The sequence below is a fragment of the Acinonyx jubatus genome, chromosome E2 (genome assembly GCF_027475565.1).
Source record: "Acinonyx jubatus isolate Ajub_Pintada_27869175 chromosome E2, VMU_Ajub_asm_v1.0, whole genome shotgun sequence".
Lineage (NCBI taxonomy): Eukaryota > Metazoa > Chordata > Mammalia > Carnivora > Felidae > Acinonyx > Acinonyx jubatus.
The window spans coordinates 38301924-38369424 of NC_069396.1; the positions used below are offsets into that span (position 1 = coordinate 38301924).

At 51.3% G+C, this 67501-nt stretch overlaps 1 protein-coding gene across 3 annotated transcripts; it reads left to right on the forward strand.

Annotated features, from left to right (window-relative positions):
• Nucleotides 1-23725: 23725 nt before the first annotated feature.
• On the forward strand, nt 23726-50896 carry VSTM2B (V-set and transmembrane domain containing 2B). 3 transcript variants are annotated; one of them, XM_027044643.2, is made up of 6 exons: nt 23737-23974; nt 24370-24992; nt 25547-25731; nt 26618-26647; nt 27992-28472; nt 50190-50896. In XM_027044643.2, the coding sequence occupies exons 2-6, from the start codon at nt 24911-24913 to the stop codon at nt 50276-50278; spliced, it is 867 nt and encodes a 288-aa protein (XP_026900444.1). In that variant the 5' UTR covers nt 23737-23974; nt 24370-24910; the 3' UTR covers nt 50279-50896. The 3 variants fall into 3 exon arrangements, with proteins under 3 accessions (XP_053066456.1, XP_026900444.1, XP_053066455.1); XM_053210481.1 differs by lacking the exon at nt 26618-26647 and having other exon boundaries at nt 23726-23974; XM_053210480.1 differs by lacking the exon at nt 23737-23974 and having other exon boundaries at nt 24219-24992.
• The last annotated feature ends 16605 nt before the right edge of the window (nt 50897-67501 follow it).

Genomic DNA, 67501 nt, shown 5'->3' on the forward strand with positions numbered 1-67501 from the left:
CTAACCTGTTCAGATGACAACCTATAGACAGCAAGGGCATCCACGTGGGAGAGACTGTGAGGGGATTAATCTCAAAGAAAAGCAAACACATGGAAATAAAGAGAGGTTGAAGCCCTGGATCAAGCTATGCCTGAAGCCTGAGTCTTTTAGTACTGAGTCAATAAACTGCCTTCTTTGCCTAATCCAGGTATATAATTGTCTTCTATCACCTGCAACTACAAGCATTCCAACAAATCACCCTCCAAAGGCCCTTCTAGGTGCAATTTGGGATTTCCTTTGTCCTATAAATGTTTACCTGCTAAGCTCCTGTTAATACTCCTGATTAAGTCTCAGTTGCACATCCCATTCCCAAGGCTAATTGTCAAGTAAAGCGGTTGGCAAGTGGCAGAGCCCACTGAGCCAACCCAGAGGCAGAACCACATGCTGCACGCAACAGTTCCTATGTGACCAAGACACATGTCCATCCAGTCACCAGCCTTGTGCTTCAGAGAATCTGCCCCAGCTGCTCTCATCACCCAGGTCTACATCTGCTTCCAAAGACCTACACAGGAGGGCTGCAGCTCTCCCGCTAATTTCCAGGAAGGAAAATTCTGGGGTAGAGAACAGGAGAAGTTTAGATCAAGCATCAGCTTAAAGGGAACTTTGATTAAAAATAGAACTACCTTACGATCCAGCATTGCACTATAGGTATTTACCCAAAAGACACAAAAATACGGATTCAAAGGGGCACATGCACCCCAATGTTTGCAGCAACATTATTAAGAGTAGCTGAATTATGAAAACAGTCCAAATTTCCATCAACTGATGAATGGATAAAGAAGATATTATATATAATAAAATATTACTCAGCCATCAAAACCAATGAAATCTTGTCATTTGCAATGACATGGATGGAGCTAGAGTGTATTTTGCTAAGTGAAATAAGTCAGTCAGAGAAAGACAAATACCATATGATTTCACTCATATGTGGAATTTAACAAACAAAACATATGAACATATGGGAAGGGGGAAAAACAGAGAGAGAGGGAAACAAACCATAAGAGGCTTTTAAGGATAGAGAACAAACTGAGGGTTGATGGAGGGAGGCAGGTGGGGGATGGGCTAAACGGGTGATTTCAAGGAGGGTATTTGTTATGATGAGCACTGGGTGTTATATGTAAGTGATGAATCACTGAATTCTACTCCTGAAACTAATATTGCACTGTATGTTAACTAACCAGAATTTAAATAAGAATTTAAAAGGACAAAAACACATATAGGAACTTTGATAAAAATCCAAGCTGACTTCCTCAAGGAAAGTGGTCCTGTGGGAGAGCTGTGTATGGTCAGCCCCAAAGGCTGCCATTGATGAGGACAGTGACTTAGGAGCTCGAGGTTTCCAAGGGCCCCAGAAAACAAGGTGGGGTGCAGGTGAGAGGCACCAGCCAGCACATCCCCAACCGTGAGCCTGACAGGTCCCACACTGGAATTCCTGGCTCATTCCCAGCTTCCCTTGGCTTGTCACAGGGGCCTACCTCTCCCCAGCCAACCTGAATGTGGCCCATCTCTGAAAGGCCCAGATTCCAGCCTGGCCCAGTGTTCAGAACTGAATGAACAAATGAGTGAGTGACTGAAAGAAGTATATTCTGTGTGCCTGGCATTATTCTTGGCTCTGGGGGCCCTAGGAACTTAAGGCAGGCAGGCTCCCTGCTCTGTGGTGCTCACATTCTTTCAGATCATGCTAAACCAGAGAAAGAAGAGGCCATCTGGGCAGGAGCTGGGCATTCGGGACATCAGACCACCTTGTGCAATCTCTGTCAGTTAGAATTGCCTGACCTTGTAACTGGCGCTAAATGTCTCCTGTCCAAGCCAATTTCAAGTGTCTGCACCAGGCATGGCATTTTCAGGTTCCCCTGAGCAGAAGAGCTAACATAAGGTAGCACAGAGAAGAGTCTTGGGGACAGGAATCCAGGAGAGGAAGCTCCCTCTCCTCTCTTGAGTTCCTGAAGTGACTGAATTCAAGCTGGTTCTAACTGTCCACTTCTGAAATGGGCTTTCCCATAGAGTCATCATGTGGAGATGAATGTCACAATCCATTTTACTGGAATCTAGAACTCATTGCTATAGCCAAGACCTGGGTGTGACCCTCCAGGGGACTAGGGACTGGGGGTCTAAGCAAATAAGCCCCATCTTCCCCAGCAACCAGCCCTGGAGCTCTGCGAGGACAAAACAGGAGGTCTTGGGGGTCCCCTTCTGCAGGGCCATGGGACCTCCCTCATTCTCTGTTTGCATGATAAAGAGAGCCACTCAGATGCTCAAGGTCAAATAAGTCCAGAGACTTTCTATGTCCAACAGAGAAACAGAGAGCAAGCAAGTACGCCAACTCTCCCTTTAAAAATCAGTAAGTGAATATATCTAGGCATCTGGGATGTAGAAAGGAAAGGGAGCATGCTCCCAATGTCAGCAATGGAGAAACTGAGGCCCAAAGAGGGGAAGCGACTTGCCGGAAGTCACAGAGAGCCCCCACTGTGGACCCCTGGCCCAGAGTTCCTCCCTGTGCCGGTACACAGAAGCTGGTCAATCCTTGCCTCCTATGCTGAAGTTACTGAAACACAGCCCAATTGTCAAAATATCAGGTGCAAGAAGAGGCAAGAAGATTATATGCGAAAAAGAGCAATAATTTGGGTATTCTCCAAAATTCTCCAATTGCTTGAAAAATAGTGCCTTCTCTGAAACTTGCCCCATGTCTAATGTGTTACCAATATTTTATAAAGTCACAGATCAAGTTGTTTCTGATGTTTCCAGGAGCTCCATGTCAAAAGCTGATGTTAATATTTTGTGAGAGACAGGCATGGTGGAACAAATGCAAAAATCAATGCCATCTGTCTCCAGGAAACTACTCGAGATTCCAGACATCAGAGAGGCCTGACGCAAGCAGAGTTAGGAGCCAGAGCCCCCACCCAAGACATAGAAAGATGGGAAGTAAAAAGATTCCTTTTGGTCCAGAGAAATACTTTGGCTGTTAAAAGATGAAGTTAATGAGATTGGGCCATTTCTGAATGATTCTTCCTTCTTTAAAACCCTCAACCCCAAAACAAGTTATAACACAATCATCACACTTTGCAGCAGAATGGTATGTGGTCGGATAGCAAGAGGGACTTCCTCACAAGCGATGTGAAGCTTGGGAACAAGTCAACCAGTGAGGCTGATCATTGAGAAGCCTTCAGCAGGCACACGATCAGAAGCCGTCTCTGGGAAGTCAGGCAGAGGGCGTGGTTGGGAAGGAGGCTTCAGAGACTCACCAGGCAGACTCCCAAACAATGTGGGCTTGAGGAAGGGGCCAAGGTGGCTCCAGAAGTCCAAGCTGTAGGACACACTGTGACACTGAGTCAGCCATCAGCTGGCCATGTAGCTGAGCCCTACATGGTCCTTCCATGTAGGCATTTGCGATTCCTTGCAAATGTGGCCACGCCAGCCCTGGAGTCCCTAAAGACTTGAGAGCCTTTAGAGTGGCTTCCCTTCCCACCTGGCATCACGGCGACTTGTGTACATCTTGCCTCCATGGTGGCCCCGTGCCCATGATGCAAGGTCTGATGACCAGATGTGTGAGGATGGGGAGAAACGGGCAGGCTTAAAATCTGAAGTCCAGCCCAAGGCTTGTCCTTATCACTGCCTGTCACTGCCATGGATCATCGTAGTGGGCCACACCGCATGCAGCTCTGTGCTCCCTGGGTACAGTAATGGACATCAGTAATGTTTGCTGGCCCGGCAAACAGGGCACTCACCCCACCATCCCACCTCCTCCCTCTGCTCAGGTCAGGGTCTCCTCTCCTGGATGGTGCTGCACGGGTGCCGGGGAGAGTTAGCCAAGGTCTCCCCATGACACCATTTCCTCTAACCCTGTGCCCCAAAGTGACTGAAGGGGCCACATCTAATGTCCTGTTCATTCCCTCTGCAGCCTGGCTTCCTGAGGACCACCTCAGCCTCTTGCTTGGTTGGCTTGGGGACTGCCACAGTCAGAGAAACTCGGTGCTAAGTGACTTTCACTGGATGGTGGAATCAGAGCAGATCTTCCAGAGGACGAGGCACATGGCCACTGCAGTCAGTTATTAAGTTTATAACGAGCGAGGGGCCCCTGTGGCTGGACAAACGTGACTTACTGTGGGTATGGCAGAACGTTTAGTGACAAGAGGCAGAAACAACCCAAGATGGATCAGGAAGGGACTGGGGGAGTTAATGGGCTCAGGAGCCAAACCCCAGGAAGGGTGGAGTCCAGGGATCAGCAGACAACTGGGGTTGTCATGACTCTCTCTCCTCTCATCTCCAGTGAGCAGCATCCCATCAGACACACTTCCTTATAATAGCTGGATGCTGGCAGCCACAGCACCAGGGCTCACAAGTTCCTGGCTTCCTGGGGAAGGAAGTGGGCATGGGAAGTGGGGCCACTCCATTGGCTCCACTGATTTGGTGGCCTGGATCACACACCCCGCACTGGCAGCAGCCTCACCCTCCCTTAGAGTCACATGGTTGAGCAAGGGAACATGCCCCAAAGAAGAAGGATACTGAGGTTCCAGAAGAGGCAAAGGTAGCATTCCAGCAAAGTGAAGGATGCCCGGGCCAGGAACACTTAGAAACCCTCTTCACCTAGGGCTCCTATACTGGCAAGACCTAAGCCTGTATGAGGACTATATACCTTCTATTACCTATATAGAGCCCTTTCCTGGCTTCATCCCAAACCACAGGGAAGCTGGCAGGCAGTGGAGAGGGTGTGGTGGTGCAGAGGCTCCCCTCTCCAGAGAGATGTGCTCTGAACATGGCCCTCAAAGCTTCGGCCTCAGAGAAATACACAGTCGCCTCAATGAGTGTGTGTACTTGTCCCCTAAGGCTGCCATAGCAAAATACCAGAGATTCGGTGACTTAGACACCAAACATTTATTTTTGGACAGTTCTGGAGGCCAGATGTCCAAGATCAAGGTGCCAGCAAGGTAGGTTCCAGGCTGAGGCCTCTTTTCTGGGCTTTCAGGTGGCCACCTTCTCTCTGTGTGCTCACATGGCCTTTATTCTGTGCATGGGGATGGGGGCAGGGAAGATTGGTCTTCCTCTTCTTATAAGGACACCAGTCCCATCAGATTAGGACTCCACTCTTAACACCTCAGTTAACCTTATTACCTCTTAAGGACCCCATATCCTGAAGGTAAGGCTTCAGCTTATGAAACTGGCGGCTAGAGCAGTGCGCCGTGATGAGTGGGGGCAGCAGAAGAAGCCTGCAGGTCATCGGTGCATCGGTCAGCGGGCACTGCCCAGTCTTGGAGCACAGTCAAGCAGAAGCAGGGTGTGCTGCAGCCAGGCCCTAGTCAGGCCCCCTGACCTTGCCCTTTGAGCCATCCTGCATCCTCTCTGCTACTCTGACCACCCCAGGGAGCAGACGCTGAGATAGACTTTAAGCTCCAGGAGTTCTATTAGGGGACTGGGAAGGAACAGTGCAGGATGTGGCAGTAAGCAGGTTATTGCTAGGAGCGACCCGCGGGCACCCCTGGGGCACTGCAGAACTCAGAGCTGCCCCACCCAAAAGGTGGAAAGGTGTGGACATCACTGCTGAAAGCTGCTCCTGGGGTGTTGGCTCCCAGATGTGTAGCAGCACATGTTCCATGGCCAGAGGGACACACAGGCAGAGTTGCAGTTACAAACAGTAAGATGCTGCTGGTGTGGGGCCACAGTGAGTGACCTAGGGACACGGGCACACCAATGGCAGTTGCTACACTCTCCGAGCAGGTACTTCCATGGGGCGGTGAGCAGCCCCAAGTGACCAGAGAAGGAGGACCCCCAGCAGGGCTTGGTCCCAATGGACAAGCCCAAGCCTCATTCAGAAATGACCAGAAGCCACCAAGGGGTGCTGGGTGTCTCCCGCCAGACACTCTCCTGCCCCCCTGTGAGCACATGAAGCTTCGTGCCTAAGAGGTAGCTCCGCCCCAGAGTACAATCCCCTCCCGGGTCTGTGTCTGCCGCAGAACCGGGACACAGACTCAATCTGCCGTGTTAAATCAAGTCAGATAATTCTGCATCATAATTAACTTTACTTTCTTCACAGGAATACATTACAGCAAAATATATTAAGGAATTTTTTAAAAAAAGAAAAACCATTTTCCTCACTAGTATTATTTTCAATGAGCTAAGTGATGTTAGTTTTGAAATTGCAATCGGCAGAGAAAGCACGTGCACACAGAGTAATGGACAATTTTAATTTTCAACAATTGTGATTGTGTGAATAATGCTACTAATAGCTTCCATGGTGGTTTATATTCATTTGCCTGAAGCCAAACCCCAGACTTCTCTACTGAAGAATAAAAAGGTGAGTCGGGCCAACCGGTACACGTCTTGTGCCTCCCGCCCCCCTCCTCTGGAAAACCATTCTGTGCTGTGCCCATTTATCAGAACCATGCGGTGTTCTGGGCCCTTACTGGGGAGAACAGTTTGGGGAAGAACTTAAATTTAGACCCTCTGGCTCATGACCTGAATCGAGTATCATGGGGTGGGGGGAAATCTCTGTCATTCCCCGCAAATGACTCTCCACGGCCACAATTATGAATCGCTCCAACACAAAACATTCAAATGGACAGCAGCAACCAGCACACTGTGGGCTCCTTTAAAAATAAGCCCCATTGTTCCCCAACCGCCTATTAATAGCTAGAAAAGACATCTGTTCCTAATTTGGTCTTCTCAAATCAAGAAATCTTTCCTTCACTTCCCTCCGGGGCCAGGATGAAATCAATCAAGTGACAAAATTTATCAAGCACCAGGCACATTCCAGCCCAGAGCTCAGAGAGAAGTCTGCAGTCTGACCCAAGCCACCCGAAGGCCAGTGGCCAGAGGAAGCGTGCACCGCCTCTCCAGTATCGACATCCTCCCACACTCAGCACTACAAAGATTTCTAAGGAAGACCCCTGTATGGGTTAGTTGCACCCCTTTGGTACTCAAGACCCCAGCTCCACCACCAAGGCTGGCTGTTCCACCAGACTCCAACTCCAAGCAGAGCTCCCCTGGGACTCCACCAGTGACAGGCTGCTCACAACCCCTCAGGGTGACTCTTCTAACCCCTGAATATCTGTGACTGCTAAACACACCTAAAACCCATCTCCCACAGGAGGATGGATTCTACTCTCAGAGGCCATATAGTTCATGTCAATTCTTCTTCCTATGTCAGTCCCTCGACTATCTGAGTAGAGATGTCTACCTACTGTCGGGACTCATCTCCCACTTGGATACCTGGATAGCAAGGGGCTCGTGATGGACCCAACTCCCAGAAAGGACAATAGAGTCTAGTGACATGAGCCACATGGCGGCTCTCCCTCATTCCTGGGAGTGTTCATGTGCCACCTTCCATGCCCGTTCTTGCAGCTCCAGACCCACAGCACACCCGCCATTGCTCTGACACTCCACACCCTCCCCCACCCCAGGGCCTTTGCCAGCTCTTCTCTCTGCACAGCATGATTTTTCTCTGGCTTCTACATGGCTTGTCCCCATCTGTCCTCCAAATCCCTGGTCCTTGGAGCAGCCTTCACTGACTGCCCTGCTGAAGGGCACACCCTGTCATGCCGAGGCATGCCCCTCTTTTTAAATACTTTGCAGAGCAGTGAGCACTGCCTGCTCTATTTCTCTTCTTTCTTAGTCACGTGTTTGTTATCTGACTCGCCTTCTAGAATGTAAGACCATGAACAAGTGCAGAGTAAGAACTCAATAAATGGTTGTCATCTGAAGAAAGAACATTTTTCCAAGCAAAAGAAACAGCAGCCAGAGTCAAAGCACTAGAGAAGCCATGGAGCCTGTTGGTTCTGAGCACAGGCTTTGGATGGAGAAAGATCTAGGTTGGCCAGCTGTGTGGCCTTGGGCAAGCTCCCTGACCATCCTGACTCTTGGTTTCTGCACCTGCAAAAGGAGGACCATATAGCACATGCCTCCCCTTGATGTGAGTGAGGTGGTCCTTGCAGAGCACTTGGTATAAGAGCAAGGTGCGTCCTGAGACAAACCCTCCATCCATGAGGCTATGGTTAGTAGTGGGGAAGCTGTGGTCGGAGCTGGGGCCGCCCAAGGAGCCCCACATTGCAGAGGGAGATGAGGCAGGCAGGGTGGCGGGAAATATGAAAGCTTCTGTCCTTGACTACTGCACAGTGTGAGGGGCTGCCCAGCCCCTTGGAACTGAGGGTGGAGTGGGCAGAAATAAATGCCACCCCTGAGGCCCAGCCTGGGAACCTGCCCCTGACTCAGCTGTTTCTCACTGTTCTCCTTTCTGCCCTGCGGAGGAGCTCCCAGCCCACTGGGGGCCTTGAGCTCAGAGGAGGGGACAGAAAGGGGAGCAAATCCATAGCTGCTTTCATCGGCTGCTTACATCCCCTGAGAGCAAGGAGGCCAGTGAGAAAGGAACAGGCCTTCAGCATCCCTTTCAGGAGGCCCAGAGCCTCCCCCTCTGCCCATGCGGGTCCCCTAGGTGGGGCTGTGGGAGAAGGCAGATGCCCTGGAGATCCAGGCTCCCCCGGGCCTGCCTCCAGGCTCCCCCAGGCCTGCCTCCAGCCTCATAGACCCAGTGCCCCCTGCGGCTCCTGGGACGGGGCCAAGCTGCTTCCGTTGGCCCCTGGTTCCCCAGTACACAGCAGGGATTGTGTGGCCTGCGGCAGGCGCTGAGCCACAGCTGAGGGGACAAGGCCCAGCTGTTCCTGGAGACAAGCGGGCAGCTTTCTTCCCACATGAAAAGGGAACCTGTGTCCCCTGGGGGAGGGGAAGGAGGAGGAGGAAAGGGGCCAGGGGATGCCTGGGCAGGGCTGTAAACACCCCTCCTCAGGGTCCCCACTGTGCCCCAGAGTGGGCCAGGTGGGGCCAGGAAGGGGAACTCAGCATCAGGTCCTAAATCAGCTTCCTAGGTTTGGCCATGGCTGAAGCCCGAGGCCTGGCCTGTGGTCCTGACCCCCATGTGCCCCTGGGCCTGCCCCTTCCCACTCTGGCCCCAGCTTCTTCACTGTAAAGAGGGAATTGGAGTGTTTCTCCCATGATCCTTGCAAAAGGGCAGATTCAAGGAAGGGGAAGGACTGTTTCCTACGAAGGCTGGTCTCTCTGCTTGGAGAGGAAGCAGGACACAGGACACATGAAGCATCTGAATGGCTCTGCTGTAGGACCCTGCATCTGCTTGGCAGGTATACCAGCATGGTCCAGGGAATGTTGTGGGCAACCACTCACAAGTGCAAAACCCAAGACCCCAGGAAGGCACCCAAGAGGTGCTGATAGCAAGGTTAAGACAGACCGTGCCCCCAGAGCCCAAATGCTCCATCACAGAACATGAGGGCCTTCAGAGCCCTCGTTGTGAAAACTCACTAAAAATATCCAAAGTCAGGTCTCTTTTTATGTTTCCTCTTCCCTGGGTTTTATTAATCATTCTTTAGGAATAAGGAATATTTCTACACCAGTCTCCACACACACACACACACACACACACACACACACTCCCCAGGGCAGCCCAGGGAGGGGCCTGTTCCCCTGGATTTCACTGCAGGTTCCAGGTCTGGATGAAGACAGTCTGGATGACCTTCATGAGTTCCAGGTCTTCCAAGGCTCAGTGGCAGAGCACTGGGACCTACCCTCCCAGGAGGTCACAGTCCGTGTCACAGAAGAGGGACACACAATGTGCCAACAGGGTTGGAAGAAGAAACCATGAGCACTTCAGGGAGAGCTTCTATAAGGGGGCTGAGCCTTATAAAAACCAGCTATGGACCACTATTCAGGGAGTGATTTTTAGTCAGGGATAAAGACCGGGACAGATACTGCCAGGACTCTTCCAGTCTTAACGGACAGACACTGGGGTCCTGGATATGAAAACAAAATGGGAAGGTACTGGCTAGGAAAGTGAGGACTATGGGGGTGCACCTCTCTCCAGGCATGGCTGAACCAGGGACATCAATAACATCACAAGATGATCTTTCTATGGGTCAGCTCTGGCTTCTCCCCCAAGGATGCAAAGGTGGCTCTGGCCATCCTCACAGCCCAGCACTGTGGTGACCAGGGAGTGCTGCCTTCCTGATGGCTGTGGCCAGACTCCTCATTATGACATGCACATGACGTCCAGCCAGTGCCCTGTGGATCTCTGAGCCTATTACCATGGACAGGGCTCAGAGTGCTCTGACTGGCAAGATCTGGGTCACATTTACATCTCTGAAGCAGGGAATGGTCGGCCCCACTCACTCCAGAATAGGGTGTGGGGGGAGGAGTTATCTCCATTTGGAAAGAGCTGTAGGCTTTTCCCTTAAAGATCAGCTATTCATGGCCCTGTTGGCTCAGAAGGTAGAGTTTGAGCCCTGCATCTGGTTCTGAACACTAACAGTGGGGAGCCTGCTTTGGATTCTCTCACTCCCTTTCTATCTTCCCCTCCACCACTTGCTCTCTCTCTCTCTCTCAAAATAAATAAATAAGCTTTTAGAAAAAATTAACTATTAACTATAAATGTGAACAGCAAGCCAGTATCACCTTCCTCCACAATGTGGGGACTGGGGGGTGGAAACTTAAAGAGTAGAGAGAATGAGGCTAACGTGCAGAGAAAGAGCCTAGGGAGAGAAACAGAACAAGAGTTCCTGGATCAAGCTCTGCCTGAAATCTATGCCAGTTCTGTGAATCAACAGACCTCTTTTTTGTTTGTTTCAGGTAGTGTGAATTGTTTTTCTGTCACTTGCAACCAAAATGAAGACATGTTTAAATTCCTGTCTTCCCAGATAAATGGTGAGCTCCAAAAGATCGGAAATCATATCTTCTCCAACTCTGTACACCCCATACCAAGCACAGGATCTGGCATGGGTAGAATGCTTAATGGGCGCTTGTTGAATGAATGAAAAAGTATTGATAATGATGACAATGATGAGGTCTTCTTTCCTCACTGCCCTCTGCACATTCTTAGCATTTGTAGAGCACATTCCTGCACTCCACTGTGCCTGCACACAGCATCGTACCCACCCCTCACAATAGCCTCAGATTTGGGGTGCAGCAGGGGAGCTGGCTCCCCATTCTACAAGAAGAATGAGGGCTGGGGAAATTGTCACCCAGCCATCTTTCCTCAGGGATTGTCATTTGTTGCATGTTGATTAAAATGTTTTTGAGAGGCCCGTTTATGATACTAGGGAGCCACCTTTTGGACAGGTGGTGTCCCTGCCTCCTCAGAGGGTGTCCCCTCTCCAGAGTCTCCCTAAAGCTGTCGATATACCCAGGCACCTACTGATAGAGGGCTTGTGCAAAGCAAGGCGGCAAAGCCTCGGACATGTTTTAAGAGTGAGATGGAAATCGTTAGCTCCCATTTTAATTTAACAAGCCCAATTTTATAAATAAGAGTGAATTTTCCCAGGCTATTATATCTAATTATGCATTTACATCAATTCACATTATGCGGTTCTTGAAATGTTAATACCAAAGGCAATTTTCTGCTGACGGGTGGCATGGAGAAGAGCTTGCTTCACATTACAAGTCAATATTTTTGGAAATAATTACCCAGTTGCTCACTAGAGTCTGCACTGACTAACCCAGTAGCTGTGTCTACACAGCCCCCAATTTGAGATGTTATGAGGGGAGATCCCCCGACAGGGAAGGAAGGTGGGAGGGACCGAGGGCCCCCCCCCCCCCCAGTGACAAGTCCTGGCGGCCTCTGCTGGCTGGTGGAACAGGCTTCACCCTGGCTCCACCTAGAACCAGGACTGTGTCCTCTGACTGTATTACTAAACTGCTCCAGAGCTCAGACTTTCATCTGCAAGATGGGAATGACACTAGTAACTCTCTCCTGGGGCGTAAACACATTTACGCCTTCACTCATTTGTTTGTTCAAGAAATGCTTACTGCAGGTTACTCTCTGCTGGGCGCTGGGTAGATACACAATGCAGGGTAATGAAGATTATGCAGAGAGTAAAGCCCACTGGACATCACTCTTGTTCCTGAGTGATGACACATCTGACGGAGGTCAGCAGCCACAGACCCCCAAGGGGGCACCAGCACACAGCCCCAGGAAATTTTCACAGGGCTTCTCCCAAGTGGGAGGCAAGTGCTAGGTGCTGGGGCCATGGGACAACTAGGCATCATCCAGGAAGAGGTGGCAGAGGCCAGGTCGGGATGGTGGTTCATGAGATGAAGAGAAATGGATAAATCTGAGAGATATCCCAAAGGTCAAATCACAAGCTGCTCCCACCCTGGGAGCAGCGGAGAGAAAGGCATTGAAACCCCTCCTGCCAGGCTATAGGGAGGGTCAGGCCAGTTACTAAGCCAGAGATAACTACCAGGTTCATAGAGGACCAGGCTTTGGAGAGGGTCAGGCTGGTCAGGTTCCCTTGTGACATGTATGTGGAAGTGCACACAGACAGAGGACCACCTCCATCTGTGGAGGCAGAGAAGAGGGCCTGGGCCCAAGCTGCCAAGCCTCCAATGCCCGGTGGCTCGGCAAAGACAGCCAGCCCCCTATAAGACAGGTAACACAGTCAGTAGACAGGTAAGACAGGCAGTGCAGGAAGAGGGAAACCAAGAGCTGCGGTCACAAAAGCCAAGGCTAGAGCTTCAGGAAGAAGAGAATGTGTAGAAGGTCAAGATATGGACTAAAAAGTGTCCCTTACACTTGAGAACATTGAGGCACTGAGGTATCTCACTGGGAGCCATTGCACTAAAGGCATGGAGTGCTGGCCCAGCCTGAGGAGGACTGGACAGTGAGGACACAGACACAGACCTGCCCCAGAGGAAGGGGAGAGAAAGGTAGGTGGTGGTCTCTGTCAGCCTCTGCAAGAAGGCCTGGAATGACACAAGCCCTCATTCTCCCCAGCCTGGGGCTCTTAAGCCCAGAAGGGAGGGACAAAGCAGGCAAGGCAGGACCTATGGCCCAGCACCTTCTTCCTGTGTGTGAGCCCAGCCTTCTCACCTGTAAAAGGGAGAGGAATTCTAGACACAAGGAGGCTGTGAGGGTGACAGGGTGTGGATCCTGGCTGACACCAGCACCAGGCCCCAGCCCTCCAAAGCCAGTGCAGGTGAGAGATCTAGGACTGGGGTGGGGGTGGGGGAGCCAGATTCAGGAACAGCATCCTCACCCAAACTTCAAATGGATGGAAAACTCAGGTGAGTCTGAAAACTCCACAGGGCCATATCTCATAGGAAGCTCTAGTCTCACAAGTATCCCTAGAGGGTGCACAAGGGAGCTGCCCAATCCCCTGTCTATGTCTCCACGGGCTTCAGATAAGGCTTGGCTGGGAGAGGGAGAGGGCTCCACCAGACTCCTGCAGGGACAGCTGCAGCTGGGCTGGGGCTGGTAAGAGGTGAGCCCCGGAGGCCCCAGCATGCTAAACCCATGAGGCAAACAGGACCCCTGGGCCAGGGTGTAGGCTGCAGATCCCGGAGGTTTATTTTTGTGGTGGAACCAACATTTAAAAATTAGATCCTGCGTAGAAACCTGGATTTCTACCTTCACTAGAAACACTGGAGCATCGGGCCACCTCTAGGTGGGGCATGAGAGCACCAGTTGCCCCAGTCCTCCCCCCTCCCCAGTGATCCCCACCAGTCCCTTTGCCCTTTGCAGTTCTGCCTGGGCCCCGGATGGCCTCAGACCTCGCACCTTGAAGAGAGGTATTGGGCTGCAGCCTGCCCAGAGTCCCCATCCACTCACCCACCCAGAGCAGCCAGGCAGGAGAAGGGAGGGGTGGGGGAGAGGGAGGAGGAGGGAGGAGGAGTAGAAGGAGGGATGGGGAGAGGGAGGAGGAAGGGGGAGGGAGGAGGACTAAGGAGGATGGAGGAGGAGGGGGAGAGGAAAGGGGAGAAGGAGACATTGAAGAGGGTGGGAAAATCTGGGTCTCCTGCTCCCCATTTCATGCCCACAGGAGGCAAGCAGGAGGCCCAGCCAGCCACCTGGCTGCAACTTGCCACCCAGCCTTCGTGTGTGACACACCAGCCTGCACGCATACACTCCACATGCATACACACCATTTGTGCACACATTGGGCATACGCACACCACTTACACACATCTATGCTGTCTGCCACACCAGTTGTCCCTGCAAGCAAATGCTGTCTCTGCACACACACACACACACACACACACACGGAGGGCATGCTGTCTGGGCACAGGCATGCCATCTGCACGCATATGAGAGCTACACCATCTGTAATAGGTACACTTGTGCATGTGTGGACACACACACACACACACACACACACACACATCCTCCCTGCAAATGTGTTGTCAGTGCACATAAACATTGCAGGTGCCCACCTCCTGTGCCCTGAGGTCACACCCCTGGGACCCCAGGTCCTGGAAAAAGGGATTCGGTAGAAGGCTGGGCTCATTTGGAGAGTGTGCCTACACCAGATAGTCTTTGAGGGGACAGGCTGCTTGCTGTAGGATGTGTGTGCAAACCACACAGTGACAGAGGATGGCAATGTCTGACAGCAGGCCCCAAGGGTGCCACCCTCCCAGCCCCTCCCCTGTCCAGAGATGGGGATGCAGGAGTGTGGAGAGCCATGCCCCTTTGGTTTACTCCAGGTGCACTCTGCCACTCTCACCATGAAGCACCCCAGCTGTCACCCTAAGCTCTGTCACCTTGCACAAATGTACCGCCCACTGCCCCTCCTTCCCCTCAACTTGGCCACCATGGTCTCCTCCCACCTGTCCCCAGCTGGGGGTTCCAGGAGCCATGCCTGGGCACAGGCCGCAGTGCTGCCATCCTGTGGGGCCAGTGCTCTCAAGGAGCCCCACCGGGAGCTCCACAAACACAGAGCCCACCAGAGTCTCCTCCTCCTTGTCCAGGCTTGCCCTTCCTGACCCACCTGCAGAGCCCACTGTGAGCCACACACCCACCAGGCACTCTCGAAAGGCTTGCCAGGCTGGGTTGAAACTCTGAATGCCACTTCTCTAAAGTGCCACAGAGCAAGATCAGAACTTGACAAAAATTCACACCCGGTTCTGCACCCTTGCCAGCACCCTGACCTGAAATGAGCAGGACCGGTGTCCTGTTCTCTGGGGACAGCAGGGAGCTGAGCAGAGAGAGGAGGAACAGGGCACAGGCCAGTGTGGCTGGGGGCCTGGTCTCTCCCCAGCCTCACACCTCTTCCCAAACAGAGAACCTTATTCAACAGCATTTTTCCGCCCTTGGAAAGGGAAAAATGACATTTCGAAACATTACTGTGAAAAATTAATTTAGGTCTGAAGCATCAAAGACGTTTTGCAAACAAACCGAAGGCATTTTGTGGCTGGCTACTGCCCGAGTTTAAATCCCCAGGTGCCTGGGTCCAGTCAACAGGCCCTGGGGGGAGCAGGAAACATACCCACCTGAAACAGCTCTCCTGGAGGATAGCCGTGGCCAGACTCCAGAGCCCAGAGGATGAGAGAGCAATCACATGCATGCAAAGCCAAGGCAGCCCCTGGCTCCCCAGGCAGAGTGACCTTTTGTCAACTTCGGACGGGAACACAAATCTGCCGTCACTCTGGATCGGCCTTGATTGGATCAAAATCCCATTGGAAAACAGAGGGGAAAGGCAATAAAATCTCCAGAATTGATATTAAACCACTGACATTTCACAAACCGAGCAGCTCTGGCAGCTGCCAGTCTACGGGCGGGAGGAACTCTAAAGGGGCAAGTCAGGCGTGAAGGTCACGGCGGTGCGGAGGAGACTCTCCCAGACCTGGGCATCAGCACCGAGGGACCAGGAGCCCAGAAGGCCAGGGTCCAGTATGCTCAGGCCAGGGTGGGGGCCCCTGCCTGGTGGTCCCGTCTCTTCTGGACCCACACATTTGCTCAGGTGCACCCCAGCAAGGGACGGCTGACCTCCAAGGCCATCCAGACCAGATGCTCTGTGGCTCTGAAGCCAAAGATTATGTCAAACTCGGAGCTTGAGCCTGTTCCCCTGACCCTGGTCCTGTACCTACTGGAGCCTAACAGTGAGGAGGGGCTGCCATCCAGGATGAAACCAGGAAAAACAGACATTCCTTTGAGAAATCTGCCAGGAGCTGTGCCTCATCCCCCTGCCATCCAGCGCACATTGAGCACCTGCCACATGCCGGGCAAAGTCCAGGAAGATACAGGCCAGTGTTCTTTTCCTGCAGGTAACCCAACTGGGGCAGGAGCAGGGAGGCAGGCTGAAACAAGGTGCTACCAGAAGCAGGCGCCTGTGTCTGCCACTATGTGTGGACAAGGAGGGGGGACCCGAGGGCCCTCATGTTTGCTCCCAAACTCTGCCAACTCTAAGCACAGACCTATGTGTGCTGGCCTCACAGGGAAAGCAGGAGGGACAAGGAGGCCCTGTCCAGAGCTCAGGGAGCCCAGGAAGCCCCTCCAGAGGTGGCAAATCCTGCCATCTCCCCCTCCCCCACCCATGGCAATGGCAGATGTCACTTATCCATGACAGCAAGCTTTTCTGATGAGCCCAGATGTGGCCTCAGAGTACTTCTCGACACAGAGCCCCAGTAGCCTCCAGAACCTCACGGGAGTCGGCCTGTGGGGTGACAGCAGGGCTGAGCCTTCCTGAAGTGAGAGCTTAACCCAGTCATAAGGGGTGCTCTGAGCGCAGGCAGGAGAAGGACATCATGAGGAAGGCTTCCTGGAGGAAAAGTCTGGCAGCTGGAATCAGTCAGAAGAGCAGGTGGACAGGCAGGTGGGCAGACCCTGGGCTGGAGCAGGGCTGGTATGCCAAGACCACAGGGCTCCAAAGTGGGATTGCAGGAAGCAGCCTCAGTCCAGCCCTGGGACTCCCAGAAGGGGCAGGAGGTGAGCCTTCCCCAGACCTGTAGGTCCCACTGTGGCTCAGGATGGTGGTAGGGACAGAGCGCCCATTCTGCTTCCTCACTCTTCAGAGCCATCCACAAGTAATGGCACCAAGGGCGGCACCGCCTGGGCATGGGGGTAGCTGCCTGAGGACTGCAGTACCTCCTGATGACCCCAAGTCCCCCATGGGGATGCTTTGCTCAGAAGTTTCTAGGTGGTCACCTGGAAAGATGCCAAAATCTTAGGGCCCTGGAAATAGAGCCGTCGGTCAGCCTGACGGGAATTTCCTGAGCTGCTCCTGGGGCCCAGAAATGCAGAGGACACAGGACCACAATCATCAGCATGAGTGATCCCCATGACAACTCACAAAGCTACTTGGTGGGCATCAGCTCTTTTGAACCCCACAAGAGCCCTGGGAGGTAAGGATCGCGGTGCCCTCTGATGGGGAGGTGAGACTCAGCTCAGCGTGGCAGGGAGACTCAACTACGACACACCAGGCTTCAACCACTCCATCGCTGCCCCAACAGCACCACCCCAGGGCCTTCATTCCCTGACCATGAGGCCAACTCCTCAGAAGGCTGGTCAGTCACAGACACAGGGGGGCTGTCATAGGCGCCTCTGGCCCCCAAAAACATCTCCACTGGAACCATCAAACAACATCTCGCCACAGGGGAGACCTTACCGTGGGTCTGGAGAAAGCATCGGAGCCGGAGCCCTGACCCTCTGTCCGACCCCTGGCCATTATTAGCCAGCTCTGTGTTTTCTAATCAACATCCTCACCATTAAGGTGAAGAAAGCACATAGGGAACTAACAGGGTTTTATCTCAAACAGATCGATCTGCTCAGATCTGTCTGGCCCCGGCCTCTTAATTCTCCATAATGTCAAAGCAATTTTTGGTTAAGTATACAGCCTGTCCTCTACTAAATTAAACTAATAGATCTAGTGGGAAATAAAACCCCAAGTGCATTGGGAATATTAAAAATTAAAAAAAATAAACTCTTCATGGGTCTGTAAGATTTACTTTGGCAAATGATTAAATAAACAACACAGAGACAGGCTGTAATAAGATCCATTAGTGGACACTCAGCTCCACTGGTCACCTCCCCCTGCCCCGTCTGTACCACCCTGCCCAAGCACCAGGGCTCAAGGATGGCCAGGCATTTCCCTGAAGTCCCCTGCCCTACATTCCTCACAACACAAAAGCCAGCAAGACGTGCACTTTAGTGTGTGGATCTCTGCTGGTGGTGGTTCTACACCTCAGGTGCTAAGCCAACTGCTGCAAACACTTTATCTCAAAAATCAATGCTCCTGTCCCCCCCCCCCCGCTGTCAGCATGGCTGGGATACCCTCTTTACAGATAAGAAAAGTGAGGTTCCAAGAGGCCAAGGCAAGACCAGGATTTGAACCGAAGCCCATCTGATTCCATAACCCCAGACCACACCTTGCTCTGCTTTGTTCTAATCTGCTTTTGACTTAATTTTTCATTGAGCCATCAATAACCTAGGCCAGGAGGCAGGATCTTGCTCATCAGAAATGGCGTCTGAAGCCCCCAGAGCCTGCCCAGCTGCTGTTCCCGCCAAGCCTGGCCCAGCACCTTTGGGCATGTTCATGGGCGGTGCAGAAGAGAAAGGAGGTAGAGTGGGAATTAAAATCAAGTTTTGCAGTTGGGGAAACTGAGGTTTGGGGGCTTTCCCAACCAAACCCCAGTGTCCAAGGCACCTCAGACAGGCCAGGGAGGGTGGGACAAGGCATTTTTCCCCCGGGACTCAAACACTGTGGGACTCACCCTAAAACTTTCACACCTTCCTCATGCCAAGTGTGCTGTTTGTCAGAGCCAGCTCTCAAGCGCAAAGAAAGTGGGGAGATGACAAAGGAGAGGGAGGTGAGGTCTCATCACAAGGCCCCTGCTTGGAGCTAGATCCAAATAAGGAGAGGTCTGTGACAACGCCTAGCTCCTGCCCCCACCCCCCCACCCCGACGCCCCATCCTATCCTTTCCCCAGATTGCCAGCTTCCCTGCTCCCACCACTACCTCACGGTGCCCTCAGTCAGACCTCCTCCTTGCTACCTTCAATGCTAGTCAATGGTCTCGTCACACAGGACTCTTCTCATTGCCGCACCAACTCCCCAGATCTCCCGCCTCCACACCCCTGCAGAGGCTGCTACTACTCATCTGGGATGCTGACACACCCTACCCACACCCCCACTGAAGCCAGTCAAACTCCTCTCTGCGCACATTCCTGAGCAAAAAGACCACACATCCATGAAGTCTTGCCAGAGGGGACCCAGCTCCCACTATTTGCTTCCCCATTAGGCTCTAAGCCCCATGACCAGAGCCATGTCCTGTTAATCTCTGAGCCCCATTGTTCTAGGCACAGAAATCCTTCCTGTGCCTGAAAGGCCACATGTGCCCTCACCTGCCTCCCTGTCCCAACTGTGCACCCTTCACTTATGAGGCTCTGCCACCTTCTATTCTCCAACTCCCCACCTTGCCTTGCCCTTGGCCTTCACCCTTGCCATGTCATTCTGCCTGAAGCACTCTGCCTCTCCCAGGTCTCTGCCTGTCTGTCCACTTCAGGTCTTCCTGTGTCCACCAAGACTCCCACTAGGTATGTCCGTGTGTGCGCGAGTGGGCTGCAGGTTACGTGTTACACACCACTGAGATGATCAGGCTTCGGTTTTGTTTTTTCTTCGCAGGTGTGCCTCTGCCCCCTTCTGGGCTGAAATGCAGGTTCCGTGCAGGCAGGATGCCGCGGGGTCCCCAGCACCCTGCAAACTGTAAAGTCCATACCCACAGGTAAGTGCTGGATAAATGAATACTGGGTTCTCAGGACATGCTGGCTGGGTAAATGTCTGAGGTGAAGCAGGCAGGCTCTGCCTAGAGTTTCTCCTCTCATTCCATCTCTCCAGGCAATCCACAAGCCCAATCAATCCTGTTTCTGACAAGCAAACAAACAGCCCCAGGCACAGGGAACCCTGAGCAGTGACACCGACACAGCAATGACAGCCCAGACCTGGGACTGCAAGCCATGCCTGCTTTTCAGAGCGCACATGGGCAGGGACAGGGCAAGGGCAGACCCACCTCGCTGATGGCCCCAAGGCCCGGTGTGAGCAGAGGATGCTCTCTTGTCTCCATGTGGGGGTAGAAGACGACAACAGAAACCCAGACTGTGAGCTTTTCCGCTTGCCTTCCCCGTGTCTTAGGGGCACTCAGTCATCAGTTCCTCCCCATCATCCAGGCAGAGAGGGCCATCCTCCACCATTTGAAGCAGCTGACCTGACGTTTGCCCTTGGATGGCAGCATTCTTGGGGCTGGACTTCAGACCCTTATCCCCTGACAGTGAGGCCAGTGAATGACTAAACTGGCCAAAAATAAAAGCCCCCATAAATCTGGTATTTTTCTTTAAGCTGTCGGGTACACAGAGTGTGCCAGGATTATTGATAGAAAAGTTTATGGATGGGTTGCATCTTAAAATCAAAATACATTACCCAAAATCAATGTTGCCGTACGAGGCACGGGGAGGACAGGAAAGGTCAACCGAGACAAGAATATCGAAACCAAAACTCCAAGAGGACCTGAGCATTAAAATAAATAAATTTTGAAAGTGAGTTGCAGGAAACACATTCACTTAAGGGCTGTAATTTAAGGGTACTTTCACGAAAGGCTGGGCAGTCTTTTTAAATAACACTTTTTGAAGTGCCTTTGAGAGTCTAGTGAATCCATCCACAAAATGGTATTGACAAGCACAGCATACCCCAACTGGCAGCCGGATCACAGCAGCACAAAATGACAACGGGCAGGACAGAGCGAGGTAGACTCGGGCAAGCGCCCATGCACAGCCCCATCGGTGGGTCAGGTACACTGAGGGCCTACTGGTCACGTTACAGGAGGGTTCACCTCCAGGCCCCTCTACACAATGATCCTGCAGGCATTTTGGAGCCTGTGGAGGGAGAAAGGGAAAGAAAAACCTTGTAGTCTAAAGGGTGCCTGTCACTACCTACTGATGAGCTGTTGATAAGTAGACAACAACAGTTTCAGAGACACAACAGTTCTGAAAAGTCTCTCAAAAGTCCATCAGTGGGAAACCAGCCTCATTTCACATGACCAACATTTCCTCCAAACAGGGCTTTTGGAGAGAGCTTTTTGGAGAGAGCTCTTTGTGGGACCCCAAGGGACTGGCAGTTGGCAGGGGTGAGTGGGGTGAGTGACTGTGTCCCCAGAGAGAAGTTTCCTTTTGAGAAGGGAGCAAGAGGAGCAACACACGTGCCCCGTCACAGATGCCTTCTTTAGAGCCTCCGACTGAGACCACATCCCACAGGTCACTGCAGATGTGGCGAGAAGGAGCCGACTCCCCTGCAGAAGGGGGGAAAGATGCAAACAACAACCTTCCCGCCACAACCAACAACACTCTTAGTTGTAACATTTACTGAGCCTAAGCAAGGGCTGGCCCCACTGGGAGTTAGAGACCCAGAAAAGAAGGGCACAGCTGCTGCCCTCGCAGTCCGCCAGCGGGGACGGGAGAGCAAACAGTCTCTCCGGACACGGGACTACTGTGCACCTTGTAACAAGCAGGGAAGAAGCTGTGAGACAAGTTCAGGCTGCCATTAATCAAGGGCAGAGGGTCCCTGCTCTCCGTACCAACTCCAGGTACTGAGAGACAAGAGTCTCACCTGGAATAGGGGAAATTTCAGTGTTTTGATTAAGAATTAGGACCCCAGACTAAGACAGATCTGAGCTGAAGCTTTACTCTGCCACTTACTAGCTGTGTGACCTGGAGCTAGTTCCTTAAGCTCTCTGAGTTTTAGCTACAGTATCTCTAAAATGCGGCTAAATCACAGTGCCTACCTCATAGGGTTGTTACAGGGGTTAAATGAGCTCATTCATTCACTCCAAAGTTTTTTACTGAGTTTCTATTCTATGCCAGACCCTGTCTAGATGCCACAGATGCATCAGTGAACAAAGCAGTCAAAGAGCCCCCATCCGAGTAGAGGCTACAGGCCACAAACAAGAAATACAGTAAATAAGGATGCTGTACCATATGCTGGAAGGAGGTTAGTACTAAGGAAAGGAGAAAAAAAGGAGAGCAGGTAAGCAGACTCCTGGGGAAAGGGGTGTGCAGATTGCACTCGAAATATGGTGGTCCCAGGGAGCCTCATTGAGAAGGCAGCTTCTTAACAAAAACCAGAACATGACAGAGTGTGTGAGCCAGGTGTCCGGGGAAGGAGCATCCCAGTCAAATGATATAGCTAGTGCAAAGGCCCCGGGGTAGAAGCACTGTTGCACTGTAGAAGTATGTTGTGCTGTAGGAAGGAAGCCAGTGTGGCTAGGGAGCATCACCAGGGAAAGGACAGAAAACATAAGATGAGGACATCGGGGCGGGGCAGAAAGGGAAGGCAGCCGGTTTGACCTTGCCAGCCATTACAATGCCGCTGGTGTTTATCCTGAATGAAAAAGGAGCCACTGTAGGGTTTTGAGCAGAGAAAGAGTGATCTGATTTCTGTTTGAGGAGGATGGCTTGACTGTCAGGTTGAGAACTAATGTGTGGAAAGTATATACCCAGTGCCCGATACATGGAAAGTGTATGAAAGAGTACAGCTATTATTCTTGTTAATAATAACACCAACTCACACAATAGGCAAGATACACCTTACCCCACGTGGTGGTACGGTTCAGAAGACTCGCAAATCTTACTGATAACAGAGGTGTGACTCCCTCTAGCTGCAGAAGTTCTCCCCCGTATATCCCTGATACTGGCCATCCATCTCTGCTTGCACCTGGTATCAGGCCAGGAGATTGGCCCTCCAGACAGGCCACCGCACAGTGGGCCATCAGTTCTCTTGCCATCAGAACTCTGCTTGGTATCAGTCCCCAAAAGAATCTGCTTTCTTAGAATCCCATCAAGGTCCTGAATCTGTATAGCACAGTGCAAGTCTGCCCCCTCCCTTCAGATGCTGAGGACAGCAGTGGGGTCTGCAGGGTCTCACATTCAGCAACCCAAAGCAGTGTGTAAAGGAAGGTGAGGTTGCTAAGGAAAAGTTCCTGGTCCTGGTCCTACGGGGGAAAAAATGGAGATGGCACCTGGCAACTGCCTCTTTGAGTTGAGTTCCCCAGAAAGACACTATAGAAAGAAGAGGAAGGCCCTAGACATTCCTCCCTTCCCAGCCACAGACCTTGGCAAACAAGGGTTCCGTAGCTGAGCAGCAGTAGCCTGAGGATGTGGAAATGACTCCTTGGTCACAGATGAGGATACTGACAGACCCAGGGAGGGCAAAGGGACGTTGTCCAGGGCATCGTACTAGTAAGAGCAAAGCTCAGGAAGGGCCTAAAGCTACTTCTCTACTGAGGGTGTGCCCTGGGCAGCATGGACCAGCTCTGCTGCTGTGATGTGTCTGCCCTCTGGGTTTCCTTCTCCCTGGCTCTGGGAAAACCCTCTGGTGGTGCCTCCAGGAAGCCAGTGAGCAGGGAAAGCAGAGCGTGAACCGCAGGGGCGCGGGTGTGCTCTCTCACCCCAACATCAGGACAGAGCTGAGAGGTTACGGCCAGGAGGGTAGGGAGATACACTGAAATAGACCATTTGGGTTTCCCATGAGAAAGGAAGCAAGAGAGACCTGAGCCGAGCTGCGGGACTTGCCCCTACAACTGTGTGCCCATCGGAGCCACAAGCCCGCCCCACGTTTCCCTTTAGGGGCCAGACTGCACTCCCGCAGAGAGCTGGGGAGGGGCAGGCTCCTGGTGAGGGCCCGGAGAGGTACAGGGATGCCAGGGACGCAGGGGCGGGGGATGGGTTCCGGAAAGCGGCAATGGACCCGACCTTTGCCTCTAGCTGCCTGGGGATCCCCCCCTCCTTGCACCCGGTAAAGCGAGAGCTGCGACCGGCGAGGAACGAGTGGGGACGCAGGGGCCAACGACTGAGGTGCAGGAACCCCACCCCCGCTTGGAAACCTCCGGGGCCCTGAGTCGTGCTGGGCGCTCCCCACCCCACCCCACCCCCGCCGCCTCTGCCGTCACTCACGGCCGCTGCTCGCTGGCTTGCTCGTGCGCTCTCCGCGCCACAGGCACCTGCTCGCCGGGCGCTCTGCGCTCACTTCTCGCTCGCACACTGCAGACTCCCGGCGTCGCCTCCGTCACCCGGCCTCGTCCCCAGCCCAGCACAGCGCTCCGCCCTTCTCCCCGGCCCCTGGCGCCCACCCACCAGCCATGGCCTGGGCCTGGGACAAAGAGCGGTGCAGCTCTTTGCCCAAACTGGGGTAAGCAGTTGAGGGCGGGGGTCTGCGGAGAGGGCCGCGGGGCACGCAGGATAAGCGGCCGTCTCGGGAGAGGGAGATTGGGAAGAAGCCAGGGAGAGTTTGGGTGGGAGGACCCCCAGCCAAAGCGGGTGCTGGGCGGGGCTGCGCTCCAACCACAGAGACTGTGGGCCCTCCAAGCGACCCCCTGGAGCGTGGGGCGCTCTGGGGCGGGGGCGGTGCCGGCTGTGGAAGGGGAGCGAAGGGCGGGGGTGATGCAGCGGTGGAGGCGGCTCCGCGCCTAGCCACTGACCGCCTCCTCCCTTTCCCTTTCCCTTCCCCCTCTCCCCGCCTCTCTTCGGCTCTGGGTCCGCCACGCCGGACCCGCTCTCCCCGCGCTGCACTGGGTCGGACGCCAGGTCTGCGCGCCGCGGCTGAGCGCCCACTCGCCTTGCGGAAAGAGCCGCGGAGGGACTAGCGGGGGCGGCGGCGGGAGAGCTCGGCGGGAGCCAGAGGAGGTGGCAGTCGGGAGCCAAACCATAAGGAGACTGGGAAGCAGAAGCTCGCAGCTCTGAGGCGCGCACTCCCTTAGCAAGGGATGGGTCCCGGGGCGGCCCAGCCTCTGTCCGGCCCGCCGGGCAGAGACTGAATTGCGGTTCCCCATCGTCCTGTGGACAGCGGGATAGAAGGAGGCACGGACAGATCACCAGTAGCCTCCCGGCGGGACCTCGCGTCCTGAGCCCCCCGCGCAGCGCCCCCCGCCGGAGCCGCGCCGGGCAAGCCGGCGAGGGAGCTGGGCTGATTGGCGGCCGCCGGCGGCCGGGGGAGGGGGCGCCGCGCGGGGCCATGGCAGGCTCGGAGGCGTCCTAGCCCGAGCTGGAGCCGGATCCGAGCCCACGCTGCCACCACCGCCGCCTCTCCGCGCCCGGGCCCCCGCCGCCGCCGCGCCCCCCGCGGGAGATGGAACAGCGGAACCGGCTCGGCGCCCTCGGATACCTGCCGCCGCTGCTGCTGCACGCCCTGCTGCTCTTCGTGGCCGACGGTGAGCGCGGGAACTTTGCTGCCGCGGGGGGCTCAGGGGATCCTTGCTGGGGCCGCCAGAGCCAGCCTGTCCCGGTCGCCAAGGAGCAGGAGGAAGAAGAGAAGGGGACGGCTTCACGGTCTCCAACAATCCCGGTGTTCAGCCCGGGCCCAGAGGGGCAGGGGGAGGAGAGCAGCGAAGGGTCGCCGCAGCTGCGGCGCTCGAGCCGGGGTCATTCGGAGCCGGACCCGTGCTCGGGCTGCGGAGAGGCGGCTCGCGGGGAGCGGGAGTCGGCGCGCCCCAGCCTGGCTCCAGCAGTGCGGCTGGGCGCCGGGTAGAAGCGTAAGCCGCCCCTGCTGCCCCGCCCGATCCTGAGGGAAGCAGCCTGCAGCGGTAGCTGGTCTCTGCTAGGGCCCGGCAGCCGCTCGACCGAACTTTGCTAACGCCTGGGCCACGCTTGTGGCTTGGGGGTGGCAAGCACAAGGCCGGCGAGCCGGGGACGCGCCGTCTCGCTTAGGGTTGCCCCAGGCCCCCGCCCCACAGCTGGTCACGCCTCTCTCTTCCCCCGCCCCCAGCTACATTTACCGAAGTCCCCAAAGATGTGACAGTACGGGAGGGAGACGACATCGAAATGCCCTGCGCGTTCCGGGCTAGCGGAGCCACCTCGTATTCGCTGGAGATTCAGTGGTGGTACCTCAAGGAGCCGCCCCGGGAGCTGCTGCACGAGCTGGCGCTCAGCGTGCCCGGCGCCCGGAGCAAGGTAACCCGCCGCCCACGCGGCGCCGGCGCTCTCTCGGCTCAGGCCGGGGCGGCTGGGGTAATCCTGGCAGAAAAGGCAGGGCGCGCACTGGTGGAGCAGCCCATCTCCCACCTTCCCCATCCCCACAGCATCTTCAACAGCAGCAATCGTTACCCACAAATCCTGGTAATCCTTCTCCTTTCCCTTAAAACCTCCCGAACTGCAGCCTGCCGCTAAAAAGCGACACCTCATCCAGTTCGACTGCTCTTGCTTGCTGGCTGCGGGCACCGGAGTCAGATGGGTGCTGGGTCCTGAAGGAAGACCACTTGGTAGGGCCAGGCTTTCCCGGCCCTCTGCTACTCCGAGGTCCCTGGGGCACAGGGCCAAGGAGTTAAGCTACTCTTGGCTGGGTTCCAGAGGCCCGCAGTGCACCTCAGGATCGGAGGGAAGGCTCCCACTGTCAGTAGGCCTCTTAAACCAGTCTCTTACGTACACTCGAACACACACACACATACACACAGCTGCCCTCTACCCAAGGTCCCACCCAGAGTTACTGCTCACGTCTCCCTCTGCGTCCCGTCCAGATACACCGGCCCCTCCATCCAGCTTTCCACGGGGTTTAGGGAAACACTGCAGGGAATGAGGATGCTCCAGGGAGGGTGATGAGCTTTTCTTCCCACCCTGCTGGCAATCCAGCCTTTCCTCTTTGGCCGGCAGGTGTGCTAGGGCAGCCCCTCCTAGGTCAGGCACCATGCTTCCTTCAGGGTAAAACTCCAGGAGATCCTGATGTCCTTCGTGCCCTCAGCCCCGGCCACTTCCCGAGCGGTTTCGAATCCTAGCCCGCCCGCAGAGAGTCCCGCCTGAAGGCCGAGAGCCTAATGTGTCTCTCTCCCTCTTTGCATTTTAGGTAACAAATAAGGATGCAACTAAAATCAGCGTAAGTGTGGAGCCCAGCGCGGGCCGCGGGAGACCCCTTCTGGCCGCTTCGCGCCCCACATCTTCCTCCCTTTTAGAAAGGCTCAGCGGCCGCCGCGGTGTAGGGCCTTACTCGCAGCCCTGCACAGTCGGCTGCTTGGCAGGTCGGGGGGGGCCATCTGTCGCCGCTAGCGGAATCGGGTTCGCTTTTGTGTAAATCAAGGGTCCCAGGCCTGAATCTCCTTTCTCCGTTCGGCGCTCACCTGTAAAACTCTCCTTCAGCCGGCCGGCGCGTTCAGGCCCCTGCGCATCCGCTTGCCTCTGTTCTGCTGGCATGTCTCCCAGCAACTGGAGCGCGCTGCTCCTTGTGCTAGCAGCGACCTGTGCTCCGACTGTGGGCCCACCCCTCCTCCACACACATACACACACCCGGCGCCCAGGTGGCGCCTTCCGCCGCAGCCCTCTCCTCTGCCTGGGGTCCGGGTCCCGTGCCCGGCGCAGTGGGCTCGTTGTGGAAGAAGGTGTGGGGCGGGGGTTGGCGGCGCTGAGAGGCGCTGGGGTCGTGGGGCTCGGGAGGAGATGCGTCTACGCTTCCCCAGCTGGAGCGTGGAAGTATCGGGGCCTGGAGACCACCAGGGCCTCATAGAGCTCTAGGTTCCGAGGTGAGGGCCCCAGAGCGGTTGCTTGCCCACGTCTCCTCCAGGACGCGGGGGAGGGAGCTTCAGGCTGCCGCGCTGAAAAGCAGACTGCGAAGTAGCAAAGCTCTGGAGACCCAACAGCAACCTCAGCGTCGCCTCCTTGGGAGGGTGGAGGGTTAGCTGTAAAGGGCTGGAGGGGGGGGGGGGGCAAGTTTTTATGTGTAGTCTGAGAGCAGAGTGGCTGTCCTTCTGGCACTACCCAGGCCCTCCGAAATCCAGAGTAAAGGAATGTTGGTGTGAGTAGATGTGGAGGGCTGGGCTTAAGGCGGTGCAGCAAAGAGGGTGGTTAGCCACAGGAGGCCGAGCCTGAGACTTCTCCAAGATGCAGGAGGGAGGAAGGACGGGTAGGTTCTGCAGCTCTGAAGGTCAGAAGCATAGTTTGGCAGGAGGATGCAACGTGATGAATTCGGTTAAGATGATGGGGACACGATGCAATGGGTAGGGCCATCCAAGATCCAATCAGGATTGGGAGCCCCAGGCCACTGGGGAGCCACGGAATGAAAGGAAAACCGGGTCGCGACAGGCAAACCTGCGTCCAGAGGTGTTGGGGTGCTGTGGCATGGGTGCGCAATGGCAGAGCTGAGCGCAGGTGCACTTCGCCGGCAGGGAGAGCGCGTCGCGGACCTGTCCATCCCGGCCTTCTGACCCCAGCCCCTGCTGTCTTGCAGACCGTGCGCGTCCAGGGCAATGACATCTCGCACAGGCTGCGGTTGTCGGCCGTGCGGCGGCAGGACGAGGGCGTGTACGAATGCCGCGTGTCCGACTACAGCGACGACGACACGCAGGAGCACAAGGCCCAGGCGCTGCTGCGCGTGCTCTCGCGCTTCGCGCCGCCCAACATGCAGGCCGCCGAGGCCGTGTCCCACATTCAGAGCAGCGGTCCGCGTCGCCACGGCCCCGCCAGCGCTGCCAACTCCAACAACTTGGGTGCCACCGGCGCCGCAGGCCAAGCCACCTCCAACCCTGGCCACGGCGACAAAAGCCCGCCTCCGGGGAGTCCTCCTGCTGCCCCAGGTCCCGGAGTCCCAGAGGCGGCCGCTGCCTCCGCGGCCCACGCAGCCGCCACCACTGTCGCGGCTGCGGCCGCTGCTTCGTCAGCGTCACCGCCACTGGGCCAGGCGGTCCTTCTGCGCCAGAGGCACGGCTCAGGTAAGAGCGTGTGCAGAGAGGGGGGCGCGCTCGAACGGGGGCTGCGGGGACAGGGTCCTGAGTGGCTCTGGCCAGAGAGGCAGCCCTGCTCTGGCACTTGGGTTTGCCTAGTGGTGGTAGTTCACGTGGGTGCGTGCGCCTGGGGCAAGTTTTCTGCAGCCTCCCTTGGGTTCTCTTCTTGTTGTTTCCTGTTTATTGCTGGTTGCTTCGAGGCTTTCAAGACTTGTATTTACGAAGGGGGGAGGGGCGGCCTTCCCCCAAATTCTGGGTAAGAGTAGGCAAGCGGCTCCAGTGTGAGGACCCCTCTCATGATGAGTTTGGAGAACTGGACCTTTTTCTCCTGGGGTCCTTAGAGTCTAGAGGGTGGGGCGCTAGCATCCAGAGTGGAAGGAGGTGGTTACCACTCAGGCATCGTGCGTCTGGATGCTGACTGACTGATAGAACAGACAGAATTTGTCCAAGGCTGTGTGGTTGGGCCTGGCTGAGTAGCCTCTGCTCTCTTTGGTTAAGTCCAGAATGGTCCTAGGCACAGACTGTGCTATAAATAGTCCCCTTTGGGCCCTCTTGGGGGATGGGGAAGTAAGGATAGAGCTTTGTCATTGCTAGGAGAGCACCCACATGTTAAGGCCTGCTTTCCTAGGGAGCCAAAAGGGCTGGGGGAGATGGAAGGTGGGCAGGCAGAGGGGAGTCAGAGAGCAGGAAAACATACTGACTGCTAGGGCAGGCAGCTCTGGGGCAGAGTGTGTATAATTCTTGGAAGATTGAGAAAATAGCCACTGAAATCACTTTGGTAGGGGTTAATTCTCTCAGAGAAAAGCTGCTGTAGAGACTGGCAAGGCAGGTTTTTAAGGCCCAGGACTAGAAGTGGTATATATTACCTTCACCCTCACCTTTTGGCCAGAACTAAGCCACTTGGTGCCCCATAGGTGCAAGGTTAGCTTAGGAGCTGTTTTTGACCTCCTCTCTTCTGGGTAGAAGGAGAGCATAAATCCTGGGGGGACTTAGCCATCTCTGTTTAGCACACAGTAAGTGTGCTGGAAAAGTAGTTATTGACTTGCGATTGGCTTAGTTGCATGATTAAAAAAAAAAAAAGCACCTCTGCTGCACTCTTATGGGATGTTCTACAGACCATGAGTGGAGTGGCAAAGCAAAGGATTTGGAAGGCAGAAGCCCAGATGTGAGTTGTGCTTCCACGGCTTACTAGCTGTATGACTTAAGCAAGTGGCTTAACATGTCTGAACATATTTCTTCATCTGTAAAATAGAATGGTATTCCCTGATCTCAGAGGGAGCTCAGTATGGAGATTTCTATGTAAATGTTTGTTGTCATCACCTTGGTAATTACCTGCTCTGGCCAGAGAGGAGGGGATGGGGGAGATAAGGCTGAGTGGTTGGCAGTTGGAGGCCAAGCTGCTGAGGGCCTTGAATGCCCAGCAGATCCAACAGAGACTTTGGTCAAGGAAGGATTATATGAAAGAGATCTTTGAGAATAAACTTGGTAGTGCTCACAAAAGGTGTTAATGAGACCAAGGCTATGAGCTCATTCCTGCTTGAATCTCCCTTTCTGCCTGGCCAGAACCTTGACACCTTGAGCAGAACCAAGGCTGATCCAGCTATGCTCTGCATTGCTAGTCAAATATTCAGTCTCTGTGCTGGCCACAAGGGGGCTCTAGGGCAACTCATCCCAACAGGGAACCTGTCTGTGGAGGGTGGCACAGATAGTAAGTACCCTTCTTTCTGGGAGATCTGGGGGTCCTCACATCAGTTCAGTTCTGATGGCACAGTGTCCAGGACCTCCCAGCAGGTGGGGCCTTGGGCATCTGCTAGTCACAGGGCAGTATTTTAATGCCCACACAGATCAGGGCAGCAGTTCAGGCTGGGGTTCCTCTGCCCTCCCATGGAGTGGCTTGTAGTGTGCATTTCCCTCCAAAAAGCACAGCCAGCTGGGCTCCCATCAGGGCAGGGAGGGCTCCCATCAGGCCCTGGCAGGGAAGTGCCACCAGGATGGGGGTATGGTGGCCCCTAAGGTCTCTGTCACCCCAAAACTGTTGCCAGCTCCTGAATAGGCCAGGAACCACGTAGACACATCTCAGAAAGAACCCCAGGTTTCTTTCCAACTCCCATTCAGAAGGCCAGAAGGTGGGCCTTCTGCCAAAAGACCAAAAAGCCTGCATCTTCCTGTCTCCAGGTGAAGGTCTTGGGAGAGTCGCAGTACAGTGGGCACCTCTGGAGATATGTGCATGGAGAAATGGGTTAGCTGACTTCTAACCCACAAACATACCTGAATTACCTTGATCCCAAGGAGGGACCCATGCTGTCTTAAACGTCCCATCCTGCCCACCACCCGAAGCCACCCAAGCTGGGGCTGTCGATGGGGCAAAGTCTGAAGACTGTCTTTTGGTGGCAGGCATTAATAACCTTTCTGCAAGGCTGTGTTGTTGAGCCGTGTGTAGTCCTGCTGAGCCTCCCTGGGGTGCAGCAGGCCAGCCAATCACCCAGAGCTGCCAGCAGCATGAGCTGGAGAGGGAGCTTGAGACAGCAAGCTCAGGCTTGGCCTTCCCTGCTCAGTTCTTAGCAGCCTGGAGGGCAGGGGACCAGGCACGACCACTGCCACCTGGTTCACAAGCAAGGTGATAGACTGTTGACAGAGTCTATCAGTCAGGGTGCTTGGCTAAGCAAATGGCACATTCAAACAGGGTTATGGGGGAGAGGCGATGAGAGTAGTGTTTGAAGGTGTGGACAGGGTTAGGACAGCCAGAGAAGGGTGAGTGCCAGTCCCCAGGGCTAGTGGCAGTGGGAGCCATTAGCACCTCTAATGGCAAAGGGAGAGTGATTAGTATAACCCAGAGGGGCACGCCAGATGAAGTGACCTGCCTGACAGGAGCTGTGGCCTTGGTATGATGGCCCAGCAAGGACCTCAACTTCCTCCTGCCCTCCAGTTCCCGTCAGGGCCTCCTACTGGCCAAACCCTCCTAAGAGCAGAGGCAAGGGTGCTGGCTGATGCAGCCTATACGGACCAGTGCCCAGAGGCTCAGAGCAGAGTGGAGAAAGGTGGATTGGGGGGGGTGGGGAGGAACAGAAGGAATAACCTGACTCTCAGAGAGCGGAAGATAGGTTCCACCCTAGCTCCAAGACAAACCCAAAGGTCATCCCAGGCCGGGTCAAGTGGTCACTCTGGCTGTTTCAGAATGGCAGCCTCAGTGGTGGTCCCAATCCACCTCCCCAGACAGTCACCGGTTAAGTGATTACTCCTGGAAGAAAGTCAGAAGAAGTCCCAGACAGTACTGTGGTACTCTGTTATTCAAGCAAGCTACTTTGGTGATGCCAGAGAAGGGGTGGGGTCGGGCAGGGGGGGGGGGTGGGGGTGGGTACTGACCTGAATCCCTCACCCTTCAGCTTCTGCACAGCCAGGCCAGGAAACCCTTCCTGTGCCCCACTTGCACCCAACACAGCCAAATACATATTTGTACTAAAAGTTTATGTGCAAAAACTCATTCATTTCACGTCTCATTTGTCAAGAGACGTTTTGATATTTGTGCTTAAAAATAACATGGGCTGGATTAGCACAGCAGAGCTGGCACAGGAGACCAGGCCCCTTCCTAGCCACGTTCTCATAAATCTGGCTCCTGATTAATCTGAACACTGACCTATGTTATATGAACACTTTGTTGCTGATTGCCATTTCTAGAAAAAAAGAGAGGGAGAGAGAAAGAGAGAAAACAAAACAGAGTACCTTCCAGACAAACCCTTCTAATCCGGAAAGGCACCACAGTGAAGCTAAGTGTGGCCTCAGAAGAATACAGTTAGCAACTGAATGGCTTGCATGTTGGCAAGAGGATCCCCTCTGCAAGGACCTGGGGCTCAGATCTTGTGCCATGTGAACGTCTAATTAGCCTCAAGGCTCCAGCTCCAGAGAGAGGTGCCCTGGCCCCTACAGAGAACCGGCTGATGTGGCAAACTCCTGCCTGGTGCCCACACGGAGAACTGGCTCTCAATATTTCATTTCCTAATGAGAGAAAGACAGCCAAGGCCATGGGTGTGCTGGCTTTAAAGAGGCTCTTACTGCTGGGAGCCATCAAGGGGAGCATCCTTGGGTGTCTCCATGGCAACCGTAAACCATGACTGAAGGGGGCTGTGGACAAGGTGAAGGCATTCACTCTCAACCTATGCCCCCGTGGCTGACAAAGCTGGCGGAAATGGTGCCGGCATGACCGCTGGGAAAGTCTCCAACTAGGCCAGCAGGGCCAGGCGGCAGTCACCCAGTGTTCCCATCTCCCTGGACCCACAAGGACCCAAAAAGAATTGGCTTAAATAAACAATCCACTCTTCCCTCAAGCTCCGATGTGACACGAGGATCATAATTAAAGAGAAAATAAATCTGGCACAATTTGTCCCAGAGAAGAGAGGGAGAGGCTCCCTGGGCATCCTGAAAGAGAAAATTAAAGGATTTCATAAAGAAAATGGCTGAGCCTCACAGCTGGCGAGAGATGCCTGCATCATCCCTGACAGCAGCAAATGTGTGTGATTATTGGCTGCATGGCGTCCTCTCCCTCATTAGCCTGTCATGTGATTGCCATGAGTGGGAACTGGCAAGGCCAGCCATGGGCCCAGCTCAAGAGTGGCAAGGGCGCCCATGTATGCCCAGGACAAAGCTGTCTGTGTCAGTGGGAGTCCCAGGAGGGGCTAGCCCTACTCCAGCTAAGGCAATCAGAGGAGGCTTCCTGTAGACAGTGTGCGATTTCTGACTTGAAGGGGCACCTGGGGCTTTGTCCTCCTGCTTAGGTCAGCCCTGCGGAAGCTTCTGGAGGCCTCACCTCCCTCCCTGTCCTGTACCACACAAATAGAGAAAGTCACACCAAATGGAATGGCATTTGTCCAGTCGTTAGCCAGCTCACTGCGTGGCCATTCTCTCCTCAGAAGAGAGACCCCAAATTGAGGATAAAATGGCTACACTGTGGATTTAATGGTGATAAATAATACTTACCTTTTACTGAGCACTGATTATGTGCCACATGCACATATCACAGGTTTCCCTCCTTTTTGCCATTCTCCATAACTCCTCCTGCCTCACTTCATCTCACAGTCCGTCCCCAAGGCCCAGACCCTTTCCCCAGCTGGGGTGGCAGCCCCCATGAGAAAAGCCGAGAGCCGGCCTTTCTAAATGTCACTGGGAGCCAAACCCACCACGGAGCTTCTCATTAAATACGCCAGGCGCACATTTTTAAAGCTCTGAATATTAAGGATTCCCCAAGCATCTGTGGGGATAAATGAGGTCAAGTGCTTTTGTAATACGATATTGATTAGTTCTGCCCCATGTGGACCAAGGCAAGGGCTTGGCTGTGGTCTAAACCCCTGAGCTTTATGGGAGAAGGCAGCTTGGTTTTAGCACATCTTTGCAGCACAGGAGAAAAAAAAGTATTATCTTTTCTATTCCCCCATGCTTTGCTGACTATCACCAGGCATCTCTCAGAAACTCATACCCGAAGCGTGAGAAGCTTCCCTTTGTCTTATGTAAGGGCTGCAGGAAAGTTTAAGACGACCAGCAAACAGGCCCAGCACCTGTAACTGCTGATCCCTACCTGTTCTTAAAGGGTGACAAACCTCCTTCCCTGGGGTGGGGCTTCTGGGAAAATTAACCTGCTTGTCAGTGGCTTTGGTGCTCTTGGGGAAGGTGTACTATAAATACTAAGATAACTTATCCAATTTGTCCTGCTCTGGGCTCAGGCTAGCTGCTATTGTGCTAGTCATGGAAGTGGCCGCTGGGGGGGCTCAGCAGCAGCCCCTCAGTGGCCGGTGAGACCTGTACCCTCCATGAGATGGCCCTTGAGATGCAGGTCTTGTGAAGTCCTTGTGTTGGCAATCCCAGGGGAGGCTGTTTCTAGAAATTATTGGTTGTTCTGTTCTGCATTACCACCCCCCTGGGCTGAAACATCAAAGCTACTTTGGACTGGCTTCTGGTGTTTATGGTTCAAGTGGAATGTTGAGGGGAGGGGGGAGCTCTGTCTATACAAAATAGAGCCAAAGTGGACATTACAAAAGCTTTCTCCCCACGTATAATCCACCCACACTTAGCTACCCCTGGGGGCTCTGTTCTGTCCAGCTCAGAAGTGACCACCTTGCCAGAAGGGCTGCCATGGGGAACAGACCACTGGTGTCTGTGGAGGCCACCTGTACACAGGGCACCACCTGAGTGCACCTGCTGGACACCCAGTGCCCATTAAGGGATGAGCCCAGGGGGAGGGGCCTGGGTGAGGTCAGTTCTCTCAGGAGCAACCTAAGAGACAGGTTATGGTGGAAGAGACAAAGCATAAACCCGAAAGAGGTTGAGAACAATTCAGGAGGAAGTTATCCTCACCACCTTTTCCAGACATTTCTTTCTTCCTCCTGACATTTCAAATGCTCCTCACTGTTCAGCTAGCTGGTTCATAATTAAGCCAGGGTTGGGTGACATAACATTCTCCCTACTTTTGGGCCCTATAGAGCTCTGACAGCCCAGATATCAAAGTATGTGCCTTATCCTTCTTAACCTTTGTAAGTCCGTGCTTCCCATTCTCTGCATGAGTCCAACCACTTGCATTCAAATCCTGATCCATGCACCCCACATGTGATTTCTGTATCTGTTCTCATCTGGATGGCACCCATACCCATAACAGAGAACAAGTGACAGCATCAGAGGAGATAATCCACAGAAAGAGTTGAGCTTCAGGAGACCTAGCACCTAGAAAATGCTCAATAGATATTGGTTCTTGTTCTCTGCATTATTTGCAAGAATGGAATTGACTGTCCAGGATCATTTCATGGTGCTCCTATCTGAGACCTCACTCCAAGACATTTCTCCCTCTGCACATTCTGTGAGCATCATGGAGCTAAAGGTGATGGAAGGAAGCTGATGAGCTAGCTTCAGAACAGAGAGTGCCTTCAGATTGCAAATGGCTCAGCAGGTTGCTATTTTTGTCCTTCTCTCTCTGTGCCACTTCGAAGGGGGAGGGTAGGAAATGGGGAGGATGCCACGTCCTCGTCCTTGCCTGGCTGTGGCTATTTTCCATGAGTTCGGAGCTCCTTGGTGAGCAAGGACAGGTTCATCATGGCTTCTCACGTCCAGCCCCGAAGTTACACCACCACATTTGCACACCTGCCTGTAGGCCTCACTGTGCACCTGTGTTATGCCTGGTCTTGCTTCACTGTTCTATAGGTTGTTGGCAGCAGGGAGGCCATTGTGATGGGAAGAGGGGGGCCCTTTAGTGGCTAGAAAGCCAAGTTCTGAGGAGAGGCTGGTGTTTGCAGCACAGGATGAGAGCCTCTCCACAGGAGAAGGAAACAGAAGGAAAACCCCCTCAGTGGCAGTCAACTAGCCAAAGAGCCTCCAAAGCAGGCCTGGGCTGGAGAGGAGGTGCCCCATGTCCTCCTCACTGGGACTCTTACCAGTAGAGGTAGAGGAGATTTTGTGGGCAAGCCCAGTGCCTCACAGGGATGGGCCTATGAAGTGATGGGGATTGGGGCCACTGTCATAGGCTTGGGCATGCCTGGGCTCTTCCATGCGAGTGCTTGCATTTGTTTTTCCTATTCACGCCCTACCCAAGTGCCCTCCCGGTGGCTCACAGTGCCTGCTGCCTGCCAACAAAGGGGTACTCAAGGATCAGTGAGGAGAAGGTAGGACAAAGACCACCAGAAGGAGGTGCTGGAAGCATAGCAGGCTGCTTGCAGGGCCAGAAGACCAGGACCGCTCCTGGCCTGCCCCACGTGAGCCTGCCTCCCACCAGCACAGGGAGCCTACACAGGCTCACCAGAAAGGAGGCCCACTCACTCTTACAGGCTGTCGCCAGAGACAGAGAGCCCCTCACTCTGCTGATCCCTGGCCCCCTGCCATCAGCTCTCCTCAGGAGGATGTCAGTTTTCCTTAAGCCAGGAAAGCCCAGCTGCAACATTAGTCCCCTTATAGCAACTTTTATTACAATTGATTCTCATACAAATGCCACTTGGCCCAGATGAAGGATCGTTAATAAACCCGGGGGAGGGAGAGCTGACATCATGTCATGGCTCATTCTGAGCTAGGGTGGGGGTTCTTGGCCAACTATATCTGGTATGGCCAGAGCCAAGGGGCAGGGGTCTTCCCAGAGCATTAGGTAGACTCAGCCCCCACCTCAGGAAGAAGCTCACAGTCTCACCATGGCAGTCAGAATAAGCAAGAAGTGTTCTGAGAATGAATTCAGGGCTTAGCTGGGGCACAAGAAGGACTCAGAAAAGGTGGCACCAGTGGAGATCACTTCACAGAAGGGAGGAAGGCTTTGCTGACCCTGCAGCCAAAGGGGTCTCATCCACCCTGAGTACCCAGAAAGGCTCCACTGCTGTCTCAGGGCCCCCAACATTTCCTTCCCTGTCATGGAGTCAGTGCCTAGCTGATTACCCCATCCAGACCGATGCCCCAGGGAGACAGGCCCAGTTCCTTCTCATATCTGTATCCTCCCTACTCCATGTTCATTGGGCCTGGCACTAGTTCATTCATTCATTCATTCATTCATTCAACAAATGTCAAATTGGGCATCTTTTATGTGCAGGAACTAGGCATGGATGACACAATGTGAATAAGACCTACAAGGTCCTCAGAGTCTGATAGAAGGAGAAACAGACATTGATCAAATAGTCACATGGCAAGTGGAAATTTATACCCATGGCTGGTTACTCTAAAGGAGAGACCCATGGGTCTCTAAGGAGCTAAGAATAGGGGGACTTGACTCAGTCAGGGAAGGGTCCTTGAGGGAGTGACACTTGAGCCATAATCTGAAAGATGGTTAAGAGTAAAGAGAGAGTGTAAAGGGAGTGGGTAAAGCCTTCCGGGAAGAGGGGGTGGCATGTGCAAAGATCCTGTGGCAGGAGGGAGCAGGGGAGTACAAAGGCCTGACAAAAAGTTACTATGGTTGGGGCAGCAAAGCAAGAAAAGGAACAGAGGGAAATTTATTTTTTAATGCCTTAAGCAAGATTTTATTTTTTATATGAAATTTATTGTCAACTTGGTTTCCATACAACACCCAGTACTCATCCCAACAGGTGCCCTTCTCAATGCCCATCACCCACTTTCCCCTCCCCCCACCCCCCATTGACCCTCAGTTTAATCTCAGTATTTAAGAGTCTCTTATGGTTTGCCTCCTTCCCTCTCTGTAACTTTTTTTCTCCCTTCCCCTCCCCCCTGGTCTTCTGTTGGGTTTCTCAGGATCCACATATGAGTGAAAACATATGGTATCTGTCTTTCTCTGCCTGACTTACTTCACTTAGCATAACACTCTCCAGTTCCATCCACGTTGCTGCAAAAGGCCATATTTCATTCTTTCTCATTGCCAAGTAGTATTCCATTGTATATATAAACCACATCTTTATCCATTCATCAGTTGATGGACATTTAGGTTCTTTCCATAATTTGGCTATTGTTGAAAGTGCTGCTATAAACATTGGGGTACAACTGCCCCTATGCATCAGCATTTCTGTATTCCTTGGGTAAATTCTTAGCAGTGCTATTGCTGGGTCATAGGGTAGATCTATTTTTAATTTTTTTGAGAAACCTCCACACTGTTTTCCAGAGCGGCTGCACCAGTTTGCATTCCCACCAACAGTGCAAGAGGGTTGGGAAATTTAAGTAAAGAGTAGTTCAGAGCTCAAACTCCATAAGGCCTTATGATAGAGATGGGAGCTTTGGCTTTGTCCTAAGGCAACAGCATGGGGAACAAGTGGGTGGCGAGGCATGATGTTTTTGGAACTGATATTCTGGCTGCAGTGTGAAGATTAGAGAAGTGGGGACAGAGTGGATGTGAAGAAACCACTGTAGAGGCAGTGATCCTGCTAAGAGATGACAGGTTTTGGACTACCTGTTTGGATAGATAGGTGGATAGGTAGATAAACAAGTAGCTGGTGTCTGAGTTAAGAGAAAGATGTGAATGGATGGATGAGAGTGTAGGGGATGAGTGGAAGGAAGGATGAATGAACATGTGGATGGGTGGATGGAGGGAAGGACACATGGACATGTGGATGAATGGATGGAAGGATTTATGGATGTGAGAATGGATAGAAGAATGAGTAGATGGGATGGATAGAAGGATGAGTGGAAATATGGATGGATGGAAGGATGAGTGGAGGTTTGGGTGGGTGGATGGAAGGATGACCGGATGTAAGATTGGATGTAAGGATGAGTGGAGGTGTGGGTGGATGGAGGGATCAGTGGATGGATGAATGGATAGGTGGGTGGGTGGGTGGATGGATGGATGGATGGATGGAAGGATGAGTGGATGGGTGGGTCGATGGAAGGATGGGTGGATGAGTGGAGGTGTGGATGGAGGTATCAGTGGGTGGATGGATGGATGGATGGGTAGGTGGATGAGTGGGTGGATGGGTAGATGGAAGGGTGAATGAGGTGTGGATGGGTGGAAGGAAGAATGTGAATGGGTGAGTGAATGGGTGAGTGGGGGGATGGAAGGAAGAGTGGATACGTGGTTGAAACAGGAATGGGAAGATGGGCCCATGTGGGAGACAAGTTGGGTATTGCAGGATGAATGGGCTTGGGGCTGCAGACATGCCCAGCGTTGGCATTCCCCACATGTTACAGTGCATACTCAGTCCATATCTTCTAGGATAGAGGCCACAGGGAGAAAGGTCCCAGGTGGTGGCATGGCACAAACTGACTAGGCCCAGAATTCCATGCCAGCCCTTGCTTCTCTCTGCAGTCCCCAGACCATAGTAAGATGGGTGGGGTGAGTAGACACAACTAGTCCCCAGCCTGCTCCAGCTCCCCCAACACCTCAGCCTTTACAAGGCACCAGCATCACTCCCAGTGAAGGACATGAGCAGGGGCCTTTCCATATGCTGAACTCTGGTTACTCTGGTGAATGCAGCCTGACCAAGACTTGCTGAATATTGTCCATGTAAAAGTTAACGTGGATACATTTTTTCAAGCATCTAAAAAATCAAATCTCCAGGTGGGCAGATGAATAACTGTATTCGCATTAAAGACTAATGTAACAAAAAATACACAAGGCAATAATTCATAATGCATGCTAGTCTACAGAGTCATATTTTAATGCATGACATATCCTGGGCAGCTCCTCTGTGCTAATTTTATTTAATGAGCACATGTTCTAGAATTTTCAGAGCACTATCCCTGGGCAATTAAAATGTGTTAACCTTTTCAGTTAAATTGTGTTCTAAAGAAAAGTCCTCAGCATGAAACAGAAAGAAATATCTAGGCACCATGGAGGCAGAGCCTAGAGGAAAGGATTGCTATTGTGTCCCAGCCGTGCCAGACTCAGGGGCCTCCAGGCCTTCCTCCCTGGCCCTCAGGGCTCCTGTCTGTCACTCCTCCTCATCTTGGCCAGGCCCACCTCCATGGAGCAGGGCGAGAAGGCTGAGGCAAGGACCCACACACTGAACAGCCTTCACTGAACCAGCACTGGGTGAGTGCCCAACATTTGCGTGAGCCAGGGGATGTGAGGCAGACTCTGTGTCAAGGGACATGAAGGCTATGGAGGGGACATGAGGGATTTAAAAAGGCCAGGATGCCCCCAAAGAGGGGCAGGGTCCACTCATTTGAAGCCCATTCCCTATCTGTGTAATGGGCACACTAGTACCCCAGCATCCACAGGTCTGTGAGTTTCAGACCTGAGCCTCTGGTGAATGGTTCCCAAACAGTGTTCCTTGGAACCCTGAGCCCCAGCCCTACCCCCAGCTTCAAACAGAGCTGTTCTGTTTTTCTAATGGTTTGAGATATCAGGCTTCCATGCAGCAATTAGCTTAAAATGGGGGTTCTACTGCTTTAGAAGATTTGAAAGCAACTGATATAGTCCAAATATATATATATATGTGTGTGTGTGTGTGTGTGTGTAATATGTAAGTATATAAATTATATAGAGTATACAAATATATTTATGTGTGTGTGTGTGTGTGTGTGTGTGAGTATGCCACCTTCTAAGAAAAGAATTTGAAGTGGCTTTCAAAGTTGCATGTGACCTAATAGAACAGAAATTTTTAAATGAAGAAATCGGAATACAGGGAAAATGAATGTGAAATGGTGAAACTAGTTTGAGGAAAAGTTGGACAAAGAGATGTGTGCACACAGTCTCGGGCAGTTGAAAGGTCAGATCAGGGTGATAGCGATGGGCCCCCAGCACCAGCTTGTATTTGAAGATGAAAAATGAGATTCCAAGCATGAAGCATCTGGTGGATGTCTGGTGCGTCGTGGCTGCTTAGACTAGCTGGGGACACCTAAGAAGGACTCCCATTCATTCATTTGACGAATATTTTATGTGTGGGATGCGCACAGGGTGGTGGGAGAGAGGAGTCAAAAGGTAGACCTTCCGTGGCCACCAAACACAGCTGGGAAGGATCAGAACTTGCTATAAAGCCCATAGGATGCAGGGAGCCTCCAGCTGGAGTCTGGGGGATGCAGTGTCTGAGGGAGGCCTGGGGGTGCAGAGGAGGCAGACAGGTGACACAGGGTGAGCAGCACGGATGATGGTGGGGCTGTAAGGGAGGGGTGAAGTTGCAAGGTGGTCTGGGGTGGGGCCAGGAGTTAGGTCTTCAACCTGGGATGGAGCCCCTGGGGGATTGGGGGGCATCGTGTGTTTGCACGTGACGTGTTTTTGTGTTTGCAAAGGGCACTGTGGCCTCTTTCTGGGTAGGGACCTGTCTGTTTAGAGCTAGTGGATGTGGGTCAAGAACGTGGCCCTGTCAGGAGAGAGCTGATGTGAAGGGAGGGTAAAAGGATCAGCAAAGGTGGGCCAGGGCAGAGAAGTGCAGAGTGAGAACTGTTTTGGAAGCCACCTTGTAAGTGGCTCTGGGCTGGGCTGGCAGGGAAGGGTGGGTTGGCTGTGGGCAGCCAGAGGAGACAGGATAGGGCTGACTAGTGAAGTGGACAGCATGAGTGGCTTCCATGTAGCACCCCAGTGTACTGGGGCTGGGGGCATCTGAAGCATCGTGGAAGCAGGGGAGACAGAAATGACCCTGGGTTGGGGTCAGGAAGAGCCTCGAGCAGGCTAAGGAATCTAGGTTCGATTCACAGGTACCAGGGAGTCACTGCAGATTAACTCCTGTATCTGTACTGCCTACTAGCTGTGCAACTTTAGGGAAGCCACTTAACCTCTCTGGGTCTCGCCTGTGAGAGGGGAGTGGCTTCTACCTCCTAAATCCACTGAGAGGGTGAAGGGAGAGAATTTTCTCGGCACTGAGAACCCAGAATCATGTGCCTGTTAGCATCCTGCAGGCTCAGAGCTCAGAGAATCTGGATGGGCAGTGGGGGATCCCCCTGAGACCTGGACCCAGCACTGAGAGAGGCCCCCCACCACCCCTGCATGGGGAGAACCCTGATGCTTACTGTGGTCTGGGCTACCCCTAGCCCTACCAATGCCAGCCTCCTGACCACACAGAAAGACCTATTTACCATTTTCATTAAGCGACACCATTAAAGGATCATTTGAGGCAAGATCTAATTTCAAAAGAAATAGAAGCTGGAAAGGCGTTCACAACAAAATTGGCTGCATTAAAAAGCTATTACGAAGGTTAAAATACAGAAAAACATCTCATCCCCCCTGAGGTCTCCCTTGGAAGCAGCCTAGGGCTGGGGTCAAGCCGAGGCATCGGGGAAAGGGTCCGGCTCTTTGGTCCCGAGAGGTGGCGTATGTGGTGGGTAGGTGTGTGGACAGCAGCCACTGAGTGCAAGTCCGGGCTCTGCCATTTCTCTTAGTGTGGCCTTGGTAGGGCCAGGTTTAGCAAATAAAAATATAGGACCCCCAGTTCAATTTGCATTTCAGATAAACAAGAGGTAGCATTTTAGGTTAAGTAGGACCCGTGCAGTATTTGAGATATACATGTACTTAAAATTATCCATGGTTTACCTGAAATTCAAATTGAACTGGTGTCCTGTATTTTCTCTGGCAACCCTAGGCCTTGAGTACTTTGCTTCACATCTCTGGACCTCAGTTTCCTCACCTGTAGAGTAGGAATAAAAGAGTGACTCCTACGGTTATGAGGATTGTATTTGATGTAATATACCTGTGACAGTGCCTGTCTGAACAAGAGCTAGCCAGCTTTGCTGTAGTCATCCTGAAGCTGATCACCTCTATCTGCTTGAGCCTGGCTGGGTCTGCCCCCTGCCATGCACTCCCCACTGCTGGTCATCTGCTCCAGCATCAGATCCATTCCCTGCTGGGGGTGGGGCTGCTTGCTGGGGGCAGAGGAGAGGAGGAGGTCTGAGGCCAGCCCTCTGGTGCTTGGGCTTCCAGAAAGGTGGAGGGGTAGGACATGTTGTAAGAAAGGCATTTATGGGAGTGGGGGGAGAAGGGGAGAAGACAAAGGGCCACATGAACAGCACAGACATTTGTCCCAAGCCCTCTGTGCGTAGGTGCTCAGGGAGGGCTTCCTGGAGGAGGTAGTGCTTGTTCCAGTCTTGAGGCGGAGGTCAGAACTAGACAAAGGACAAGGAGGTTCTGCAGGTGAGCCCAGAGTCTGCTGTAGGCACTCACCAGGAACAGTGGACTGGAGTGCAGGTCAGCTGGCCAGGCACAGCAAAGGTGAGGTTGTTTGGGAGTGTCACAGAGAAGTCCTAGCTGTGGCACTGAGCCGGAGGTTCTTTCTCCTGTGGGTAGAGGGGCCGCATCGAGGTTATGCACCTCAGGGAGAGTTCTTGGGTGTGTCTGAAGGAGGGGGGTGAGCAGTGGGTGTTGTGGAGACAAGAAGATGCTTTAGGAGGTCACTCGGGCCATGGCAAGGAAGAGAAGGCACAGGAAGCAAGGCTAAAATGAGTGTCCCACACCTGCCTCTGCCCCCCTTCACCCCAGGGAGTGCCTAGGCTCCCCCCACTGTCTGGACACTGAGGCTACCGGAGGACAGCTTGTGTTCGAACCCAGGACCTGGGCAGGCCAGGCCAGCAGGGTAGATCAACACAGGACCAAGGGACCCACGTCCCATCTGCTCTCCTACATCTCTTCATCCACACTCAGCTCTCCTTCCAAACGTCTCTGTTTCCTTTAAAGCCCAACGGCACTGGTTGCGCCTAGTTTTTGCCCTAGTTACCAGCACACATTAATTTTATGGCAGAAATTAATTCTGTCCAATTCTGTTAGTGCCCGGTTATTCCTTACTGACTCCCTTTGAATAAATATCCATGAAGAGGCTTTAATTAAAACGTCAACAAGGGAAGCAGCCTCCTTGCAAGGCGGCATCTTTCCACTCAGCTGTGGCCGGGCTGCCCGGCCTGCTCACCACGGCATCCAGGGGAGGTAGAGAGCCACGGGGAGTGGGCGCAGCGGCCATGGGGAAGCCAGGAGCGTCAGAGCAGGGAGAGCCAGCTTCACACAGTGCTGTACGAACCAAGACAGGACCCTGGCCAGGCCTCCTGGATGCTACAGCAGAGGCTCAGAGGCTGCAAACTCAGGCCCCACCGAGTGCCAGGCAGTGTGGTGGAGAGGAATGAGACTGGCTGGACAAAGGAAGCCCCAACTGTTTGAGGGCCAAGAAGGGAACTAGCAGCCACCCTGGGTCCATTTGGGGGTCAGGAGCAAGCAAGGAGCAGCAGATTCCTGCCGGAAGAGGAGCCCGCTACTGGTCATGTACCTTGGAGGAAACCGTGCCCAGGGTTACCTGAATCTGTGCTTTCAGGTAAAAGTCTCTGAGTTTTACATGTTGGATTATAATTTATAATTTTTTTAAGTTTTTGTTTATTTATTTTGAGAGAGAGAGCAAGAGGGTAGGGGCAGAAAGATAGGGAGAGAGAGAATCCCAAGCAGGCTCCACACTGTCAGCACAGAGCCTGATGCGGGGATCAAACTCACAAACCGTGAGATCATGACCTGAGCTGAAATCAAGAGTTGGACACTTAACCCACTGAGCCACCCAGGTGCCCCTATAATTCATAATTTTTATTTAAAAAAATTTTAATGTCTATTATTTTTGAAAGAGAGAGATAGAGTGTGAGCAGGGGAGGGGCAGAAAGAGATGGAGACACAGAATCCAAAGCAGGCTCCAGGCTCCGAGCTGTCAGCACAGAACCCAATGCAGGGCTTGAGCCCACGAAGGGAGATCTGAGCCCATGAGATCATGATCTGAGCTGAAGTCCGACGCTTAACCGATTGAGCCACCCAAGCGCCCCAATTTGTAATGTTTGAAACTGTGTGTGCCAAGTCAGACCCCTCTGCAGACAAGACTGAGCCTCCAGTGGCCATTTTCCTTTCCTCCCCTTTTCCTTGCTGTTGCCCCTGGGCTCTGCAGGAGATGGTGATTTGTAGCCAGTGAGGCAGGGCTGGAGAAGGGGGTAGGGTGAAGAAGAGGGAGAGGCCAGCCCCCAGAAGTGCCCCCGACCCTGCCCTCAGCTCTGGCCTGGTGCTTCCAGATCACGGGCATCTCCACCATGGCCAGGGTGACTCCTACATGCCCTCTCTGCTTGACTCCACAAACCCCTCTAAACCCAGAGAGAAGCCTCTTGCACCCTGGCACTGGGTTGCTCTAAGAGGGTGTCCTCTCCTTCGACTGGGGGCTGGCCCTCTGCTGTGGGTCCAGGATGGGCAGGGCACTGATGGGAATGGGAGCGAGGGCCAGTCCAGACAGGCCTCCATCCCACGTCTAAGCGCATGTCCGAGGCCAGCCCATGAAGGTTGCTGCCTCTTGGGGGCCAGCCGTCTTCTCTCACTTTGAGGCAGAGCAAAAGGGCAAAGGCCCAGCACTGAGCATTGGCCTTGACAGGGGTCTTGTCCAGGGCACTCACTTGACTTCCTACCTTTTCTAGCCTAGAAGCCTATATTTAAGAGATGTGTTGTGACAGCATGAAATGCAGAATATTCATGTGGCCTTGCTCTGTGTGACATGGAGGGGACTGTCCCCAAGATCCCCATCATAGTCCTTATGTCAGGATACCCATGCTTACTGGTGGGATGGCTCTGTCCAGAGAGACTGGACTAGTTCTCTGGCTGCTGTAGTCAGCTTCTGAATGTTCTAGTGCAATGCTGGACAGGGAAAGGCCAGGCATCACGCTGTGGCCAGAGTGAACCTCCAACTTAGCCCAGGATCTGTTTCTGTAGGTAGAGCTAGGCCTCCAATGTATCTGAATTTTATTTACTCTTTACAAACTTGAACCAAATTTTAGTTTTCAAGCTATAGCATAAACAAATACAAAAACAGCCCCTGAACAACCCTGGACTCCGAGGGGCACTGTTTGCAAAGCTCTGACCCAGGCAACCCCTCCAGTACAGCAAGCAGATCGTCGCAGGCCCCTAGCTCCCTCCTGCCCACGGCCAGCATGACAGGGCTACAGACCACAGCAGGGCAGACGTCACCCCCGAAGCCAGGGAACCATCTGTGACCCTGGGAAGGACAAGCAGGGCACATGGAGGGAGGACAGTGGCTTCCCTGGCTAGTGTCTCCACTGGTCAGCTGGGGAGTGGCTCACCATGCTCCTGATGCCCACAGAGCAGGGGCGGTCCCCTCAGTGCACCTACACCTGTGGGAGTCTGAGACAGAGTGGGAGTGGGCAGCTGCTTCCCCTGCAGGCACTGCCCCACCAGGAACCTGACTCATGGGCTTAGCCTTCAGCCAGTGCAGCCAAGGGTCCCAGAGGATGACCCAAGCAAAACCTCCTCCTTCACTTTTATCACCAGGCCTCAAAGCTTCTGTGTTGTTCTCTGACAGGGCTTTTGGCATTCTGCCATTGCCGTGTAAATGGAAAAGTGGGATTTCCCAGTCAGAAGCAGCTTGGCTGGTGCCTTTGTGGTGCCCATGGGGGCTGAGTGCCCCCACTGTTTTCTTTGGGAGCCTCTTAAATGGCTCCAGCAGGTGTCTTATCCTGTTCACCATTTCAATGATAAAAGCTAATATTCGCAGAGCCAAAGCAGCTTTGATTTCTTTAAGAATGATTAGCAAAATGATGATCCTTGTTAAATCAAAGAATGAATCAGCCACTATTCCATCAGAGGGCTTCCCTCACCTCTGATTTTCCAGCCTGATTTCAAGCAGCCTGATTTTCCAGCTTAATCATGACAAATAAACTTCTGCGTGTTCCAGTGCTATTTCTGGTGCTCTTAGGAGGGGAGGAAATAGATACAGAGACTGTTAGCATCCAGACACAGCAGCCTCATAGGAACAGAGCCATCCCCACACTGCAGAGGCCAAGATAGGAGCTCCTACCTCAGCTGAGCCAAAGGCATCCTCCTGGCCCTGGAGGGTCCAGGTGAGCCCCAGGCAATAGCGGGAAGTCCTGCCTCACTCCAGGAAAGCAAAGACAGGGACTGAGGCAGCAGACGCTGGGGGCGGTGAAGGGGGACCGGTAGCCATGTCCTAAACAGTTGTCGATCTTGGAAAACATTCCTCTTGAGGGAAGGACAACCCCCCCATATTATATTTTCTCCAACGCTTTTCAGAGAAGTAGTTATGTTACCCTTCTCAATTGTATCTATTTTCAGAGCAGCTGACTCCGTTTACGTAATTGTGTAACAGAGGACGCTCAAATTCGGTGGCTTTGGTATGACACGAGAACCATTTATTTAGCTCATGATCCTGTGGATCAGTCGGGAAACTCCTCTGCCAGTCTCTTGTGGACTCATTCCTGCTCATGTGGACAGCTGCCCTTTCAGCTGAGGGCTGATTGGGCTAGAGGGAGCCCAGCTGGGACGTGTCATGGCTTTTATCCTGCAGCAGGCTGGCCCAGTCTTGTTCATAGGCAGTGGGTTACAAGAGGCACAGAGGAAGGGCAAGCCTCAGTGGACAAGCACTTAAAAAAAATTTTTTTTTAACGTTTATTCATTTCTGAGAGACAGAGAGAGACAGAGCATAAGCAGGGAAGGGGCAGAGAGAGGGAGACACAGAATCCGAAGTGGGCTCCAGGCTCCGAGCTGTCAGCACAGAGCCCATCGCAGGGCTTGAACTCACCAACTGTGAGATCATGACCTGAGCGAAGTCAGACACTCACCGACTAAGCCACCCAGGCGCCCCTAGACAAGCACTTTTTTAAGGTTTTGCTTACTTCACATTTGATAATATTCACTGGCCAAAGCAAGTCATGTGACCAAACCCAGCATCTCGGAGGGGTGGGGGGGACGCACTATCACAGGGTGTGGATGCTGGGATCTAAGAGATGAGGGGGAAAGGAGATTGTGGCCATTTTTGCAATCTACCACTGTGATCTTGCTTGATCTGGACCCCAACCTGGAAAGACATGCCAAGCACGTGTTAATTTTACAGAGCCATGCATATGCGCATCCCCATTCTATAGAGTGGGTGGCACAATGCCCAGAGAGGTAAAGGGTGTTCCCCCAGGTCACACAGCAGGCTTGCTTGAAAGCCTCTCTCCCAGGTGCCAGCCTGCTGCCCCTGACCACCTCCCTTGGCCCCCTTTGTGGTGACGCTGGGCCAGGGAGTAGATGAGGTGCCACCCAGGAGCCAAACCCTGGCTGAGCCCCCACAGACATCCACCAGCAGAGACACCACAGACTCTTGTGTCTGCCCTCCACAGGCTCTGGTCTCCAGGAGCCACCACTTCAGCCCCTGGCCCCTGCTGCTCCCACTGTGGCCCAAAACAGAGTGGCAGGCTGCTTGTTTTAACCCGGGGTCGTTGGAAAGTCTTGTGCAATTTTAAAACTTTTCAATGTGAGTAGGTGATACTGTGACAGCGGGAAAGGCCAGTCAGCAGTCTCTGGAGGCAAATTAAAATGTCTCCTCACATCTCCTCTGTCCCCAGTTCCACAGGCAACACTTCCCTTGTCCAGCTCGAGAGCCCAATTGCCATTCGTCCTGCCCCCGTGTGTCTTGAGGCTCCGTGTTTTACTGCACATGGACATCTGCTTTCCAGGGCCTCGTGTGGCTGTTTCTATCCTGCCTGCACCTGCCTGCGTGTTGGGTTTGCAGGAGCGTGAAGTTCTGAGCCAGGAGATCTGGAGGCCAATGGGCCCAGTCTGGGCACACAAGCCCTGTGTGGCCAGGAGGCAGCGTTCTGCCAGCAGCACTGCTGGTTTCCGTGCACCTGAGCCCAGGCACCTGGCCATCCATCAACACACCCGTCACCACGTCCACCCTCATTCTTCCCAGTGATGTGTAGCAGTGAAAGCAGCAGAGGAGGAGGACCCGAGTCTTGGGAGTGACGACCACACCCTGGTCCTTTCCATAGATGGATGGCAAGGGGCAGAATGTCAGTTCCTGCCAGGCTGCAAGCAGGGCTAGGAGGGACAACTGTGTAAAAAATTAGTGTCTGAAGAGGAAGATTAGCGCACCTGGATTTGTCCTGTCCTTGTGCTTCTCCACGGGGTCTCAGACCATGCATGGAAACAAGTAATGGTGGGCGAGATGTGCACTGCAGACGGCTCCCACCCCCTTTTCATTCAGATGTTTGAACCCAGCCTGTGTTTCCCAAAATGGGCACATAGAATCTCGGAGTCTCCAGCAGGAATGGCCCCTGGATCATTATCCTACCCCCTCCTTTCACAAAGGGACACTAAGGCCCAGGACACAGTTATTGCCAGAACAAGATGGATTTGGGATTGCGGGAAACACCTTAGAAGATTAATGGCTCTTCCAACTAGAGAGAGGGGAATGTCATGGGTTCAGGCCCAGCCTGGTCAGGAAAGCCAGAAACCCGGCCTGCCTGGCTGCAGCTCCCGTGGGCAGATAAGCAGAGGCGTCCACAGCCTCTGTACCATCTGCTTGGCACAGGGAAGGGCCTCCTGCCTCTCTCCATCCAGGCACAGAGCTCCAGCCCAGCTGGCTGGCTGAAGTGAAGGGAGGAGAGAGGCCTCCAGATGGTACAAGTGAGCAGGGTAGGGCTAGAAACTGTTTACATTAATGCAGTCTGACCCTAAGCAGGGTGGCAGTGACAGTGACGTCATCCCCACGGTTTGGGTAGCACTTCTTCCCTGTGCTCCTCTCAGGACCCATGGAGCATCCCACCTTCCAGGGAAAAGCCTGTGATTCACGGGTAGGCTTTCCTCCAGTTGCACCGAAGGTCTTCCACTAGACGCAGACCCCAATGACAGATGGGCAAGACACCAGGCAGGCAGCCCAGGGGAGGCAGGATGAAGGCACACGTTACAGTTCCAGTGGTGGGCCAGGGGCCCAAGTCAAGCAAATGGAAGTGACCTCACTAGAACAGTGCAAGGGTCACTCCTCCAGGAACCTAGGAACCAGGAACCCCTCACCTCCATCAACCAATGATTTCTGAGTTCCCCACTTTGACCCTAAGGTAGGCTAGACCAACAGTGCATGAAAACAAGACTCACAGAAACATCAGGATGCCTAAGACGGCATCTGTGAATACTAAGCTGTGTAGTTCAGGCAGGGGTTGGAAGGTTTGGAGTTGTGTGCAACCATGGAGTATCCTTGGAGGAGAGGGGAAGCTGGGCCTTTGATGCGGAAGGCACTTTCCAATATAGTTCTGGGGAGAGTAGGGGGGTGGTGGTTGGCATATTGCCTTCTTATTCAGCTCAAATAACAACTGGGACTTTAAAACTGCAATTACGATCTAGCACACACGGCTTTAGGCCAGGGGTACCTGGTGTCTGACCACAGTAGGCTCCTAAAACGTGTAGTCTGTAAATAACAAACAGCAAAATGCTTCATCGTTGTGCAGAAGTGCCACTAGGCACCAGCTGAGTACTGAGGTCAAGACGTCCAAGTTGGAGGATGTCTCATTCTCCCGGGTTTGCCCGTGGCCACTAGGTTCTTGTGAATCCGGCATTGACCGTGCCCATTTTCTCACCCCCTGCAGGCACTGGCCATAGCTCCGCCACAGACCCGCTCTTGTCCCTGCTCCTGCTGGCTCTGCATAAGCTCCTTCGCCTGCTGGTGGGGCACTGACACACACAGCCATCCCCCCCGCACCTCAGCCCGCCCACACGGCCTGCCCAGACCCGGCGTGAGGCTCGCGTCACCAGATGGACACAGAGAGACTGAGAAGCATGACCAAGTCCATGTGGAAAATAAATCATATTTTGGGGGAAGTTACACAAATGTAGAACACCTAAAATAATGCATCTAGTTTCCAAATAAGATGGAATTTGGACCATGCGGTATGCATGGGATCAGTGAGTTCTCTACTTCAATGTATTTTTCTTTTCTAAACTTTTCCTCCAAGTGTTCATTTTGCACGAACTGTTGAGCAGTTATCTTTAGGATACTATGTAAAAATGTTGGGTCAAAGCCTTTCTGACAAAGCAAAATATTTTTAGTAGATTATTGTGTTTAGGGATTTTTTTATTTACTTTTTTTCTTTAGGGGCTTTCCTTTTTTTATTAAAGTAAATTATTTCTTTTGAGACATTTTGATTAAAAAAAGATACATCTTATCATAATTAAAATTCACTGTCAATAATATTTATTTTTAAATAAAGATTGGAAACAAGGTCAGACACTTGTTTATAAACTGTATTGTATATTGCTGAATAACAGTTGAATAAAAAACAACTTTGAAATAACCTCTCTGCAGGCATGTATGAATGTTAAGCCCGGATGCCATGACCTCCTGTTCTTTGACGCCAGCTGCACCCTTGGCTGGATACAGCCCAGGCTGGAGGACAGCCCCGGGCACCTGGCCAAGGCCGCACAGAGCAGACGGGAATGCTTTCCCAGCCTCCACTAGGGACAGGGGACCTCATGAAGCCAGAAGTCAGAGGAACCTCCAGCCTGGGTTTGGAAGGAAAGAAGGTCGCTGGGAAGGGGTGTGATATAAATCAAGAACCACTTTTTCCCTCTTGGTTTAAAGTAATTGTGCAGTGCATTTGCCCACGTGGAGATGACAATGACACAGCCAGGTATACTCACTGTTACTGGATTCACTGCTAGTTTGAGGAGGAAATTTGGGGAGAAGGTGAAACAGCTCACACCCTCTCTTCATTCATGAAGAGATGGCTTTGAGCCTCTGAAATACATGTGTATGGGCAGGCGACACAGATCTTAAAGAAATAGACGTGACTCGGGGGCTGTTATTCCTTCCATGATAGGATTGCATTAAACTGCCAGGACCCATTGGATTTGTTCATCCAGCCAGTTTTTACACAAGTGTGTCCTTGATGTTGCTCATCTTCCCGCATTCTGTGGCAGGTGGAGCCGTGTACCCAGCTCTGGCCAGTAAGTGATGAGCAGAAGGGATGTGCCTGACTTCCAGACCCAGGCATCTGACTGCTAGTGCAAGACCCTTCAAAGCCCTCTCTCCCTCTGATAGGACCATCTGCAACTTTCAAGAGGAAAATACCAGCCTAGGTCCTGAGCTTCTGTAGTAGGCAGAGCTCCCTCTGCTGGCCAGCACTGGAAATGCAGCACGAAGGCGAACCAACCTGTGCTGTTTCAAGCCCCTGAGCTTTGGCTCATTAGTGCAGCATCATCCAGCCTACCTCGACTGATTCGGCAAAGTACCGCCTGCTTACTTGAGGGGTGAGAGAAAGCAAAAGTGCTTTGGATGACCACTCGAGTGCAGAGACACTCCCCCACCCCCCCACCTCCCCCCACCCCCCAGTGTGGAGCACAATGCACGTGAGGAGACCACCTCAGACCTGCTGTTTCTGGTGGATACATTAAGTTGTTCACATTTCATTTATATTGATCGGCACCAATTGAGCTGTAAATGTAATCATTTTGTCTGGTGGATAGTGATTCTGTCCAGAAGATCATCTCTTTTATAGTTAACTCAATACTGCAGCAGGCTAATGTCATGTTAAATACAGGCCCCGTGTGCTTGCAAAGAAACAGGCACCTGCCGGATGCCAGGTTGAATGGAAACGGTGCGTCAGTGACCAGCTAACATTGTGCCAGATCACTCTGGGGACCAGCAGCTGGGAGCCATCTCCCATCCCCAGAACCAGACCCTCTGCAAGCACAGATGCCAGCAGCCAGGTTTCTGCCCGGAAGCAACTGGCCCTGGTGTGAGGCATATGGGAAAGAGGAACAGAGGTGCTTTGGAGAACTGGGCCACCCTGACCCTGCACAGAGAGGCAACAGCTCACACTCAGAGAAACAAGCCCTTATGTCTCCTCCTCAGGACCAACGATTTCCAGGAAGGAAGTCACAGGTGAGGCTGGGCTTAACACCCCCCAACAGAGGCGTGGAAGTCACACCAAAGCCAAAGAGGAACTGGGGTCCATGAGGGGCAAAAGCAAATCGCTCTGACAGTGGACTCCCCTGGACGATATCCCTGCTGGCTCGGTGCCCTGGACTCAAAGCAAGGAGAAGTGGAGTGTGCACCTGTGCACCCACAAAGCAGATAGATGGGGACACTTGCACATGCCCTCTGAGGTCCCTCATGTCATGTCCCAACACGGGGACAAAGAATGGGCAGGCTGCACTGAGTTTTAGGGGATATCTACAAGCCAGGAGGAACAGCTCCCACAAAAAACGGACACTGAGACAGTGGACTCACCACCCAAACCACCTTTTCCTCAGGATTTCGGTCCCAGTCCACGGCAGACAGGGGCTCGTGTATGAAGACAAAGATGAATATTTTAATTTGAGAAGAAGAGACTGTGGGGGATTCAGGAACTCTGGCCCCAGGCTGTGAAGACCAGCCCCTTGGCTAGAAGGGATTGCAGAAGTGTGGATCATCAGTGCAAATAACACCAAAATAAGGGTGAGGAGGCAAGAAGGGAGAGGAAGGAAGTGACAGCAAGGCAAAGCTCCACCCCAGGGGGAGACTGAGTGAGGGGGTGGAGGAGCTGTGAGGGGGCAAGGGGAACAGGCCCGTTGGAGAGACTGGGCCACCCACCCCCCAGACCCAGGGGAGTGGCCTGCACTCTGCAGTGGTGATAAGGGCTGCCCCTCGCTGGTAGCGCCTCATGGTGCTGTCCCACATTTCTCTTCCAGGCAGCAGGCAGCTCTTCCAGATGAGGCCTTGGGGGAAGGACAGGAATCCTCAGAGAACTGACAGGAGGCGATGTGACCAGAGGCCATGGCATTCTGAGTTCAGTTCCCGGTCAACCCCACATTCCTAGCTACACCTCTCACCAAGAAAAAAAAGAGCTCTGACTGATCAAGACGGGGCCGTGGTTGGAATATAACAAAGTGAGCCATGTGTGAGCTGAGCTCGTAGCTAAGGGGCTTATGACGCGGGCAGGCAGGGGTATAACCCCCGCACATCTCTGCACTGCTTCCCCCATGCAAGCTCACCCCCCAGTTGGATGACACCAAGCATCCATGTTGCCAGTGGCTGGGAGGGTGCACCCCCTGCTGTTACTGGATAACAAGTGGCAAGAGGCCTGGTGCATCTCTCCCCTGTGTGCACAAGTCTGTTTAGCAGGCAACTGCTTCAGAAGGGCTTTGCTTTCTTTCTAGTGAGTGGTGAAGCAGGGGGGGTGGCCCAGCACTTGGGGGAACTCCAGCCACCCTGGGTGCTCATTGGTGCTGCCCCTTAGAGATCTCTGCCTTCATCAGTCAAGAAGAACCCTTACCAGGAGCCCTCAAACACATGGAAAACCCATGACTTATGAAGGACCCACCCCTTTTTGTGTCTGCAGACACAACATGAGGCAAAGTCTGAAAACAACACCATCAGTGACCCCTTTTAAACGACAGGGAGCCATGGATCTTTAAATATATATATCAAGTCAGAAAACATGACTTCACTCCAAGTCTAAATTGCTACCAACTAACAGACACCCAACAAAAATCAGATTTGTTCCCTGAACTTGATTTTTTAGAGGGCAAGTGATAAGTAATACTGTTGTCAATAAGTGATAGTCTTAGAATATATGGATGATATCTTTTAGATTTTGAGGTTGAGTATTTCTTAAATAAGCCCCATAAAGGGGTAACTATAAAAGATCAGATGGATGATTTTGACCAAGGATAATGAAAAGTACTTGTTTATCAAAAGCCACCATAGGGGCACCTGGGTGGCTCAGTCAGTTAAGTGTCTGACTTCAGCTCAGGTCATGATCTCAGAGGTCTGTGAGTTCAAGCCCCATGTCAGGCTCTGTGCTGACAGCTCAGATCCTGGAGTCTGCTTTGGATTCTGTGCCCCCCTCTCTCTGCCTGTTCACACCTCTGTCTCTCTCTCTCTCTCTTTCTCTCAAAAGTAAATAAACATTAAAAAAAATTCTAAGCCACCGTAAATAAAGTTAAAAGTGGGGCACCTGGGTGGCTCAGTCAGTTGAGCATCCAATTCTTGATTTTGGCTCAGGTCATGATCCCAGGGTCATGGGATCAGGCCTAGTGTCGGACTCCACACTGAGCGTGGTGTCTGCTTAAGATTCTCCTTCTCTCTCTCTCTCTCTCTCTCTCTCTCTCTCCCTCTGCCCCTCTCCCCTGCTTGCACTCTCTCTCTCTCTCTAAAAAAAAAAAAGTGAAAAGAGACTTAACAAAATGCAACCAAAAAAAGATTAATATCAAGCATGTATGAAGAACTCCCAGAATTAGTAAGAAAAGCACAAATGATACAATGGGAAAATGGACAGAAGACATGAACCACAAAAAAATATGGCCAGTAAGTATATAAAAGGTGCTCAGCCTCAATAGTGGTAACGGAAATGCAAATCAAGTCCACAATAAATATGTCCACTCAATTAACAACAATTTGAAAGTCTAACAATACCAAGTGTTAGGATGTGGGTCACATGACTTCTCATGCACTGACTGTGGGAGCGTCTTCATTGGAAACACTTTGTCACTGACTCCCAAGATTGAACATGCATATACCCTGTGGCCCAGCAACTCCACTCCTACGTGCAAAAGCCTTGCTTATGTGCCCCAGGGAACATGTAAACAAAAGTTAATGGCACCCCCATTCACATAACCTGGAAGTAAGTCCATATAGACAGGAGAATGGATGAATATACTGTAGAATATTCTCGGGATGGAATACTACACAAGTCAAAACAAATGAACTACATCTTAGCATCTATTAGCATCTATTAGTCCCAAAAGATTACATACAGTATAATATTCTTTATAAAGCTAAAATCCAACTAAAACCAATAGATAGAGGATGGATGGATGGACAGACTCTTTTAAAAAGCCTATAGATGAGATAAAACTATCTAAAAAGGAAAGCAAGAGAGTGATGAATATGGATACAGAACCATGGTGACTTTGGTCAGAGACAGAGAGAGATGGAGTAAAGGAGGAGTTGGCAGGTGGATGTAGGGGATTATCAAGAGCTTAGTTTTCAAACAGAGTGGTGAGTTCAGGTACTTACTGCACTATTTTGAATGAATGAATGAATGAATGAATGATGCTATACTCGAATCAGTGATGAGTGCTTACCGTAAACAAGGACAACGATTAATCAATTCAGTGCAGGTGAGGTTCAAACCAAAAGAAGAAAAGACTGAGTCCCATCAGGGATTTATATCAAAGTCAGAAAAGGAAAATTCAACTTTCCCTTTCTCCAGGCTTCAAGACAAATTCACATCTAACTCAATCTCCCACCCAGAGGTTGCAAACTGAAGGTTCATGAGCTAATCTGGCTCACAGACATATTTTGTTTGGCCTGCACAAAGATTTTTATTATTACTTTACAATATCAGGGACTCTCATGTAAAAATCCGAATTTCTGGCTTCTCTTGAAAAAAAAATCATAATATGGGGCTCACGTCCCTGTGTGGTGACAATTGGTGGTTGTCAAGCAGCTGTCGCCTAAGAAAGAGCACAGGCTCCTCACTTCCCAACAATCCCTACCACTCTCTGTCACCTCACCCAGCCTGCCTCATGCAGGTGCCCGGTCTGTGAGCATGGTGGACAAATGAGGTGCCCTCAGGAGGCCCTGTTCCTGTCTCCATCCTTCCTCTGCCCTCAGCAGCCTCTGACAGATGCGCTCACTCTCCTAGCCTTGCAGGGCCAGAAGGGACTGCAGCCATTTAGAATGATCCTCAAAGGGGGCTGAAGCAAAAGAAGTTTTAGGGTTAACCAGAATTCCATTCCCAAAGCAGGTTGATGTTTTTGTGTAACATGTATCCAGTTTTCGATTTAAGAACACAGTGAAGTTAAATTGGATTGCAGATAACCCGAGTTTTCTTTTCCTTGCAAATGTTGATTTTTTCTGTGCTTTTTTTTTTGTAGTAAATTATTATATACAAAATTTTCCATTTTGCTTTGGAGGTCTGCAGTATGTCTATAGCACAATCTACCAACGTACTCTTATCTACATAACTGACTAATGCCCTGTTTGCAGCTGAACATATTCCTGCTCCCTAAATACCTAAAAGCTTGTTATTGTTCGAGCTCCTCTCCAATGACCCAGCTCTAAGCCCCTCAATGCTAAAAATTTGATCCCACCAACCACCACCTCCCACAGCTTCTCCAAACAGTGTCCTAATGAACCGGTGCTTTTAACTAAAGCAGACCACAGTCACTTTTCAGAACGTTAATTCCCATAAAATGGAATGTCAATTTTACAGGGAGGGCTCTCCTTTATCAGCAAAAACTGATTCCATTTGACTGATTAATTGTCCTTAGAACTGTCAAAGGCTTCCAGACTAGCGGTGACAGCTGAGGAGGAGGTAGCCATGCAGTGTTGTGATGTGGTGCACTCCTGGGCTGGGGAAACCAGATTACAAATGCACAAATAATTAATTCAAATCAATACAGCAAGGGGTTCAGGCTGAGAGACATTCAATTATGTTGTTCAAAGAGAAGATGCTGATCTTCAACTAGTCCACTCCACGCTGCAAATAATAGAGTATTTTTAATTTGTGCAGTAAGGATGTTAATCTTTCCTGGTGTAATCCAGTCTTTGGGGAACGCCATAAATATGTGGCACTGAGTGTGTGAGGCTCCCTGAGGAGGGCACTCAATCAACCCAGCCCTGGCTTCCCTGCCTGTCTCTTTATGTCAATCTCTCAACACTCAATTAAAAAATATATGATAGGCTAATAGATGATGGATGGACGGACGGACGGATGGATGGATGGATGGATGGATAGATGGATGGATATGGAGGCAAAGACAGAAATAGAAATTTCCAAAGATTGTCAGACATACACACCCCCAACCATAAACAGTTTATGACCTCTAGGCTTTACCTGAGCCAGTAGCACCAATAAATCCCAGAGGAATTATTCATTTCCCAAAAGGAATTACTTTAGAATTCCTTCAAAAGCAAGCTCCTACAGCATGTTTAAAATGAGATTTGAATCCTAATTTTATTACACAGAAAACAGAAGTGCACACGCACACACACACACACACACACACACACAGATTTGGAAGGTTACACACCATGGTGTTAAAAGTTTATGTCTCCCTGGCAGGTGGGACTGTGTGTACTTTAATGACTGACTATAAGGTTCAACTTTTCTGTGATGAACATTGCTTCTGTAATAAAATAAAAGCAATAAAATATTTTTAATTAAAGACAATTCTCACACACAATAAGGAAGATTCAGTGTATAAAAATGTAACTTCCCAATGGTTTTCAGAAGAACATTTACTCTATGAAGAGGCTCCCCGGGAACATGGTGCTTTGCACATCTGGCTCCCCCGCGACCGAGCGTGTAACAGGTCACGTGGGTGAGAGTTTGAGGTTCGTCTGAGGTGGGTGATCTATCACACTCCACCACCCCACAAGAGAAATCTGCTTGGTCCAAGCACAGGAGACGTGGCAATCAGGACTCAGAGGAAGGGGAAGCTAGGGATATGGGGTGTCCTGGGGGCCAGGGACCCATGAGGTCTGCAGAGCCTGGACATCAGCTACTATTATTCATTCAAACACACACTGGTTGTTTATTCCATCCACAGCTCTGCATAGGAGAAAGAGCTGAGTAAGGGAGGGTTCCCCCACTTCATTACAGGAGCTGGTGGTCCAGCAGGAGGGGGAAACCCATCCATGATTAACTGGAATTCCAGTTGGACCAAGATAAGCACAGTAATGGGGTAGAAAGGGACCCAGGGGGAGAAATAATTAATTGTGACAGGGTGTGGGGGAGGGAAGCAGGGGCTCATCAAACATTCATGGAATTGAATTGAAGCGGCATTCAAGCTGGGCCTTAAGAGCCCTCCCTCCCTCGCCCTGATGCTCAGAGACTCCTATTAGACACAGACACAGCAGGATTTCCCCTATGACCGAAGCTGCTGTCATTTGAGCAAAACTCAGTGCTTCTTCGCAGCGGCTGTCACCAGAAGTGGAGGCCTCACTGCACCTCTTTCTGAGATGTGTTGAGATGTGGAAACAAGAACTAGTAGGTCTCAGGGCGGCTGAGCCAAAGGCAGCCCACGAGGGAGTCCCAGAGCCCACTCACAACATGGATAGATCTCTGGACAGGGCCGTGATGCTCAGCACATGCCAAGAGTTGAGTCAAACGCAGGCAGTGGTGTGTTCTGAGCCATTCCAGGCTGGCACAGCCGGGGAGACAGTGCTGTGCTGCATGCATCAGAGGGCACCTGTCATGACGGAGACAGATGTGGGGGGAAGCCAGGCAGACCACAAATCAAAAATAACAAGGAAAACCCCAGTCAAATAAAACTAAAGAAATGCCAGCTCTTCCACTCCTACCTTCACCTGAGCCTGGCCTTCCGTGAGCACAGACTACCCGGGACAGCAGAAAATGGGCCCGGTGGAGATTTTGCAAATGAATAGGCAGGCCCAGGTCAAAAAGATGTGTTTGTTGACCATGTAGAAAACTGAAATCAGTCAAATAAATGAGAAATTTGCCATCTCCCCCTAAATTTTATGAGGCAGGGACTAAGAAAATGATCTATCAAGCAGGAAATATTTCAGCAATTGGTTTTTATTTATTAAAGAGATGTATGGCATTTGGCATGCTACCATGTACATTTTATGTAAAATAGAAGTCATAGAAACAAGTCCGTAAAACCAGAGAAAAAGATCAGAGATTTTGTCCTTGCCTATAAAGTTCCCAACTTCCCAGTTCATGCCATTGGTCAAGGTTGAAAGGGAAACTTCCACCAGATCATTGACAAATGCCTTTTTGAGGTAATTATTCCATCATTCCAATTTTGGAGCATCTAGTATGTCCCCACATCTTAAACATGACCTGTCAGTGTGTTGTGACTGGAGCAGATGCTTTTTATGGCATGCAGGACCTTCCCTCACCCTTCTCTGACTTTAGCCAGCTGTGATGGATGCTTCCAGATGCTGGCTGAGGATCCCTCTCAGAGGCTTCTACTTTTCCACCCAGGGCTTCCAAGACACTGTTCAGCCTGGAGCAGGCACAGTAGAAGCACAGTGGGGTTGGGTGGTGCCCAAAGGATCCCATGGGTGAATACCCTCCTCTCCATTCTCTGGTGGATGGTTCTCAAAGGCATTCTGCCTGCTTCTTAGTAGTGTACAGCCTAGCCCCCATTGACCATGGAAGTGACCTTTATTCCATCCTTTATTGTCCTTTCCTTCTTCCAGGCTCATTTTCTGATCCCTCCATTTCTCTTTCTGGACTCACTCCCAAATAAATTGCCTCCACTCAAGTCCTTGTCCCAGGCTTTGATTATGACTCAGAGATTTGCAGTGTGGGGCTGTCCAGTAACCATTCTTCCTTTATAAGGGCATAAACTGGGTGTTTCCTTGGGGAATTACCATGCTCTGGGTGTGTGCAGATCAGTGGGAGGTGGATCCATGAGAGACCCATGAGAAAGCCAAAGCAGCCAAATCTGCCCCTTTCCCACCCCCATGGCAGCCTGAGGGCCACTGAGCCCCCTGGAGGGAGAGACATAGGGTGAGAACAGCTTGAGGCCATTCCCTGGTGACAGTTGCTTATGTTTACTGGACTGTCTTTGCTGCATAGCCTTGACTGTGTCTTCTGCTACCCACCCACCCAGTTCCTTTGTTGCCACCAGCCTCCAATGAGCTCCTGACAGCCTTCAACAACCAAGAGATTCTCTCCAATGGAAGATAGCCAGAGTCAGGGTTCCATTGCTGCCACCATAAATCCCAGCTGACATGGTTAGCCAACTCAAGCCAGGCTAGGCTGACCAGGGGAATTTATCAGGATGTAGCCTCATGGAACCCAAGGGTGGAATTTGAGCTTGTGCTTCAGAATGAGGCTGAAACAAGACTATAAAAGCCATCGCTATCCATTGCCTAACACATCCCCTTGCTCAGGTCCCTGCAGCTGGTAAAAGATGACCCACTCTCAAGTATATAGTTATACACATGGCTGCCCAGGGAGACCGTGTGTATCTCTCTGTCTCTCTGTCTGTCTCTCTCTCTCTCTCTCTCTCTCTCTCTCTCTCTCACACACACACACACACACACACACACACAAGCTAGTCCTAATCCAAATTCCCAGGGAAAGGCTGTGATTGGCCCAGCTTGGGTCAGATGATTAGCCCTAATCCAATCAAATGTGACAAGGAGCTGGGTTATGTTATCCAATATAGCTTCCAGCACCACCTCCTCCTGCTGGTGAGGGAAGAGAGTGCCACTGTGATCTGGGAAGATACTATAATGGATGTCCATGATATCAGTGCTGCTCACACTTCTCTGTGCATACAAATCCCTGGAGGATCTTGTTAAAGTGCATATCCGGGGTAAAGCCCGATAGTCTGTATTTCTAACAAGGCGGTGTTGACATTGCTGTGCGCACTCCATACAGTGTCAACAAAGGAGGACCCTCTTCAGTCTCACTAAGTAAGTGCCCATCCCTCCCCACAACCAACAAGAGAAACCACTTTGCTACCCAGCAAAGATTCCAAGGAAGCCTTCTTGCTGATTGGGATATGATAAGGAGTGAATTGTCAATGACATTTTGATGGGCTTTTTTTTACACAGGGACATTTAGCACAGCCTACAAACCAAGCCATTAAACTTTCAGCCAAGTAATTACTTTCACCAAGTAATGATCAAATCAGATCAAATCAGACCCCAGCCCTGAGCCTCACCCTCCCATCATCTGTCAGTGATTGTGATGGGGACATCACTGATTAATTAAAAACAGTGATTATACATTTCATCACAGCAATTTTGACACAGAGGCATCAACTGGCTAAGTCAAAGTGGTCTGCTTCTTCTGCCCCCTTTACTCAGTCCCTGGAGTGTTCCTGGGTGCCCTTCCTCTTGTAAATTTCATTTCCCTACAGCTCCAGTGTCTTCTTCCCTCACTTGGAAGGGCTCCCAGCCCACAGAGTACCACACTTGTGCCTTATTCTCCCACTCCCAACCTCTAGTCTCCATCTGTGTCTGTTCTATCCTTCCGTGTCCATGGACTTAGCAGCCACCAGTAGCAGACACTTCTATTTCAACTGCTTTTCATGGTTGTGGCCATGTTGTCCTTCATAGCCCCAACTTCTTACTAGCCAGTCAGGAGATCACCACGGTCTCAGGCTGAAACACCCATGAGGTGTGGGGCCATGTCCACCTGGGGCAGCAACTAAACCTCAGTGGAGACCCTACCAACTGGATGCTGTGAGGCTCCAAAATGACCAGGGAGAGTCACGTGGCACTGTGATTCAGGGATGGCACCGCAGGGGCAGCACAGCCTTAACACCTGTTACTCAGTATCTCATATCACCATGATCCCCTGCCTTTCTGTCCAAACCCTGCACACCTCTCTTCCGGAAAGGGCCATTCAGGGAAGTTTCCCAATACAGCCAAACCCAGAATTGGGACCCACAATGATCTTGCAGACCTGATGGAGTTTACCCTTACTCGTGTGCCTGACCCTGGACCAGGAGTTCTCTTGTCAATTCCCACACTTGAGAAAAGCCCACAGTCCCCATTTGGAAAGCAATTTCTGGGAAGGAAACTGTGTACACCTCCAAAGAAACCTCCTCCCCAGTTCAGCAGTGTGGCCACAACTGTAACAAGTAATAGGAAAAATAGCTCATGTGATGAAAAGTGCAAGCATGGCTGGATCAAGTGTGCAAACATCATTACCAGGTATCAATTCCCTCCATCTCCCAAATCTGATTTCCTTCTGGCTGATGTGGGTCCTGGACAGGCCCCTCTCTCCGTGGTGACTCCCATGGCTCTTGGTTTACATCCTCTAGTTCAGCAACCAGTGGAAGGAGACTACCTCTCTCCATAAAGCTCCTGGGGTTGCCTATCAGTGGTCTGTCTTAGGTTATGTGCCAATCTGAGACCCAGTCACAGTGGCCAGGTGTGGCACTCTCATTGGCTGGGTATGAGTCATAACCTCTCCCTAGAGCTAAAAACTGAGGGTGGGACAACAGTGCTCTCCAAGGGGAAGTTGAGGGTTGCTAAGAGAAGAAGCAAATTTCAATTTGTCTAAAACAACTAAATCTCTGGGGACCATGTGTAAGGTCTTATAATTTCAATTATTATATATAATATCACACCAACCACTTATTCAATATGCCCAAGGAATAGCATGTTCTGGATAAGCCTATATTTCAGGTTAACATGATGAGATCACTCAAAGATCATACCCAGATCACTGAATGTCATGGATTGCCTCAGATGCAGATCCTGAGATGAAGATTTGAGCAAAAGTAGTTTGTCTGGGAGGTCATGAGATATCTATAGGGGAAGGGGAAAGTGAGATAGCTCATAAAGTGTATGTTATCAGGCTCATTGCCACCATAGGTAATTGAAAACCATCCCATCAGGGAACTCTGGGAGATGGCAAGTCACACCTGAGCCATCCCAACCAGGGGTGAGGAACCTGGGATATTTATACACCAACTCTGCCTGATGGTTCCCAGGAGCTTTTGGCTTGCTGTAACCAGTGACAAAGGAGCCCTGAGGCAGAGAGATGCAGGTACTGGCTGCTGGAAGTGAAGCTGGCATACACTAAGGTAAGAAGGGTGACCAGATATAGGTAGAGAGCCAACAACATCCACAATTTCCAAAGACTGACTAGGACTGAACCACATGGTCTTGGAGGTCCCAGGGTCATTTGAGAATCTTGTGATTCCTCTAGGTCTACAATAGGAATATCATTTACTACTGTATCAAGTCCTTTACAAGAATATGGTTAGTAGAGATTTTTGTAGGTAGAATATTAAATAAAATCACTTTAAGAGATTTAAAAGTTAGAAATGTCTTCTTGAAGAATGATACTTTTTTCCTTTTTGATATTATTCTTACTCAGAATTTCAAAACATTTTATAATATAACATGGTCTCTAAGCCACCCTGAGAAAAGAAAACTGAGTTTCAAGGTTTTTTTTCTTAAAGTCAATTTATTTTTTTTAAAAGATCCAAACTGGTTGCATAACCTCCTGGAGACAAAGTAACTGACAGACTGATTTTTGCACTTTTAACCCAATTGTTCTGTTGATGAGGTGCCACTATGGCACATACAGCATTTAGTATCTCACAAATTACCTTTTCCAGTCTCCAGAGCTGATCCCTAGAAGGAACAGTTTGTTCCCAGAAAGCCCAAGCCAAAGGTTTGATCATTATACTTAAGAATCATCCCAACTGCAGGCCATTAACCTGACACATGCAGGGCACTTAACCCCTTTAAGAGGGAATTTAATACCCATAATTCCACATGACTCTGGAGACCAGGAGGACATTGACTATAAGATCCACTCTGCAGATGGGCTGAACTTCATCTAGGTGAGATCAAGTACCAAGGTTGCTGGAAAAGGTAGAAACCAACCTCAACTCTAGACTCTAGCATGAAGGTCTTTCCACCATACCACTGGGTCCCAGATGGTTGGTTCCTTGTGCATTAGTAAAATTATTAGATTAAGCCATCTGAAATGGCCATTTTTATTGGTTAAAATGATCAAATTACAGAAAATGTGCCATTTTTATAGGTCAAAGAGATCAAAACTGAATATTCTCAATTTCATGTGGTTCAACCTAATACAAATAATTTGGGAACCTAATTCTAGTGAGCAAGAATATCAGGAAAACCATTATTATTACCATCTCAAATAGGAAAGACTCTTTTAATCAAAAAGGTGGGAAGGTCACCATCTCACCATGTGAGACATTGTGCTTTGTGAAGCATTTACTGTGCTGTCTGTATTATGATCACTGCACCTGCTTTGGGGAGCCAGGAAGCCAGGTCACTCTGGAGTTTCCAAGGGCTGATAGTCCCCATATTGCAAAGAAATGTCAGGGAAGCCCATCCTGGGACCACTGCCATGGAAATCCTGTGCTCCAAGGATACAGCTCTGCTTTGGTGGCCTGCTTCCATTGCACTCCACACTGCACACTGACCCAGGAGAGGGAAGAGTGGAAGGTAAGAGGTGACTGTCATCTCATCAGGTCCCCAGGAAACAACATGGCAAAGCATCAGAGGGGCTGCACAAGTTGCAAGGACGTGATCTGCCTGCGGAGCCACCCCCACTGCATGGCAGAGATGAGCAAAGTGGATACCACAAGGGAGAGACTCCTCTGATGCATCTCAAGGCAGAAAGCTACAGGGTGAACAGACATGATGACTCATAAAATCCACAACTGCTTTGAGACCAATTCCTTTTTATGTAAAAAAGAAGAAAAAGAAGACAAGAAATATGTCTGTTTATTCTTTCTCTGCAATGAGTTCAATATTTAAATGAAGCATTTTTATGAACGAGCCCCACAGATCATCATCTTTGCTGCATTAGTTCTAATTGCATTATTGCTTAATTGCAGAGCAATATAGTGTATAATTTGGGAGCTGTAATGCCTGGGGGGTAGGGGGGCAGGGATGATTTAAACTTTTGTGCAAAGCCCGGAGTTCAGAAAACTGGACTGAGAATAGCAGCCAGGGTCCAACTTCCCTGTCTAGCTACCTTCTTGGATATCTCAACTCTTCACATCAGGGAGACAGCAGAGAAAAAAGACCCTTGGATGGTACCTCATGCTACCCTTGCAGCTGAAGCTCATGAAGCATGAAGTTCAGGAAGAGTACATCATCCAACAGTTGCTGTATGCCTGCCATCAGGCTGCATGAGCACCGGGGATGCACAGATGAACATGGCTTAGCTTCTGACCACAGGAGAGCCAGTCTAGTGAAGGGAAGAAGACATGTCCACAGAGCCACTCATTGGTGGAGACAAAAGGGGGAGTTTTCTTCATAGAAGAAAGCCTAGACCCAAGTGTCTAAAAGACAAAGGCCAATAAGGACCTGTGAAACTAGCTAGATGTTCACCAGCACTTGCTTCTCTTGGGTGCTATCGATTTGTTGAAAAAGTGCTGCTGAAGAAGCTAGTAAGGGAGTAGGGGGGAAGCAGGACAGAGAAGGGAAAAGGCAATCAGGAGTGTGATTCTCAGTGAAGTTCCAGATTCAACCTGATCCCTTGGGAAGCTCTGAAACATAAATTACACCTTAGAGTCTGACCTGCCTCAAAGCAAAGATTCTGTGCATTTCTTCCCTAACAGCAGACAGTCATGTTTATGGGCTGCTCAGAGGAGGCTCTGGTGCTCAAGAACACCCCACAGAAGGCTGCAAGTATGGTCTATTAGTCAAAAGCCCACAGATGCTTGGGGAGAGGTGCATGTGATGAATGAAAGTGACCCAAGAGGATCAGGGTGGGCCAACATCCGTCTGTAACACAAAGTGACTCAACCTTGGCAATGAGATGTGAGTGTAAGATTTGCCAAACCAGGCCTGGCCATAAAACCCCAAGTACAATTGGCCACTTACCTGCTCCCTGTCCAGTTAATGCAAGTCTTCCAACTTTGTTCTTTTTTTTTTTTTTCAAAATTATTTTAGCTAACCTAGGACCGTTGCACTTATATATAAATTTTTTAATGTTTATTTACTTTGAGAAAAAGAGGGAGCATGCACATGAGTTGGGGAGGAGCAGAGAGAGAAGGAGAGAGAGATTCCCAATGTGCTATCACTGCAGAGTCCAATGTGGAGCTCTATCCCATGAATCATGAGATCATGACCTGAGCTGAAATCAAGAGTCAGATTCTTAACTAACTGAGCCACCCAGGTGTCTCTACATATAATTTTTTTAATTAGCATGTCAGTCTCTACAAAAAACTTCTGGGATTTTGACTGGGATTATGTTAAATTTATAAATAAAGTTGAAGAGCATTGACATCTTAACAATATTGAGTCTTGTGATCCATGAAAATGGTATATGTCTCCTCATTTATGTGAGTCTCTAATTTCTCTCAGCAGTGACTTATCGATTCCAATCTACAGGACTTGCACATATTTTGCCAAATTTATCTGTATATATTTCAAACTCTTAATGCTATCATAAATTACATTATTTTAAATTTAAATTTCTCATTATTGCTAGTATGAAGGAATGCAATGTGCTTATTCATATTGATCTTTTTATTGCAACCTTACTAAACTCACTTATAATTTCTGTAGCTGTTTTTTTGTAAATTCCTTATAATTTTATACATAGGTAGATGCTATCAGCAAGTTAATATGGTTTAGCTTCTGGGGCGCCTGGGTGGCTCAGTAGGTTGGGCATCTGACTTCAGCTTGGGTCATGATCTCACGGTCCGTGGGTTAGAGCCCACATTGGGCTCTGTGCTGACAGCTCAGAGCCTGGAGCCTGCTTCGGATTCTGTGTCTCCCTCTTTCTCTGCACTTCCCCCACTCATGCTCTGCCTCTCTCTCCTTCAAAAATAAATAAACATAAAAAAAAACCCACTTTAAAACAACATGGTTTAGCTTCTTCCTTTACTAATTGTATGCTGTTTTGCTTTGTTTTTCTTTTCATGCCTTATTGCACTAACTACCATCTCCAGCATACAAGTGAATGGAAGAGCTAAGAATGGACATACCTGTCTTGTTATTGATCTTATGGAAAAGTACTTTGTCTTGCACCATTAGCAGATTTTCCACAGAAACCCTTTATCAGGTTGACAAAATTGTGTTCTATTCCTGTTCACCATGTATTTTTACCAAGTTTATGATTTTTTAACAATTTTTACCATGCTTAAATGTTGGATTTTGTCAAATCATTTTCTATGTCCATTGAGATGGTCATATGATATTACATTTTAGTCTGTTAAAAATGAACTACACTGATTTATTTTCAAATGTTAAACTACTCTTGCATTCCGAGGATAAACTCTACTTGGTTGTGATTTATTCTTTATGTTTGGTTGAAACCAATCTGCTAAAATTTTGTTAAGAATATTCACATCTATGTTCATAAGAAATCTTAATTTTCAGTCCTCTTTTCTTGTAATGTCTTTTTCTGGTTTTGAAATTTAAGATAATACTGGCCTCATAGAATGAACTAGGAAGTGTTCCCTCATCTTCAATTTT

Bases quoted from the DNA above. Each gene is read 5' to 3' on its own strand.
- VSTM2B (XM_027044643.2), top strand. From the start codon at position 24,911: ATGGAACAGCGGAACCGGCTCGGCGCCCTCGGATACCTGCCGCCGCTG. The intron at 24,993-25,546 runs GTGAGCGCGGGA...CCCCGCCCCCAG, and splicing joins GCTGCTCTTCGTGGCCGACG to CTACATTTACCGAAGTCCCC. The intron at 25,732-26,617 runs GTAACCCGCCGC...TTTGCATTTTAG, and splicing joins TGCCCGGCGCCCGGAGCAAG to GTAACAAATAAGGATGCAAC.